The sequence below is a fragment of the Mauremys mutica genome, chromosome 6 (genome assembly GCF_020497125.1).
Source record: "Mauremys mutica isolate MM-2020 ecotype Southern chromosome 6, ASM2049712v1, whole genome shotgun sequence".
NCBI lineage: Eukaryota > Metazoa > Chordata > Testudines > Geoemydidae > Mauremys > Mauremys mutica.
In genome coordinates this window covers 41,256,004-41,328,092 of record NC_059077.1, presented here as the reverse complement: position 1 = coordinate 41,328,092, position 72,089 = coordinate 41,256,004, and the positions used below count along the sequence as shown (strand labels likewise).

Sequence of the window (72,089 nt, the reverse complement as noted above, 5' to 3'; positions counted from 1 at the left end):
TGGTACCTGGAGCAACAGAACATCTGCATGTGGTGGAAGATGTACAAAAAGTGTGAGTGGGAGATGTGTAGTGTAGTGTGTAGTACTAATGTGAGTGGCATAATCCATATTCCAGTAGCTTCCATGTTACTGCTGTCCAAACACACAGAAAGATCTAATCCTTGTCCAAAAAGTTTGCAATCTAAGCGAAAAGTTATGGGACAGATCCTGACCCATGCTGAGGCCACTTATCACCACTCCTTTGGCACAAAGCGTCACGGATTTCCTCAGCTCTATGACATCCCTGCAAAGGTCCCCAGCACAGGGGTCCGAGGCTGGAGTGTATTGCCCTCTGGAAATCCCAGGCCAGAATAATGCCTTCTACAGGGTCATTACAAACAAGTTTAACTTAGAACAACCTTTTTTGCCTCCACCTCTACTCCGCCGCATTGAACAGAGCTATGGCACAGTTGAGTACGGGGGCAGGGCCGGCCTTAGGAAGTGCGGGGCCCAATTTGAACAGTTGTGACGGGGCCCCAGCAGGGATGACTTAAACAAAACCCCACCCCTTTCATTTCTTCCATGTATTATTTACTTTCCATGACTATATATTACGTACATTGTGTCATATATTATAAATATCAACTTGCTGAAGAGGAACTTTATTGTACACCTCACCTATATGTTTTTAAAACTTTATCTTCCTTGCTTTTTGTTCGGCAAAATCTTTCATATATTGCCTAACTCTAAGCTCTTCATTACTTCGCATTCAATTGACATGATTGCCAAACTGTTTAATCGGTCTTCCTGCATTGTTGATCACAGATACGTTTTAATTAGATTTAACTTCGAGAAGCTCCTTCTCCTGAGGCTACAGTTACAGGAATAGTCAGGAAGATTCGAATTGCTATAAATAAATTTGGGAATGCTGTTGATCAGTTATTATATGCAAGAAACTGAAGCATTTTTAGAGGGGTTCTACAATCAGATGGAAGAATTGGCTTTAATGCTTCCACTTCTTCACAAAGCATGTAGCCATTTATGTCAACTGATTTTACAGTTGAAACTTGTTCGTTTTCCTGCACTAGTTTCACATCTGTCAATGCGAGTTCCAGATCTGCAGCAGATTTTCGCATGGTGTCCTTGGGAAGATTTTTGAATTCGCATAAAAATCCAAATAAACTCACATGCTTTTGTAACTGTTCAAATCTTGGTTCAAGTGACTGTAAAGCTTTGTCTAACACTTGATTGAAGCATTGCACTCTGCAAACTTCTTTTGGATCAGAAAAAGGCTCGTCTGCAGACTCATACTCTAATTGTTTTTTTCATTTGCGCAAGCTTTTAGTCTGGAATACTGGAGTCACATCTAGATCTTTGGCAAGTTCATTGGCACCAATTAACACTTCTTGAAAACCCTTCCATCTGTACCTTTTAAACCAGTTACAAAGCTTTTTGAATGAAGGAATTCCTGCAGAAATATCCATTGTATCACTGTGTAGCTCTTTGCTCACAAAATTCACTTGAAAAAGTAAATCATGCCAGAAAACTAGCGAAACCAAAAACTTATAATTCTTCATTTGAATAGCCAGCGATTCAGCTTCACTTTTTGTTGAGCATCATCAATTGTTTCTGCTACCTCTACGAGTGCATCATAAAACTCTCCTGCTTGGTACCACAGAGCTTTGACGCTTTGCATTCTGTTTTGCAAAGAGGCGTTACAGAAAGGCCAGTAACATGTTTTCTAAAAATAGTCCATCTTTTAGTAGATGCAGAAAAAAGGACGTAAATACACTGCAAGGCTCCAAAGAAACTCATCACATCTGGACATGTTTTGGCCATGTCTCCCAAAATGAGATTATAGTCGTGACATGCACATGGTGTAAAAAAAGCTCTTGGGTTTGTTTTCAAGAGTCGTGCTTGTACACCTGATATATTTCCCTTCATAATTGCGCCGTTGTCATAGCCCTGCCCATGGATATTTGCAACATCCAATCCCAGGTCTTCGAGTTCACTTAAAAGGATATTGTACAAATATTCACCTGTGCTGCTTTCTACTACTATGAACTTAATGAAATGTTCATATACTCCTGCCGGAATATTTGGTGATACACCATCAGCCACATACCTAATTGTCAATGACATTTGTTCATGGTGACTAATGTCAGAAGTGCAGTTGAGTATAATAGCAAAATACTCAGCAGCCTTAATTTGAGCTATTATTTCATGTTTAATAGCATTCCCTACAATACTAATAAGTTCGTTTTGAATGTTTTTTCCTAAATAATGGTCATGTATTTTTTTGTTCTTTATTCTTCATAAATGTTCCTGCATCACTGGGTCAAACTTTCCCAGTAATTCAATAACTCCAAGAAAATTTCCATTGTATGATGTTCCCAGCCGTTCATCAGATCCACAAAATTATAAGTTTTGTTCTGCTAGCAACTGAATGACAGTGACTAGTGTCTCAAAAACTTGATGCCAGCGTTTTGCTTCTCGGTCAATAAGTTTTTGTTGTATTGCATCAATGTTTTTTTCAGCAGATAACCTTTGCTGAAGGTCGCAGCAACTAAGCACAGCTTGTAAATGTCCTTTTGAGTTTTCGTGCTCGGCCAATCTTGTATGAATATTAGACCAGTCATTAAAACCATTAGATGCTAATGAACTTGTCACATTATTGCAAAAAATCTTACAGTAATAACAAAAGCTCTTGTCGGCTGACACTGAGTATATCACTAATGGACGAGGTACAATTTCACCATTTGAAAGTTTCCTTTTGCAGTGAAACTTTGAAAAGTATTTCCCAATTTTTAGGGAAATCTTGTACAATAATTTTAGGCGGCCCTTGTTCTACTAAATACTCCCTGATACGCTGGCTAATGTATTCTGGCCAAGTTGCAGGATCATCAGATCAGCAGAGTTGAAGTTGCCTTTCTGCTCCAGATCTAAAACACTTGCATATTTATTATCAGAAAAGTATTCTTGACCCTCAGTACCTTCAGCATCAGTTACAATCCTTTTTGCAGTCTTCTCTTCACCTTGACTGTCTTGAGTGTCTTCTTCAGACTGATTTAGCTCTTCAAATTCTTCGTCATTGCTGTCATTCTCTGTCTGTGTCGTATGTTCTATTGGAGAATTTTCAACCATATCTGCATCTTCACTGAGCTCTTTTGGCTCAACAGTAGAATCAGGTCTGCTAAAATACTTGTTTAAAGCACTCTTTTGCTTCTGTCTTTCAACTGCCTTTGACTTGTATATGGCTCTTTTCTTACTCGAATTGGGTACTTTCTACCAATGTCTCTTGATCTCTTACCCATATTGATATACGTCACCACATTCTAAAAGAATATTAATTATAGATTTTCACTTTCATATTAGGAAAATAATTTATGTTTTGATAGTTGTACAACTGATTTTCTTCAATAATGTTTATTTTATTAAAATTTATAAAATATTTCCTTATTTTTATATTACATGAAATTAAGACAATAGGCCTAATCAGTTTTAGCATAGCATAGTTAATTTATGATATTTTAAGTATATGGAATACCAAAATAACGTGTCGTTATAAGTGTTATAAGTGTTTTTGCATTGCGGAATCAGCTGGGGCTAGCTAACGCATAGTACATAATTATTATTATAGAGACAATTTATAACCATGGTTAAGTTCAATTTGCCAGTAAAAATGCAAATAATCTTTGCAATAAAGCAAGAGGAACCATGTGACAGGTTGCCCAGCAGCTCTGGGTTGCCTCATTCCGAATGCGCTCCGCACAGCCATGACATCAGGGAGTGAACCAAACACAGGCGGGCAGTAAATGCTAATGTAAAATGATCCTGAAATCCCTGAATTAAATCATGAAATAAAAGTAAAATTCATATTGTGGTAGAGAAAAAGAAAATAACTAAAAAACGAAATGTCTAGTAAAACAAAAAGAAAGGAGATAGGAGGCAGGGGTGAAAGTAAGTCCAGAGACTTACTCGTATGCTGTGGCCAACTCTGGTCCCCGGAAGGGGCGGGGCCTAGGGTGGAAGGGCCGGGGCTGAGGGGGTCAGAGCCAGCCCCAGCCCACCCTGTACAGTAAGTGCCCCCTCCTCCTCCCTCCCACACTGGGGTAGCAGCAACAGCCTGGGGCTCCGGCGGCTATTAAAAGGGCCCGCAGCTCCCCTGCTTCTACTGCCCCGGCCCTTTAAATAGCCGCCAGAGCCCTGGGGAAGCGGTGGGGCTCCAGCGGCTATTTAAAGGACCAGGGCGGCAGAGGCAGCTGGAGCCCTGGCCCTTTAAATAGCCCCTGGAGCCCCCCGCTACCCCAGGGCTCAGAGGGCTATTTAAAGGGCCCGGGGCTCCCCTGCTTCTACCGCCCCGGCCCTTTAAATAGCCGTGGGAGCCCTGGGGTAGTGGCAGCGGGGCTCCGGCAGCTATTTAAAGGGCTGGGGCGGTAGAAGCAATGGGAGCCCCGGACTTTTAAAATAGCCCCCGGAGCCCCGCAGTCCTACCCCAGGGCTCCGGCAGTGGGGCTCTGGTTGCAATTTAAATGGCCTGAGGCTTCAGCCCCTGCTGGGAGCCCCAGGACCTTTAAATTGCCCCCTGGGGAAGCTGAGCCACCGAGTGTACCGGCTTACTTGATTTCTCTTCTTTTAGGGTGCGGGGCCCTCTTAGGCGGGGCCCGATTCAGGAGAATCGGTGGAATCGGCCTAAAGCCGGCCCTGTACAGGGGCAATAAACAGAAGCAAGTGTAAGAGAACTTACACCAGTGGTAGGGTAGGTGACTGGCAGAGGCAGCTGCTTGGCTTCAAGAACGTGCTATGTGGAATGGATGAGTGTGACGGGTTGGATCACAGAAACCCCCTTGGGAGCTGCCACCTGATGTACCAAGACTACCTCTGCTCCTGCTTTCCCTGCTAGCTCGAGACCCCACCACCCTGTCTTGTTGAGCCAGACAGTCCCATCTGCTCCAACACAGACCCAGGGTCTGAATTACTTGCCCCAAAGCTGCAGGTTTACCTGAAAGCAGCTAACAGAAGTGTTCTTGTCTTAACACTCAGATTCCCAACTCCCAGTGGGGTCTAAACCCAAATAAATCCGTTTTACCCTGTATAAAGCTTATACAGGGTAAACTCATAAATTGTTCACCCTCTATAACACTGATAGAGAGATGTGCACAGCTGTGTCCCCCCCCCCCCCCGCCCAGGTATTAACACATACTCTGAGTTAATTAATAAGTAAAAAGTGATTTTATTAAGTACAGAAAGTAGGATTTAAGTGGTTTCAAGTAGTAACAGCCAGAACAAAGTGAATTACCAAGCAAAATAAAATAAAACATGCAAGTCTATGTCTAATACAGTAAGAAACTAAATACAGATAAGATCTCACCCTCATAGATGTAAGAGGCTCCCTCTTTAGCCAGCTGAAGACAAAATGGAGGGGTCTCCCAAGGGTTTAAATAGACTTTCTCTTCTGGGTACTGGTAGACACCCCTCCCTCCCCCTGTGTAGAATCCAGTCACAAAATGGAGATTCGGAATCAGATGGGCAAGTCACATGCCCATGCATGACTCAGGATTTGCAGGTAGCAGCCATTACCCACATGCTACCTTGAACGTCCTCAGGTAGACTTCTTATGTGGATTAGAGTCTTCCAAGCTCTTTTGTCTGTTAAGTGCTTCATGATTAAGCACTTAACTTGCACATTCCTTTCCCAAGAAGTGACCAAATGTTCTAACTAAGGCTACTTAGAAATCAAGCAAGTATACAGCCAATGTTCATAACTTTGAACACACAAATGGTGCCTGCATACCACGAGGATGAACATAACCAGTAGATCATAACCTTTACATAGATATGTTACATGGCATATGTAGCAAAACCCTATTCCAGTTATATCATACATACATTTATAAGCACCCCCCTCATAAAGCCTTATGGGGTACACTGTCACAGTGAGGACATAGATTCATAGATGCTAAGGCAAGAAGAGACCACAGCGATTATGTAGTCTGACCTCCTGTATAACACAGGCCATAGGACTCCCATGAAATAGCTTCTATTTGAACTAGAAAAAACATCCTATCTTGATTTAAAAATTACCAGTGATGGAGAATGCACCACAATCTTTGGTAGATCATGGATACATTTACAGCTGTTTTCTTTCATGGAGCATTAAGAGTCACAAAGCACCTATTCAAAACCGGTATTACACTCTGGGACAAATAACATTCATCTATGCAAAACAAGAGTAAATGGGCTTTAAACAGAGGGTTTTTTTAGTAGTGACAAAATATCCTACCCTCAGGCCACTCAAGCACCAGAAGAGCTGGACTTCTGGCCATCAGTATTTCCACAGTTGCTGCATCACCCTTTGCTTGTTCCCTCCAAAATCCTCTCCATACTACTGTGGAGAAGACCCATGGAACCCAGCTCTGAGGGGATGCAGACCTCTCTTTTGTGGGCTTACCATGCCATTTCTGCTGCCTTTTGGGGAAGGGGAGCAATAAAATGTGAGCCTATATGTGGAGCTGTGTTTGAAACCTCAGACAAAACTCCCATTGAGGTCAATGACTAGTTGGGTCATTTCCCAAGTGAAACAGCCCGTGGAGCAGCTCGGTATCAATCTGTGCTGTTTTATCCTTATCTCTTCCCACCCAGAATAAAAAGAAGCCTTTCATAGAAATAAAAGCATCTTTTATTTTTGTTGTTAAATAGAAGCAACTACAAAACTCCTCCATTTTGCAAGTATTAACACTGTCACATGTTCTGACTAGAGAACACACTGTAACCATTGCACTCATTGCACTTTTTGTCTCGAGTGGATACTCTAATTGTCTGGCCAGTCCTGATTCCATTCTCCTCACCTCTGTTCACAAAGATCTATCTCTGCATAACTAGCTGATTACTATGAATCGAAGGATGATAATAATACTGGTTCACTATTCAGAAATTGGAGTCGAATAAACACAAAGGTACCAATCTTTTTGAAAAGGAAATCCATAGGATCAGGTTTTGGGGTCATGGAGGCACAAAGGTTAAAGCATATTAATCATTGTCCATAACAACCCAAGTGAGTTGCTTACTGTGCCATTATTTTTAATCTTTAAGAATTGAAGGATTGCCCTAGGGTGGGTTTTTCTTTTCCCCTCCTAGACAGCAGCCCATTTCTGGAGTTTAAGCCTTCCTCTTTATTCCTTGAACAGAATCCAGCTTCATTTCACCCTTCAAGTGAACTGAACATAGTTCATGAAGCTGGCAAAAAAAAAAAAAAAAAAGAGTCTCCATAAGCAGCATGAGTTGCTTTAATAACTTGAAAGGGAATCATTGACTCTTTTATGACTCATAATGTGTTTTATGAATCCCACCCCAAGCTAGAGCGTTAAGACTTCAACAAAAGGGACTTTAACGAAAAGTTCCATTTCATCCTCGCCAAACAAGGAAGGCTTGTTTCCATGCTGGCGCGGTCCCGTGAAGCTTGTCGCTAGTGACTGACTACCTACAGACTTGCCAAGTTGAGTTAATTGCTGTCTCATTATTATTGTAAAGTGCACTTGCTGATAATCAGACTGGTTAAAATAAGCCAGACTGCTGAGCGGGCAAAACCCTGGGAAATCCCACCTCTGGACAGATTACAGCCCAGCAAGATGCTGCAACCAAGACTCTTCAGATGGGATATTGGCCATTATGGTGCATATGATCGACAGCATCGAAGATGGCTTGATTTTCAGCATTATATGGCATTATTTTCTTCCTGAGATAAGAGTGCCTAATGTGATACAGGATACTGCTATGGACAGTATTTGATCTTCCTTTATCACTGGGTGCATAATTGGAAGGTTATGTATCTGCTAATAGCAAGTCATTTGAAATATCTTACAGGTTGGATGGAAGCACACAGGGCAAAATTCTTATTGGAGAATCTGGCCCCCCCTCTCCAGTTCACACTCAGGAGGGGTATGGGGTCTAAAAGCAAGGTGTGACGATGCGGTTCTGGCGAGACCCAACTGAGAGTGCCAAATCAGGACCAATTGCTCAAACAGGGCAATCACAGCCCTAGGCTGGGGTTTTTCCACCTCTAAGGCAAACCAAACCAACCAGACAAAAAGGACTTTGGTCTCACCCCATTGGCTAACCACAAGTCACACAAGCAATTTCCTTAGACACTCCAGTCTCCCAGTATCACCACCAGTGCACTCGTCCTGGGGATAAATGGTTATGAAAACCAACACCCCAATAAAAGGAAAAGGTTCTCTCGATCCCAAAGGACCAAGCCCCAGACCCAGGTCAATATACACATCAGATCTTACCCACAAATCACGCTGTTGCCAATCCTTTAGAATCTAAAATCTAAAGGTTTATTTACAAAGGGAAAAAGGTAGAGATGAGAGGTAGAATTGGTTAAATGGAATCAATTACATACAGTAATGGCAAAGGTTCTTAGTTCAGGCTTGCAGCAGTGCTGGAGTAAACTGCAGGTTCAAATCAAGTCTCTGGAACATCCCCCGCTGGGATGGGTCGTTCAGTCCTTTGTGCAGAGCTTCAGTTTATAGCAAAGTCCCTCCAGAGGTCAGAAGCAGGATTGAAGACAAGATGGAGATGAAGCATCAGCCTTATATAGGCTTTTCCAGGTGTAAGAATCTCTTTGTTCTCACTGTGGAAAATCACAGCAAAATGGAGTCTGCAGTCACATGGACAAGTCTCTGCATACCTTGCTGAGTCACAAGGCGTGTCTGCCTTCTCTCCATGGGTCAATTGTGTAGCTGATGGTCCTTAATGGGCCATCAAACAGGCTAGGCAGAGCTAACACCAGCTTGTCTGGGATATTTCCCAGAAGCAGAGCATAATACAAAATACAGACAGTACAGAGCCAATACTTATAACTTCAACTACAAAATGATACACAGACATACAGATAGCATAATCATAACCAGCAACCCAGAACCTGGTCTTAGACACCTTATATGACCCCCTTTACTTAAGATTTGGTGCCACTAAGGACCTTGGTTGCAACCCATATTCTATATGGTCCCCATTTATATCAATAACGTCACACAAGGAAAGCCCTTTTACAGTCCCTTCCTCTAACGCACACTTTAGAGAAGAGCTACGTGTATATACTACAACCAAAGCACAAACCTATGTGCAACCTGGGCAGCTGCCATTTGTGCAGCATGGACAACTTGGCTCAAATCCACTCTCCTCCCCAGTGCTAAGAGTGAATAATTGGGCTGGGCAGAGGAGATGCACAGAGGAGAGAGGCCACAGAGAATTCCCATGGAGAATATTTCAGCCATCTGACTAGAGCAGCCTCTGTGCCTGTTATCACACCCCCTCCATGGGAGGGAAGGGCTGGAGGATCTGCACACTCCTAGATTCTCTGGGCCTGCCCTTCCCCTGGCCTGGTCATGCCCCCCGCCCCAGCCCCTTAGTTCTGTAGTGCAAGGATCCCCACACAATCCAGTCTCCTCCCTCGTGCTGTAGAACTGAACCAGTTTTACCACAAAGACACTTTTGTGGACTCAGAGCCATGTATTAGATTTTTCCGTTAGTACACCATGTACTGAACTCTTCCATTTCTACGTATTTGACTAAAATAAAATCCTTCTGTTGCAGATTTATGATTGTGGTAGCAATGTTACAGCTTGATCTAAACTCCTTACCACATGCCATGCACCAAACGTTAAGCGCCGTAGTACCTTTAGGTTGACTGCAACCACAAGAACTGTCTACTTCCTGCTAACAGGTGGCTGAAGATTGGTAGTCATGTAAAATATTAATGCAACAATTAAATGTTTAGATTCTTTGAAAGATTAAATTCCCACCTCCTCTGCTAGTGTGAAGTTTGAATTCCTGCTGTACACAGTTCTTAAAGATTTAAAGCAATAAACAATCCAGAATATGTCAGTGCATAACCCATCTGAACTGGAATATTATTCATTGTAACTAGTGTTCTGCCTCTGACTGATTTTCAGTGCTGCATCACCAGGGAACAAGGGTTTTCTTCTTATTTTTTGTTTAGAAGGAAGTCACACAAAAGTTTTCAAGATACAACTGGGACTAAAACAGTATGTCAGAAGCAATTTAGCCAATGATAATGCAAGGCACTGTATATTACAGACATATAGAGGAGCAGCGAATACATACACTGCTGGCTGGGAAGTTAAATGGTCAAAGTGAGTAAAACAGATGGGACAGATGTGTGGGTTATTTTGGTGGCTTACCCCTACAAATAAACCACTGTTTTCTCTTATGTCATTTGAACCTATCGTGTCAGGTATTTCAGTGCAATGAAGCATTACCATTGGTGTAAACTGGCTCTAAATCTGGTTTACCCAGCCCTGGGAGCAGCATCCTAGCGGGAGGCTCATTCTCAGGGGCCATACAGCTCTTACAGAACTCAGTTCCCCTGCTGCCAGCGTAGTGGGGAAAAGTGGGTGTGGAAGGGAGAATGGGCAGAATGGCCTAGTCCTATATCAATCCTGGCTGAATTTTCAGCCCCCCTGTAGCTGTTACAGCCCAGCACAAATTAGGACCAGACCCATACAAGGTTGTCGTTACCATAGAACAGTGGTTTTCAGCCTGTGGTCCATGGATCCCTAAGGGTCCACAGACTATGTCTAAGATTTCCAAAGAAGTCCACACCTCCATTCAAAAGTTTTTAGGGGTCAGCAAATGAAAAAAAGGTTGAAAACCTATGCTCTAGGATTTGGCCTATAAATTCTCCCCTCTGAAATGTGTACACAATGTCCTTTGTCTGCAATGGGAGAGGGGGTGTGTGTGTGTGTGTGTGTGTGTGTAGAAAAAAAACAACCCTGGCCCACTATTTTAGCCTCTAGCCTTGGTGTTCCACCAGGGCTGCCCAGGGGGGGGGGGGCAAGTGGGGCAATTTGCCCCACGACCCGCAGGGGCCCCTGTGAGAATACAGTATTCTATGGTATTGCAACTTTGTTTTTATGGAAGGGGCCCCCAAAATTGCTTGGCCCCAGGCCTCCTGAATCCTCTGGGTGGCCCTGTGTTCCACTGGCTGAACAACTAGAAGAAATTGTTTATCATTAATGATTCCTGTGGATGAAATTGACATGTAGTGCCCAGACACTAATTTCTGAATTCTCTGGCTGAAAGGGACATTTTAGTAAAGCACTGTATGGTAAACTCCTCTGTGCAACAATTGGAGGAAGGGAATTTTTTCATTCTTCATTTGGGACTGGGTAAGATTTCACTAAAGTTTACAGAAAGACATTTTTCAGAGCTGAACACTGACAGACAATATGTCGAAAAATTTTAAAAGCGATTCCCTGGTATTAAACTGACAAACTTCATAATCTGCAGAAAAGAACCTTTCTAATTTGGTCATGCCAGGGATATTCACTTCTCAGTGTGACCATGCAACTCCCATTAATGTTCATGGGAGTTATGTGCCCATGAATCAAGAGAATATTGTATCCCTCAGGAAACGCCAAATAGTGCTAAGAAGTCTCACTACATCGGCACTGTACATTTCCAAAGTTCAGTAATCTGCCAAACACTTTGAAAAATGTTCATACTTAGGCTGCATTCAAGCTCCGACTTTATTAACAAGGATGGTTTAACATCGGGAGGTTCAGAATTTGGATTCAGTTTGGATAAGCAGTTGCTTATTTGAACCATCTAGGGTCAGACTCATCCTTGTTCTAATTCTTCTGTCTCCACTGAGACCGAAAAACTGGGCTGGAGGTCTCATAATATTTCTACCTCCCACCCTATTTGGAAAAGTTATGTGAACAACTTTGCCTGGGGCATGTTGGTACTTCCAGGCCCCATCCCAGCTAAAAGCTTGCATTGAATAAATACTTATCCAAATGTTTCCAAACTCCCATAAACTGGATTTGTTTCTAAGAAATGGCAAAGGTTCTGCAGTAGAGCAGGGCCAGAAGCCAGGCTCAAATCAGTTTATCAGCGAACAAAGAACAAAAGAGATACATTCAGGTTATGGGACTCACTGCTATGCCTAAGGACTGACACATAGCTCCCTGGTTACTAGCTAGAGTTCCACTCTTTTAATGAACGTTCTGTGAAAAACAGTCCTCCCTATTCAGCACTTTGAACAGGCAAAAGGCAGGAATTGAGCCAAATGCTCTGCTCAGTCACATGATTCTCTGCTTCAGTTCACTGAAAACAATGGGTTGCATTGGTGTAACTCAGGAGACTTTGAACTAAGGTGTTTATGTTGTCAAGGCACATTCGCACAGTAATTCCTCACTTAAAGTTGTCCCAGTTAACATTGTTTCGTTATTAGGTTGCTGATTTATTAGAGAACATACTTATTTTAAGTTGTGCATTGTTCTGTTATAAAGTTGTTTGGCTCGTCCCGCTCTGCCCACCCAGTCTTCCTGCTGGGTAGTGGGGTCAGGATGCGGGGGCTTGCCCCATTGCTTCAGCCTCTGCGCCCTGATCCCGTTCCCCGGCAGGAGAGCCAGGCGGGCAGAGCAGGGCAAGCCCCCTGCACTCTGACCCCGCTACGCCCCTGCCTCAACCAAGCTTCACAATTATCATTGGTGAGCACAATACTAAATTGTTTGTTTAAAATTATTTAAAATTTATACTGTATATTTATATGTCTGGCAAAAAAAATTCCCTGGAACCTATTACCCCCCCATTTACAGTAATTCTTACTGGGAAATTGGATTCGCTTAACATCATTTAACTTAAAGTAGCATTTTTCAGGAACATAACTACAACATTAGGTGAGGAGTTACAGTACAAGCTGCAGGTGCAAGACAGGCCTAAGGAAAGTATACACCAGCCTGGGTACTCCAATACCTGATCATGGAGCTTCTTTCTCCTCTGTTGTACACATGTCACCACTATGGGATGCTGTAGCTGTAGCCTGGTCTACACTAAGCATTTAAACCGGTTTTAGGAGCGTTAAACTGATTTAACGCCACACCCATCCACACTAAGAGGCCCCTTATATCGATTTTAATGGCTCTTTAAATCGGTTTCTGTACTCCTCCCCAACGAGAGGAGTAGCGCTAATATCGGGATTAACATATCGGAATAGGGTTAGTGTGGCCGCAAATCGATGGTATTGGCCTCCGGGTGGTATCCCACAGTGCACCACTGACCGCTCTGGACAGCATTCTGAACTCTGATGCACTGGCCAGGTAGACAGGAAAAGTCCAGCGAACTTTTGAAATTTATTTCCTGCTTCCCCAGCGTGGTGAGCTCATCAGCACAGGTGACCACGCACAGCTCATCTGCACAGGTAACAATGCAGTCTCCTGAGAATCGAAAAAGAGCCCCAGCATGGACTGCACGGGAGGTACTGGATCTGATCTCTATATGGGGAGAGGATTCAGTGCTAACAGAACTGCATTCCAAACGACTAAATGAAAAAGTATTTGAAAGAATTTCTAAGGCTATGACGGATAAAGGCCACAGCAGGGACTCAGTGCAGTGCAGAGTGAAAGTTAAGGAGCTCAGACAAGCCTACCAGAAAACCAAAGAAGCAAACGGAAGGTCCGGGGCAGGGCCAAAAACATGCCGCTTCTATGCTGAGCTGCATGCAATTTTAGGGGGCTGCGCCACAAATACCCCATCCCTGTCCGTGGATTCCGAGGTGGGGGTTGTAATCTCTGCTATGGCTGAGGATTATGTGGACGGGGAAGATGACGATGAAGAAGAGGAGGACGAGCTAGTAGACAGCACACAGAACTCCGTGAGCCCCAACAGCCAGGAGCTTTTTCTCACCCTGACGGAATTACCCTCCCAAGCCACTACCCCAGACAATGAAGCCATGGAAGGGACCTCTGGTGAGTGTACCTTTGCAAATATCAAACATTGTTTTTTAAGCAAGCGTTTTTTAATGATTGATTTGCCCTGAGGACTTGGGATGCATTCGCAGACAGTATAGTTACTTAGAAAAGTTTGTTAACATGTCTGGGGATTGAACGGAAATCCTCCAGGGACATCTCGATGAAGCGCTCCTGGAGGTACTCCAGAAGCCTTTGCAGAAGGTTTCTGGGCAAGGAAGCCTTGTTCCGTCCACCATGGTAGGACACTTTACCACGCCATGCATGTAGCAAGTAATCAGGTATCATTGCATGGCAAAGCATAGCTGCATATGGTCCCGGTGATTGCTGGCATTCAAGAAGCATCCGTTCTTTATCTCGCTGTGTTATCCTCAGCAAAGTGATATCGTTCAGGGTAACCTGGTTGAAAATCAGGAATTTAAGTAAGGGGGATGGCCATTTTCCTACTGGGTTCGTGGACTGCAGCAGCTTAAAAAAAATCCTTTCCTGCATGTAGCCAAGCGGGGGGAGGGGAGGAGTGAAATGCCGATGATCTTTTTCGTGTTTGGTCAGCGGGGATCTTCCCCAAGCTACCAGCCATGCAGTGGGGGTGGGGGGGAAGGGTGTTGATTAGCAGGGAGCTAGCATGGTATTAGCCATGCGTTGGGGGAGGGGTAAATCACTGCAGAAGCCGAAAGACAGCGGCTTACCATGGCCGCATGCAAGCTGAATTCTGATGCCCGGATCTGTGTCTGTGAGATCTGTAACCCCAGAGCTGCAGGCACTCAGTATTAAGATGAAAAATGCGACCTTGTAGGGAAATCACATGTGCTATGTAAGGTGAATAGTGCTGTTCACTGTGAAAGAGTATAACCATTGTTCTGTAAAATGTATCTTTTTAAATACTTCTCTCCCTCATGCAGCAGCAAATTTTTCAAGCCTCCCTGCTCCATCCCAAAGGCTAGCCCAGATAAGGCGGAGGAAAAAGAAGACGCGAGATGAAATGTTCTCGGATATTATGGAAGTTACACGCAAGGAAAGAGCTCATCTGAATGAGTGGAAGGACGTGGTATCAAATTACAGGAAAGATGCCAGTGAACGTGAGGACAGGAGGGACACCCGAGATGAGAGGTGGCGGCAGGAAGACCGGCAGGAAAATCAGCGGTGACGGGATGCAACTCTGGGGCTGCTGCGTGATCAAACTGACATGCTCCGGCGTTTGGTGGAGCTTCAGGAACGGCAGCAGGATCAGAGTGCCGCTGCAGCCCCTGTATAACCACCCTCAACCCTCACCATGTTCCACATCTTCCTCACCCAGACGTGTAAGAATGCGTGGGGGGAGGCTCCGTGCACCCACCCACTCCACCCCCATGGACAGCCCAACCAGAAGGCTGTCATTACTGTGAAATTTTTTAAGTGCCCTCCTATCCTCCTCCCAAACCACACCCTTACTTCTCTCCCTCTTTTTATAATGAATTAATAAAGAATACATGATTTTTAAACGAGAGTGACTTTATTTGCATAAGTAAGCTGTACTCGAAGGGGGAGGGTGGGTTGCTTACAGGGAATGAGTCAATCAAGGGGGGTGGGGGTTCATCAAGGGGAAACAAACACAGCAGTCACACCCTACCCTGGCCAGTGATGAAGCTCGTTTTCAAAGCTTCTCTGATGCACACCGCTTCCTGGTGTGCTCTTCTAATCTCCCTGGTGTCTGGCTGCGCGTAATCAGCGGCCAGATGATTTGCCTCAGCCTCCCACCCCACCATAAAGGTCTCCCCCTTACTCTCACAGAGATTGTGGAGAATACAGCAAGCAGCAATAACATAGGGGACATTGGTTTGGCTGAGGTCTGAGCGAGTCAGTAATGTGCGCCAGCGCGCCTTTAAACGGCCAAATGCACATTCTACCACCATTCTGCACTTGCTCAGCCTGTAGTTGAACAGATCCTGACCACTGTCCAGGCTGCCTGTGTATGGCTTCATAAGCCATGGCATCAAGGGGTAGGCTGGGTCCCCCAGGATAACGACAGGCATTTCAACATCCCCAACTGTTATTTTCTGGTCTGGGAAGTAATTCCCTTGCTGCAGTCGTTTAAACAGAGTAGTGCTTCTGAAGACGAGAGCGTCATGAACCCTCCCTGGCCATCCCACGTGGATGTTGGTGAAATGTCCCTTGTGATCCACCAGTGCTTGCAGCATCATTGAAAAGTACCCCTTCCGGTTTACGTACTGGGTGCCCTGGTGCTCCGGTGCCAAGATAGGGATATGGGTTCCATCTATCGCCCCCCCACAGTTAGGGAATCCCAGTGCAGCAAAGCCATCCACTATGGCCTGCACATTTCCCAGAGTCACAACCTTTCGTAGCAGCAGCTTAGTGATTGCTTTGGCTACTTGCATCACAGCAGCCCCCACAGTAGATTTTCCAACTCCAAATTGATTCCCGACTGACCGGTAGCTGTCTGGCGTTGCAAGCTTCCACAGGGCTATTGCCACTCGCTTCTCTACTGTGAGGGCTGCTCTCATCTTGGTATTATGGCGTTTCAGGGCAGGGGCAAGCAAGTCACAAATTTCCATGAAAGTGCCCTTACGCATGCGAAAGTTTCGCAGCCACTGGGAATCGTCCCAAACCTGCAACACAATGCGGTCCCACCAGTCAGTGCTTGTTTCCCGGGCCCCAAATCGGTGTTCAATGGATAGAATCTGCCCCATTACCATCAGGATCTCCAAAGCGCAGGGGCCCGCGGTTTGAGAGAATTCTGTGTCCACGTCCTCATCACTGTCATCGCCGCGCTGCCGTATCCGCCTCCTCCTCGCCTCGGTTTGAAGGTCCTGGTTCACCATATACTGCACGAGAGTGTGCGAGGTGTTTAAAACATCCACGATTGCAGTATTGAGCTGAGCAGGGTCCATGCTTGCTGTGTTATGGCGTCTGCACAGTTCACCCAGGAAAAAAGGTGCGAAACGGTTGTCTGCTGCTTTCAGGGAGGGAGGGGTGAGGCTGTACCCAGAACCACCCGCGGCAATGATTTTTTCCCCATCAGCCACTGGGAACTCAACCCAGAATTCCAAGGGGCGGGGGAGGCTGCGGGAACTATGGGATAGCTACGGAATAGCTACCCACAGTGCAACACTCCAGAAGTCGATGCTAGCCTCGGACCGTGGACGCACACCACCGATTTAATGTGTTTAGTGTGGCCACGCGCACTCGATTTTATACAATCTGTTTTACTAAACTGGTTTCTGTAAATTCGGAATAATCCCGTAGTGTAGACGTACCCTATATCAGGAGTTGCACAACAGGGTGCAGAGGACAGGCTTGAGTTCTTTTCAGTGAACATTAGGTTAAAAAATAGATGTGTTTTCATCAGGTGAGGGACCTGCTCCTCCTTTTAAGCCATGATCCAGTAAAGCATTAAAGCAAGTACAAGACTTTAAATGTAATTTTGTTTGTTTCAGTGGGACTGCTCCTTTGCTTAAATTATGCATGTGATTAAGTCCCTGCTGGATCAGGGCTTTATTGAATGCAATGGCAAAACTCCCAGGGACATCAATGGCAGCTAGATAAGTCAGTGTACAAAGGAATGATATAAGCGACAGGTGAAATACAATCAGAGGAGACCGGACGAGTCCAAGCTGATATTTGCTGCTTAATACTATTGATGAATAAAGAGATTTTTCAAAAGCCTGTCAGTCTCTTTCTAGATCCTACCTGCTGTCTTGCTCTTGCAGTGTTCATCTCTCACGACCATGTTGCAACTCTTGTGATATTTGAGGTTTTACTTAAATTTCTCCCCCGAGACATGTGACTACATGAGAATCTCAGCTTTCATTAAAAAAAGTTTCTAGACCTCACGTTGGCAGAGAGAAGCTTGTATTGTGACTCAAGTGCATCCTACAGGTTCCAAAAACAAAAGGCAAATAAAAAGAACCCAACTTCCCCCTCACCAATTCTCATGATTTTTAAGCCAATCTCTTGATTTTGGAGGACCTAGCTCATGACTGTTAAATGTTTGGGGTTGGCAGTACTGGATACTTTACAAACCTGATTCCTTCTGTGCCGTCCTCCATCTAGGCCTGCTACCCTCACTCTGACCCTGTAGCTATAACTGCCCCTGAATATTGCATCCCAGGCCCACCTCTGTTTCTGTAATACTAATAAGGGGATTTCGAGATTTGTGACTGTGGCCTGTGTACACATTTCCATGATGACTATTTGTCAGTTACATATATTACCAATAAACTAGAAGCTGTGATTTCTGAGTTGCTGTTGTGAGTGTGTTTTCATAAACAGGAACTCAAAGTGACTTCATATTTCAAATTAAATTTTGCACGCTCATAGCATCTCATGTGGACTTGGGCCTCTGATGTAATTTAATTTAATTTAAAACAACTAGCCCCTTAAGATTTGAAAACTGTCTACTGAGTCATTTGTTGTCAGATCATTTTAAAGTGCCACACAGTATAGATACTAGCCTTATGATGGCTCCCTGCCATTCGTTAGTAGGCTGTAACAGGCAGTCTCAGTAAATCAGATGCATTCTTCTTAAAATGCTGAGATGTTTTGTTCATGACTTAAAGCCAGATTCTGATCTCAGCAACACTGGGGTAAATCTGAACCAACTCCATTGACTTTGGTGGAGTTATTCTGGAATTACACCTGTGTAGTGGAGACCAGGCCTTGGCTTTTTGAGTATTTAGTCTGTTTTTTAAAAAAATACCTTTTTATTCACAGAAGATGATAATCAATCCTGTGCAGACCCTGCCCAGTGGGACTGTTCCTTAAGCAGGACTCAGATGGTACACGGACCCTGTACTAGCTCTTTGCACCAGGGTGTATGTCACCAACAATGCACTTTCAAATTTACTGAGTAAATAGTTATTTTTAAACTTATCAAAAGCAAATTGCAAAATTACAAAAGCCAAACATTACAAAATTGACAAAAGCCAACCCTGTTACATGTACACAGACTAGTTTATTTTGTCAAATCTTGTATGCTTCTAAGATAGATTCTTAATGTATTTTTTAATTTCTATTTTTTTGGAGTGTGGGGTGAAAGAGATTGAGGCACTGAAAACCCCAAAAACTAAGTGAAGTTAACAGTAAAGGTTACCTCTGAATATAAAAATATTAAAGTAAGAAAATTCAAACTGAAGACTCCTGCTCCATTCTTAAATCACCTATTGGGCCTCAATTCCACCAGCACTGGTAAAAACAAAAACCATAAACTCTTTTCACAGGATTTTTTAAATTTATTTTTAAATGGATTTTTCAAACTTGAAATTTCAGTGAATTTTGTCAGTCCCAGACAGCTCTATAGTGGGTCCAAAAAACAGAAACATTTTGATGAACATTTTTGTCAATTTTTTAAAAATTATTTTCCATTGACTAGCGAATTGTCGAAGAAAAACATTGCCACATTCAAAGTTAGGAAAATTTCAAGCCACTCTTCTTAGTGTAGAGATCTCAAAGAGTGTGCGCTAAGCGATGGCTACAAATAGGTAGGAACACTAGAGAGAGCTGAGGCATCAATTATTCTCAGGAATCAATGAGGACCGATCAGGAAGTAATGGAACTGAGCTGCAACAGAGAAAAACGAGACTGAATATGAGTGGGAAATATTAGGAAAGGATAGGCGGCAGTGTCGGCTAGTAGTTAAGAGCACAGAGACTGAACTAACTGATCCTGAGTTCTTAAACCAGCTCTGCTACTGATCTGTAGTGTGGCCTTGTACAAGTCATGTTGGCCTGGATTCTGCCACCCTTCAACACACTACCCTGGGAGTATCCAATCAAAGAATTAGTCCTCTACAACCATAGTTCTTATGTAGGCAAAACTTCCATTGACTTAAAAAATGTCCTGGCACTCTTCCAGTCAACTTCTACAGAGCTGTTCCTCAATAATGACTTCAGGATTGAGCTCTTAACTCTTGAGCTCCTTTTATTACAATAAATCATGCTTTTGTGAATTTCTGGGCAGGTTTCTGGTATGATACAATTCACTCAGAGGCATAGGGAGGGCAGGGCCCCTTTAGGTTTTTGGTTTACCTAAAGTTTCCTTCAGTGTGTGTCTGTAAGTGACAGTTCCCGAGCTACATTTTAAATCGTACCACGGTGTTATTGTCAAGTGAATAAAAGGGAGGTAGCCTGGCACCATTTTCTATTTTTCAATAACCTCTACCGAACTTAATTACCTGTGAATTACACAACCCCAGGGCAGCTTAGACAATAGACAGTAAAGCCAGTTTATACACACACATTAAGTTAGAGATCACAATGCTGTTCAAGGTAACCAGTTCATTTTGACTTGGCCCTGGGCAGAAGTTGGGATTTTAAATGCTCAAGGTAATTTTTATCACATCTTTATGCCTCAGACCTGCACTTCCATTCAGTCTGAGACAATAAGGACTAAATAATGGCTCTTCAGAGCCAGGAAGTGCAAGGAACAGGCAGTGCCTTCATTGCCAGAGCACTGCACAGGGAAGCATTATGGGAAGAACACACTTTAAATAATGCAGTGAGAGCCGCTCAGGGGACAGTGTCATTGCAGAGGAAGGTAAATGGGCCAGAGCATGGAGCACTGGCAAGCACCTAACCTCACTCATTCTCCCTTCATTTTTGCATGCCTCCGAATTTTGCTGCCAGAGTCTAGCTGCCTCCTGTCTAAATACCCTGAATTCTCCCTGTGTCCCCATCACAGTGGCCCAGAATATATGGATTTGTCACAAAAATATTTCCTTCTTTCCCATAAAATGTGAAAATTAAATTGATCTGAGGTCCAGTATTGAGGCTGTCAGCTCTAAGCAAGGGAACATTTTAAAGGTTTCGTGAGCCTTCCGGGCTAGAAACTCATGCCTCATTTCACTGGAGAGCTGGGAATCCCCAACACTGTCTTTCTAATGGCATAAAGCATTTATTTCTAGCCCTACCCAAAACAGGGGAAAGGAGCTTACAAATCACACTGCTTCAAATCATTTTTAGAGCTTTTACAAATTCATTAGTATATTTTTTCTCGCCCTCTGTGTCTGTACAGTAGAATGCTTGGTATTAAAGCAGTTTGGCTTTAGGTGGATATGAAAAATATATTGTTTTAAATTGCTAATAGAGTTTTTCCTTCAAATGCAGTATAAACCAAACCCAGGATGGTTTGTGGTGGCATAAATGTTTTACTGGCCCTCATTTGGCCATGTTACTCATGAGTGGTAAGTCACAAATGAGTTATAAAGATCGTCCCCAACGCATGCCAATAAAGCCTTTATATCACCATCCGTGCCTTCTTCCACACCGCTTGCTATGTCTGACACATCACTGACCCTGTTTGCCAGCCCTTTGCCCTGGGCTCCTTTAAAACACACTTTTTTTTAATCCAAGAGGCCTTTTAAACCCTGACCCTCCTCTGAGCGACGTGTGAATGTACATGAGCCTGAGAGTGAAAGACATTAAAAAATCATTACCAAAAACATGGCACTAACCAGACGTGTGCTTAGCTGCGCTGTTCAGTCAATTGCCTTGCACCTCACTCCCCTTCTTTCACCTGCACTTTGTCTTTTAGACTGTAAACAGCTCAAGGCAGGGACTTGAACTTGTAATTGTCTGTAAAGCCCTTAGCATGAGTGTAAAAACCACAGGAGCACTGTCATACATTTTTCTCTCATTTTCTTTATTTCCCTCACAGACAGTTGCCCAGATTCTCAACTGGACTCAGGTAGGGTTGCCAGGTGTCTGGTTTTTGACCAGAACACCTGGTCAAAAAGGGACCTGGCGGTTCCAGTCAGCACTGCTGACTGGGCTGTTAAAAATTGGATTGGTGGCGCAGGCAGGCTCCCTACCCAGCTCTGCGTGGCTCCTGGGAAGTGGCCGGCATGTCCCTCTGAGAACTGTGGCCAATGGGAACTGCAGGGGTGGCATCTGCAGGTGGGGGCAACCTGCAGACCCAGAGGGACATGTTGCTGCTTCCCTGCAGCTGCCTGAGGTAAGCGCTGCCCAGAGCCCATGCCCCTCACCCCCTCCTGCACCCCAACCACCTGCCCCAGCCCAGTGCCCCCTCCCACACTCCAAACCCCCTTTTTTTTTAAATTAATGGATATATCCTATCACCTAGAACTGGAAGGGACCTTGAAAGGTCATTGAGTCCAGCCCCCTGCCTTCACTAGCAGAACCAAGTACTAATTTTGCCCCAGATCCCTAAGTGGCCTCCTCAAGGATTGAACTCACAACCCGGGGTTTAGCAGGCCAATGCTCAAACCACTGAGCTATCCCTCCCCCTTTGCCCAGCCTAGAGCCCCTTCTGGCACCCCAAACCCTCATTCTCGGCCACACCCCAGAGCCCGCAGCCCCATCTGGAGCCCTCACCCCCCCACACACCCCAAACCTCTGCCCCTGCCTGGAGTCCCCTCCCACACTCTGAACCCCTCATTTCTATCCCATCCCAGAGCCTGCACCCCCAGCTGGAGCCCTCACTCGTCCTGTACCTGTGAGGGTGGGGGAGAGCAAGCAATGGAGGGAGGGGGGATGGAGTGAGTCGGGGTGGGGCCTCGGGGCAGGGACTGGGCAGGACAAGGGTGTTTGATTTTCTGCTATTAGAAAGTTGGCAATGCTAGACGCAGGCTGCACTGTGCAGATGGGGAGAGAGTGTCAGAGGCTCAAGTGTGGGTCACTGTTGCTCAGGCAGTTTTACACTGGCAGAGTTTAGAGCAGCTTTTGGTCTCTGACATGCCCCCAGCACTACAGAATGCAGGGGGCAGCCTAGGAGCTAGTGGGGGCCTGCTCAGCACCAGCTGGGGAATTGCAACTAGTTTCCTCCCTCCCAGTTTGTGCTTCTGGAGCAGTGCAAATGGTGGGGGTGGGGAAGGAGTACAAGGGTAATCTAGTCCAGCTTCAGTGTGCGAGTGTGCATGCGGGTACCCCTCCCCCATCTAGCTGTCAGTTTGGTCTGTTCATGTCATGCACATCAGTAGTGTTGGGACTGTACTTGGTAGCAATGGGAGGAAAGTCTCAGCTTCAAACACAGTTTCATATTTTGAGAGCTGAAGTGGATGCCTGTCAAAAGTTAAATGAACTGCCTGCCGCACCTGCAAATCACTGGTCAGGTGCCTGATCTTGGCTGAGAGACCTGGCAAAGGCTTCTATTTTTAAAATATCTGGTTTCCTCCCAGGGTGGGTCTTTTTCCATTCACTTCAGGGCAGCATGCCCTGCCTTGACCAACATTTATTTTAAAGACGTTTAAACAAGCTGGCGCTGTGAGGTTCTCCACGGCTGGCTGGCACTTGGCTTTGTGCCAATTGGACTTGGTAAGACTTCTTCACTGCGGAGATGTTAGTGGGTTTCTGCCATAGCAGCCTCACTGATCTGGTCCCCTGAAAGAATTAGCTCCCTTCCACAGATGGAACTCTGGGGAGAAGGGGCTTGTGATGTTAGACAGGGGAGAGTGGGACAGGAGCTCAGAGATGGTGTTCTGGGTCTCTGAGAGGAATACATGTTTCCCAGCTAAACAGAGATCAGGCTGTTTATGAGCTGAGTTATGGAAGCCCAACATGAATACTGGTAACCACATACTCAACCCTCCCTTCAGTTGTTTTGCACCAGCCTGGGAGTCTGAAACAGCTTAAAAGCTGGCATTACTGGAGATTCCTGTCTGGCCCCAGGATTGGTGAATGCAAAGGTGGTAAAGCCATTTTTGTTCCCCAAGTCTCTTGGGTCCTGCACAGAGCACAGTTTGGCCAGAGTGAGAATTAGGTATCATTGCAAGTTGTGTTACTTTACCACTTAGAGCCACATTCAACTTACACCTGACAGTCACTTACACAACCATTTATGTGACTCCCAAATGTGATCCGTTGGGCCCGATTCTCCTCTTAGATATACCACATTTGCACCCGTGTAGGGTCTTGTTGACGTGAACGGAGTTGGTTCTGATTTACAAGTGGTAGGGAAATCAGGCCCATTGACTCTAATCAGTGAGTGGTACATTTAAAGATGAACAAGTAAAAATTGTCATGCTTAGTCTGCGGTGTTGTTTTTGTCATTATGCCGTTATCTTTAGTTCCATCTAAGCTTGTCTACAGTATTGCCACCCCCATATATGAACAAATCATGAGTCAAGGCCTGCTGGCATAAAAATCATCAGACTTTAAAAATATATATATATTTCAGAAATCTTTTATCTGCCTTCTGGTTTTTGAACATTTAAGGGGCACTTAGGTCACGTTTTCAAACTCTTCTCTGCAACCATGAGGGCTGGAAATATACTTTTAAAAAAAATAAAGTTAATATTCACCAATTTCCACATGACTCCAGAATCTGGGGATCTATGAAAAACACCAGAGACTGGCAAGCAAATCCTGAAAGCTGGCAACCCCAAGTCTATCTAGGGATGATTTTCAAAGGCAAAAGGGCAGTTTGGTGTCCTACTCTCAACTGTGCCTTTGAAAACCTCCCTCCTACTCATATTTCTAAGATGTCCATTAGCATTGGGTTTAAAGCTATGTTCAACGTGAGGTTTTAATCTCATGTCAAGCATGCTTTGTTTCCTCTCTGTTTGAAAAGGTGGAGGTAGGAGAGTAAATTGTAAGAGGACTTTGCCACATGCACATCTGGCCTTTCTCACCAGGGCAGTCAAAATAACAGGAGAATTCAGCTTCTTTGCAATACACTCTTGTTGCTTGAGCTCTGGCATCATGACCTTAACAGACATGCTGCAGCAATGGAAGTAGTGCAGGGTGATACATGGTAAGAATCCTTTCCTGGAAATTAGTTTTAGGACAGTTTATTATAAACTACACTCCGTAATACAGGGATTTAAAATAAACCCAGACAGTGTGTATAAAGTTACAGTGAGGTGTTGAAAGGCAAAATCCAACATATGTGGCCTAAAGAAACCATTGCCTGATGCTGGAGACCTTGCCAACTATCCTCCGGTTTCTAATCTCCAAGCCCAGATCCTGAGCTGCAGCTGAACACAACTCAGGACGGGTACATGTACAACATTTACTGCCCTAGTTCTGGAGCCATTTGGCCACCAGGCCTGCTCTTAATGTAAATTAGAGCAGACTCAAGGCTGTTCTAATTTATGCTGATGGCACAGAGGCTCAAGGATTCCAGAAGCCAGAAATCACCAGGTCACAGGGAAGCCCCAGCGAAGCTTCCTTTGCCTGGCTATGCCTTTTGCACTGGTGGTTGGGGGAGGGAGGTGTAGGAGCTTTGTAGTGTCTGTGTGCCACCTGAGGATTACCTTTTCTGGGGGAATCCTGAAGCAGCCATGGATGCTGAATCTTAATTGGGCCAAAGGCTTGCTGTTGAGCACTATAAGTCACATGCTTCTTTTAGAAAAGGGCTGAGCTTGGTGTCTCCACAGCACAACCATTTCCTGCAGTATGGAAAGATGGCACTAGGAATCAGAGCACTGTTACTAGCCTGATAGCACAGTCTGTACTGGAATTAATAATATCCCTTAAGGTGCTCACTGACCTTATTTCTTCTCAAGAGATTTTTCCCTGTGCAGCTTTTTTCTCTTATCAATCAGAACCATGAATAAGTAAAAGTAAATTGCAAAGATTTTATTTAAATTAAATAATTAAAAAAAAATAAGTGCCATGTCAATAGCTAACTGTACCTAGATGGACACTTAGGCCCAGATCCATGCCCATGAGTATTCCCGCCAAAATCAAATTACGGTAAGCATGTGCTTAAATGCTTTTCTGGATCAGAGCCAAAGTGTCCATTCATGCATACTTTGTTACTGACATGGGACTGATCATATGCTTAAAGTTAAGCACTGGGCTTAGTGCTTTGCTGGTTCAGGTCCTAGGAGATGGATTTTCAGGCAGCTTTCAAAAATGTATCCATAATATTTGTAGGAGTATTCCTTTGTACATGCATGTGCACATGCATGGGGCTTTGGCACATACAAATGAACGAATATGCAATTTTATGGGCACATATCCAGAAGCCATCTTAAAATGTGGCCTCTAGAAATTATAAATAGAATGTAAATCAATATTTAAAACCTATTCCTCTTACTCACCTGATTTCAGGATTCCATATTTCAAATGCATCAGTTAATATCGCAAGTACTACACACAATGTATAACAAAAAGAAATGAAGAAATCTCAATAGAAAAGTACTTTTAAAAGGGTTAAAAGTTTAGCCGTGAAGGAAGATGAGATAATTATGAATAAAAGGGAAGGTTTTTATGGACTGAATGTTTTCTTCATTCCAATGCATTTATAAAAGTGAAACTATATGCTGTGTGATTTCTTTCATTTTGCTATTGGAAGTTTGTTGAAAAGGCATGTTAAAAGTGAACTAACTCCCTTACAAAACCTCTAATCCCTTCAGGTACTATCAAAGTTTCATCCCAACCAATACACCATACAACATAGCCTGAATAACAACTTAATTCTTGTTTTGCAGCATGAGCTTTCGTGGGTGAATGCCCACTTCGTCGGATCCGACGGAGTGGGCATTCACCCACGAAAGCTCATGCTGCAAAACGTCTGTTAGTCTATAGGTGCCACAGGATTCTTTGCTGCTTTTACAGAACCAGACTAACATGGCTACCTCTCTGAAACTTAATTCTTGTAACACTGATTCTGGATCATTGTGCTCCTGATGATATATAACTCCCAAAACTCTGTTATCTGTTATAAAACATCTATCAGACAAGCATCAGACAAAGGTGAAAAATAGAATGAATGCAGTTTGGAACCGTGGGAGCTGGGAAGGAGATACATTGTAAGAGTGTGGTGTTCAGAAGGATTGCAGGGTACAAAATAAATGGAAGATTAGGCTTTCTTTCTTTAAAAGTTCAAGGAGTTCACAAGCTGAACTGGTTTGAGGGAAGCTTTCCTTGGCTAAAGATTGCACTCTGTTAAATTGAAACTGAAGAGTGCATGCCACATGCCTGATAAATTAGTGAAGAGAGAAAATGTTATCCTTGCTGTTTTGTAATACGTATACAGCCATGGTTATAAAATACACCTGTTTTTAATTAAAGTCCCTACCCCCCAACAAACACTCACACAAAGCACACACTGTGTATGTTTTTTTAACCTGCATAATATAGTTCTTAAATGCAGGTCAAATCCTCAGCTCCAATTTTTTATGAAAGCCTCTCTGTGTTGTATAAGTAGGCCCTAGATAGTCAAATAGTGTGAATGGGAGGTAAAGGGGTTCCAGGCCCACATCCTAGTAATAGGAGCCACTAGGTGGGGAAGAGAACACATAATAATGAATTTCCTAAACCTTTGAGCAATCCTCTGTAGATTGTGATGCCTTTTTGTCCCCATTCAATGCCATTAAGGGCTGCAGCAACCTCTGCAGAGCTGCTGTGGGGAGGACTAACAGAACTGTATTAAAACATGTGATGTCTCAGGAGGTTGCAAAGGGGGGGCAGGAGTGGGAGACTCTTCCCGCTCATCTACCTGCCTCAGTTTTCACTCTTGAAGTGCCCCTCTGTGGACGACAGTTCTATTTCAAATCTTAGAGACATGGTGGGTGAGGTAATATCTTTTATAGAGCCAACGTCTGTTGGTGAGAGAGAGACAAGCTTTTGAGCTTACCAGCCCTTAAGAGCTCTCTGTAGCTCGAAAACTTGTTTCTCTCACTAACAGACGTTGGTCCAGTAAAAGATATTACCTCACCCACCTTGTCTCGTTAATATCTTGGAACCAACATGGCTACAACACTGCTACCACTCTGAAACCTGTTTTAAATCTGTCAGTCAGGGACACTGGCCCTAGGCCACATTGCAAATTCAGTCTTCCCAGCTGTCACTCTCCAGGGAAAAAACAGTTCACCTCCACTGCCCTGACTGTGGACCTATTGCAGTTACTGGGAGACAGCAGGCCTAAGCTTGCCCAAAGCTAAAGGCCCAACTCCTCAGCTGAGGTGGAGGAGCCATTGAACCCAGGCCATAAGTGAATACAGGGCACAATAAATGAAGATACAGGGACGGGAGTAAAGGTTAAAGGTTAAAAATCGGAGAAGCAGAGGGAGACTGTGACGGGTTGGATCACAGAACCCCCCTTGGGAGCTGCCACCTGATGTGCCAAGACTGCCTCTGCCCCTGCTTTCCCTGCCAGCTCGGGACCCCACCACCCTGTCTTGCTGAGCCAGACATGCTCATCTGCTCCAACACAGACCCAGGGTCTGAATTACTTGCCCCAAAGCTGCAGACTTCACTGAAAGCAGCTTACAGAAGTGTGCTTGTCTTTAACACTGAGATGCCCAACTCCCAGTGGGGTCTAAACCCAAATAAATCCATTTTACCCCGTACAAAGCTTATACAGGGTAAAGTCATAAATTGTTCGCCCTCTATAACACTGAGAGATGTGCACAGCTGTTCCCCCCCCCACCCCCCGGTATTAACACATACTCTGAGTTAATAAATAAGTAAAAAGTGATTTTATTAAGTACAGAAAGTAGGATTTAAGTGGTTTCAAGTAGTAACAGCCAGAACAAAGTGAATTACCAAGCAAAATAAAATAAAACACGCAAGTCTATGTCTAATACAGTAAGAAACTAAATACAGATAAGATCTCACCCTCAGAGATGTTTCAATGCATTTCTTTCACAGACTGGATGCTTTCCAAGTCTGGGCACAATCTTTTCCCCTGGTACAGCCCTTGTTCCAGCTCAGGTGGTAGCTAGGGGATTCTTCATGGTGGCTCTTCACTTTGTTCTGTTCCACCCATTTATATATCTTTTGCATAAGGCAGGAATCCTTTGTTCCTCTCTGGGTTCCCACCCCCTCCTTCTCAATGGAAAGACACCATATTAAAGATGGATTCCAGTTCAGGTGACATGATCACATGTCACTGCAAGACTTCATTACCCACTTTGCCAGCACACACATATACAGGAAGACTTACAGGTAAAACACAGCCATCTGCAGTCAGTTGTCCTGGTTAATGGGAGTCATTAAGATTCCAAACCACCATTAATGGCCCACACTTTGCATAATTACAAGAGGGCCTTAGAGTTATAGTTCATATTTCTAGTTTCAGATACAAGAGTGGTACATTTATACAAATGGGATGATTACACTCAGTAGATTATAAGCTTTGTAATGATACCTTACAAGAGACCTTTTGCATGGAGCATATTTCAGTTACATTAGCATATTTTCATAAAATCATATAGTGTGCAACGTCACAGAGACACTAAGCAGAAAACCCACCTTCTGCCCTTCAAAGGTTGCCCTGACTGTGGAGAGCCTGAGTCATGGACTCAATCTCTGGGGAAGGGGCAAGCCTGGATGTTCACATAGCCACTTACTGCCAGCCTTCGGGAAGGTGATATTCCCAGTCAAGGATCTAAGCAGAGGGTTTCTCGCTGTAGGATTCAGTTATACCACACAGCTCCAGCCCACCGCTGTGCTGCAGAACCTGTTAGAACTAGGATTTGAAATTAGGGTGACCAGATGTTCTGATTTTATAGGGACAGTCCTGATATTCGGGGCTTTGTCTTATATAAGTAACTATTACCCCTCACCCCCTTCCCGATTTTCCACACTTGCTACCTGGTCACCTTACCTGGAATCTATAGCACATATGGATCAACTACAGGTCCCCACTCCCCCTGTTTTCTTTTTTTTTTTCCCTCTCTCTCTCTCTCTTTCTCTCTCATTTTATTTTATTTATATATAGGCATTTCTACAGCATTCATTACTGCAGTATCTGAAGAATGATATGGAATGTGTGATCCATATAGCTTTGAAGTCACAAGTTATATTAAGGCTTCATTTATCAGTGGTTTATAAAGGGTTAATAAGTGATTAACAGCTCCTGTAGGTATATAACAGACATGAGTAGCATGTATAACAGATTATTATAAGCATATCAGTAGAACGCATTATAAATTGTTATAAGCATCCTACTGATCTGCTGGAATATTTAACAATCGACTGACCATTTATTTAAACAGTTATGCTGCAACAGAATGATGCTGCCATGGCCTTGTGATATATGCCCTCTGTACTTTTCCTGGGATTCTCCAGGGGGCTTTGAGGGGAGATAACGTTCACCCCGTTTGCCTATGCACACCTGTTCACCCCTCTTCCACCCTCAGCACTGACCCTGGACATACACAAAGGCCTCCAAAGGGCGCAGAGGAGGAGGGGAATGGTGCCCTGGAACAGGAAGATGGGACCTGCCTGTGGAAGGGCTCCATGTGTGGATTGGAGGGCTGCAATCCCACTCATTATTCTTCAACAATTTTAGAAAGATTAAAAGGGGCTGTGTTAGTAAATGAAGGTGCCTCAGAGCAGTCCAATATGTTTGTAGAATTTCCAAAATGGAGGTCTCACTAACAATGAGAGAAAATCCCGTTATCTTCTCAATTACACAAAGCAATTGGGTTAATTTTCATGATGTATACACCCTCATTTTATCTCATCTTACTGCTCCTTCTGTCCATGCCATATTGTCTGCCTCATGCCTAGACATTCTGCAATTAAAAAAGCAAAAATAATTGATTGATGGGATGGAATGGGGTTCACTAAATGAAGGAAGCTGAAAGCTAAGGATGAAACTGAAGCTTAATACACTTCTAGTTTTGCCTTGATATCATGGCATACATGGTACTGTTGATGGCATGGAGCCACAGCCCGTGGTATAAATCAGCCTAGCTCCACTGATTTAAATGATTTACGCCAGCTAGGGACTTGCTCTATACTTTTCCCACCAGAGATGTCTCTGATCAGAAGTTACAAAGGGACAAAATGCCAGATTCCAATCTCACTTACCCCACTGTAAACCAGGAGTAACTCTCTTACAGTCGATGAAGTTACTCTGCTATTAAATTAGTGAAAGTGAGAGGAGAAAGAGGCCCCAAGTTTTCAGCTTGTAATCACTGAAGTTACAATCAGAGTCTTTCCCTTTAAAAAACAAAATGTAAAGATAGTGACCTTGTCCTTTTGCTACAGAAGCAGTCAGTCTGCCTGAGTTATTAATTTTAATAATAAATATTTATTATATTTTGTTAACATGGTACCAGGTTAAAGAAACAGAATGCAAAGTACATACAAAGCCATTCGGAGTGCAAAAACATTAATCGCATACATTGGAGTATGAAGCTATAAATCAACATACTTTTGAAATGCAGATGGAGGTAAAAGTTAAAATGATTAAGACTGTTAAACTGTATAATTGGAGCCCTCTGGTACTGAGTTCAGTTGCAGCTGTATTGGGATTTTCAGCCTGGCATATGTCCTGAGAGCCAACACATTTTCTTCTTGAAGTATATGAAAGTTCTTTTACTCTCACGGCTAGCCAGGAAATAAAGAAATATTAACAAGATTGAATAATTTATTCAAATTATCATCTTTGATGGAATCTGAAGTCCATTAGTCTAAAATAGCAACTGAAAGCCACAAAACACAACTATCACCACCCCAGAAACAAAACAAACACAAAAGATTGCTAGCTCTGTATTTCATTATAACTGGTCATTGCACCACTCTCAACAAAGGGAAATAATTAAATGTAAAATAAGCAAACAAATTATTTTATTACCTATATCAAGCATGCACCAACATACTATGGTATGTCCAAAGGGTTCATCCCAGGGTGAGTATTTGGATGTCAAAATAGACCTAGATATTAGACCAAAATTTCCCAAAGTAGCCACCAACTTTGGATGCCCAACTTGTAGACACCTATAGCTTGATTTTCATAGGGATTAAAGTTGGATACTCAGAACTATAGAGCACCTTTAAAAGTTTGGCCTAGATGTTTTTCTCATTTATATGCAAAACTGTTGAGTCTTATAGGCTTAATCACCTGGAAATTCTCCTCTTTTACCAGAACAAAAGTTGCGGGGTGGGAGGTGCAGGGATGCATTCGTAATAACCAGTTAGTTTGTCTTTGTAATGTATGCTTGGAAATAGGATAACTCTAGGGAAATGATAGCCAACTTGACTGAGGGCAGTTTGGCTTCATCCCTATTGAAAGTAATAGGAGATATCAGCCATTTTGAATAAAGGAAAATTTGCCAGCTGGATACCAGCAATTATGATATCATGGGAAATGTTAAAAAAGGCAACAAGTACCATAAGTAGAAGGAAATTGAGGAATTGATTTGTTTTCTTACAAAAAAAGTCAGTGAAAATGAAACATTCATTTTCATCAAAAATTTTCTATGGAAGTATACAGATTTTCATATAAAATTAAAGCTAAAAATTCAGTAGGTTTTTTCAAGTTTCAAACTTTTTGATGAAAAGCTGAAAATTTTCTATGAAAATGTAATATTTTTGTGTGTGCAAAAACGTCTGTTTTTTCAAAAAGCCATTTTCTCTTAAAAAATGTTTTGATTAATTTTTTTGACTGGCTCAAATCAGGAGACTCGTGATGCAATTGTGAGAGTCAGTAACACTAGTAGAGAGGGGAGAATGAGAGAGTGAGGAACTATAAAAGTGTTTTTCAAAAAGATGTGCTAGGAGAAAATTCTTTCCCCCAAAATGTCTTATTTCTGTGAACAGTGACTGCTTGCAGCTGCATAGAGGAGGTGAAGCTGAGAACTCAGGAGACTTGCCAGCACCTCGTGAAGATACTGTAGAGTAGGGTAAATGTTGGCCTACCTCTGTTAGGCCAGTAATGTGTAGATTTCCTCTCTTCATTTATCTGGCTTATGACATATCTACAAACCATCATTTTCAACCTCAACACATTTGAATGTCTGGAACATCCTTGACTAATTTGGATTATTCAAGGTTTTGGCTACGAATAGAATTATCCAGACTTCCTAAATTAGGAACAATTTATATTCCTGGAAACACTGGAAGACTTTCCCCATTGTGTTGGTTTATCTTTGGTTTAATTTATGTAAAATGTGAAGGACATTTCCATTTAAAAAAAAATTCCACTCAGCGTATGTTTTCCCTTGGACATGTCACACATTTAGTTTCTAATTTAAATATAATGATCTTGAATATAATAATCAACTGTTCTAGGATCTGCAAAGCAAAATCTATTTCTGGTACCAAAACTGTGGAGAAAACATGAGCATCAACTTTTATTCTACAATTTGGGAAAATGTTGTGATCGCTCAGGCCCAGATTTTTAAAGGAACTGCTCTGCTCAGTATTTTAAGTCCTACGTGACACAGATGGATAATTCCCATTTTCAAAAGTGACTTAGAGAGCATGAGCAGTAGCTTGGGCTAGCTGGCCCAAGTATATACCCAGGGGTTGGTTGGGATTGTATTGAGGTGGCTAACCTGACCCCTTGTCCAGGTACCTGTGGCTATGCTGCTAATTTTAGGTGCTACCTCAAGCAGAGCTAGCATGTGCATGCCTACTTGGGCTGGTAGACAGCCCAGTTAGACATTCCAGCTGTTGTATAGAAGTACCTTAAAAGTCACTTAGGGCTTGCAACTCTGAGCAGAACAATGCCTAAATATTTTTAAAAATCTGGGCCTCAGTGCCTCTGTTTATATTATATTCATAAAAGTTGAAATGATAGTATGATGCATTTCAAACTTATCAAACTAAATTGTTTCAATAATTTTCTATTGAAAATATTAACGAGATTAATATGGTCCTGCTAAACATTTCACTTTTGTCAAATCAGTATTTACTGATGGAAAACTGCTCCATTGAAAAATTTTGACCAGCTCTGCTGTAGAGCATGATACCGATCCAATTGCCCACCTCCTCCCGGATCAAATGTTAGATTATTTACATGCAGCTGGTGTATGACGGTGAGTCTCCCCGTAAGTAAACCAGCAATTTCAACACTTTCAATTAGATCAAAGTTTATTTATCACAGACAAGAAATCAAAAGATAACAGTTAAGCAGACTATGACCCTAAAGAGTCTGTGATAACAATAAACATCATTAGTCAGGTTGGCTCTCCTAATTACAGAGGATTGCCAAGCAAGAGGAAAGCCTTACATGGCATAAAGACTTGTGCTCCTCCTCAGCAGTGCCCCTCTTCTCTGAGAGCTTTTCACTGTCTCTCTTTGGAACTCAGAGTATCATGAATCATTTAGTTTCATCCAGGGCAGTCTGCATCAAATTACTGTCAACACTCTAGGTGTCTTTTCATGGCTCTCTCACTTGTAACTCGAGATCCTCTTTATATTCTCTTTGTGGCTTTGTGTTAAGGTGTCATGAGCTACAGCTGTTAATGGACAGTCTCAGTTGTATATACCCAAATGACTCCACATTGATTAACTGCCTAGTTCTGCAACCTTTACTCACACCGAATAGTACTTATCTAAGTGTTGGTAGTTTCACTGAAGTCTGATATGAGTTGTATTTGTTTAAATTGTAGTGTATTTAATTTTTGTGTCTATGAAATATTCTGCTAAGCTGATAATTCAACCCAAGCGATTTCCCGAGACAAGGATGTTATTTAACATTCAAGGAAGCCTTAATCCAAGAAGGGAATTTACTTGAAGTTCATGCGAGCAGAAACAAATATACATCTTAAAAGACACTTCCAAGAAAAGATGTTTACTTAAGGCAGATGATGCCTTGGTCATCAAATTGGGCCCTAAATTCACTGGCACTTGTCTCCCAATATACAATGCTGCCAGTCTTCATTGATGCAATGCCAGTATGGACAGGGATTACTGGCATGTTAGCCCCAATGATGGACACGATTTCCCCACTACTGTCACATAGCACACAAGTCATTGCTTAGGTGGCTTTTCTAGCCAGCTTTTTGAACTCCACTGTATGAAGATCAAATTTGCTCAAAGTCACTTACCTGTACAAACAATGAGGAGTCCTTGTGGCACCTTAGAGACTAACAAATTTATTTGGGCATAAGCTTTCATGGGCTAGAATCCACTTCATCAGATGCATGGAGTGGAAAAATACAGGAGCAGGTATAAATACCTGAAAGGATGGGAGTTGCCTTCCCAAGTGTGAGGTCAGTCTAACGAGACAATTCAGTTAACAGCAGGATACCAAGGGAGGAAAAATAACTTTTGAAGTGCTAATGAGAGCGGCCCATTTTAGACAGTTGACAAGAAGGTGTGAACAACAGTAGGGGGAAATTAGGTTTAGGTTTTGTAATGACCCAACCACTCCCAGTCTTTATTCAGGCCTAATCTGATGGTGTACAGTTTGCAAATTAATTCCAGTTGTGCAGTTTCATATTGGAGTCTGTTTTTTAATTTTTGTGTTGAAGAATTGCCACTTTTAGATCAGTTATTAAGTGACCAGAGAGATTGAAGTGTTCTCCTGCTGGTCTTTGAATGTTATGATTCCTGATGTCAGATTTGTGTCCATTTATTCTTTTGCGTAGAGACTGTCCAGTTTGGCCAATGTACGTGGCAGAGGGGCATTGCTGGCACATGATGGCATATATCACATTGGTAGATGTGCAGGTGAATGAGCCCCTGATGGTCTGGCTGATGTGGTTAGGTCCTATGATGGTGTCCCTTGAATAGATATGTGGACAGAGTTGGCACTGGGGTTTGTTGCAAGGTTTGGTTCCTGGGTTGGTGTTTTTGTTGTGTGGTGTGTAGTTGCTGGCGAGTATTTGCTTCAGGTAGGGGGGCTGTCTGTAAGTGAGGGCTGGCCTGTCTCCCAAGGTCTGTGAGAGTGAGGGATCGTCCTTCAGGATAGGTTGTAGATCCTTGATGATGCGCTGGAGAGGTTTAGTTGGGGGCTGTAGGTGACGGCTAGTGGCGTTCTGTTACTTTCTTTGTTGGGCCTGTCTTGTAGTAGGTGACTTCTGGGTACCCTTCTGGCTCTGTCAGTCTGTTTCTTCACTTCATCAGGTAGGTATTGTAGTTTTAAGAACGCTTGATAGAAATCCTATATGTGTTTGTCTCTGTCTGAGGGATCGGAGCAAATGCGATTGTATTTTAGAGCTTGGCTGTAGACAATGGATCGTGTGATGTGGTCTGGAATTAATTTGCAAACTGTATACCATCAGATTAGGCCTGAATAAAGACTGGGAGTGGTTGGGTCATTACAAAACCTAAACCTAATTTCCCCCTACTGTTACTCACATCTTCTTGTCAACTGTCTGAAATGGGCCACTCTCATTACCACTTCAAAAGTTAATTTTTCCTCCCTTCATATCCTGCCATTAGCTGAATTGTCTCATTAGACTGACCTCACACTTGGAAAGGCAACTCCCATCCTTTCATGTATGCTTCTGTATTTTCCACTCCATGCATCTGATGAAGTGGATTCTAGCCCATGAAAGCTTATGCCCAAATAAATTTGTTAGTTTCTAAGGTGCCACAAGGACTCCTCATTGTTTTTGCTGATACAGCCTAACACGGTTACCACTCTGAAACCTGATTAGTTGACATGAAATACATTTCCCCCCCAGATGTTGTTTCCCAGGAACATTTAAAATTTTGGCATTTCATTTCACTTTAGAATGAAAAAAAATATTAGCTTTTGAAATCTCAATTTCCTGAGGAACAAAAATTCTGGTTCCAATCCAGCTCCATTTACATTGCCATTCAAATGTTACAAACCAAATATTCATTCCATGAATAGGTCTGATGCTAGCAAGATAGCTGAGGGGATCTGCATAGGAAGATACACTTACAGATTTACGACTTAATAGCTTTCTGTGTTTGGAATTATTTAAGAAATATTTCAAATACTGGTTGCAATCTTTGTGTACTGAATGTTTGTTTACTAAGCAGCTGTGTGTGCCTTTGTCTCTGGAACTGACTGGAAGCTGTCACTAATATCTACAGCCAGGGTTTTCAGTAGAACAACTTTGGCATTTCACTGTGTGTAATGGTTTCTACAAGACCTGAAAAGACAGAATTCTGGCCTGTGCTTTGGCAAGGAGTTACGCTGAGGCACAGGAAAGGATGTTGCAGGACTAGTTATACGTAAAGTGCCCGTTGCCCCCCCCTCCCCACACACAGCTGAGCAGTCATCCTGGTCTCTATATGGAGAAAAGGATTCACATTCTCTCCTGGGAAATTCTGATAATTCCCCAAGGAAAAACTCCCAGAAGCCCTCAGTTCCTGGTGCTATTTGGTACCAGTATGAGTTTATGGGAGTTTCCCCAGGGAATTAATAGTTTCCCAGGGGCTTGTATGAATTTGCCCTCCTCTCTCACAAACCACTTGGGTTTCCAGAACACCTCTTCAAATTTTCCACAAGCCATTGCTTCAAGAAGCTGTGCTGGGAACTGTGTACCCAGGGGGCACCACAACTATAGCCATAGATTACAGCACACGCGCCAAAGCAACCAAAATAGCATGGCTACTGCTAGTGTGAACATCTGCAAAGTGGGCCCTTACATGGGTGCGGACACACTAGTTCAGATTGTGTCTGCTCAGTTCCTAGAGCAGGCATAGTCAAGAGTCTTCCATAGTTCATAGCACAGTCTTGACTTGGTTTGATTTACTGCTTATTTTGCTTCTTCAACAGAGGAAGTAAGGAAATGAACAAGAATTATCCTACTGTTTCTTTGTCAATTTTCCCCCTAAACATGGCAGCGGTTACAAAGAATGTTGCATGTCATGTTAACACGATTAAATCTTTATATAATCAACAGAAAAGGAATAAATGGTTGGTAATGCGAGGGCAGTAATTCAGATCCCCCTTCAAGTTTTCTTCCGTGAAGACACTAATTGTAATGCTCTACTTCTAATTTGAAGCTGAGTCATCAGTGTGATTCTCAATGGCATTTCAGTTTAATGAACTCCTTTGCACTTGTTGCTTCTGCATCTCAAATTGATTCCCTGCAGATTCATAGATGAAAAATATGCTGTGCAAAAGAAGCACTCACCTCTACACCAAGAATTATTCTTTTATAAGTTACAGAGGAACAACATAAGGAAAAGCAAACATCCAAACTGGAAAGCTAAGCCTCTTACTTGTTCCTTATCCAGAGTTTTCTAATTAAACCCTGGGTACCCAGGGGGAACAATTCATCGCACTACAGCCATTGGTTCACACACACGTACAATATTCAGGGAGCTTTGTAAAATCCTCTTAGGGAAGCACACATGCACTTACAAATATGCCAGCTGTGATGTTAACTTTTTTCTGCCTTTAATTTATAATGGACTATATCTTTAGATGTGCATATATGGTATCTATTGACTTCATCAAAAGCCATGTGCACACATCCCATTTATAGCCCTCCTAAATGCTGCTTCTTCAGCAGCACAAAAATGAAATTTTTCTTTCATTTGATGAAAACATGAGTTTGTACACATACCAAAAGTTGGCAAAAACACAAACTCACTACTGTTACCCTTGCTCTTCCTTATCTGTCCTATTTCATAATCCCTTTGGGGCAGATTTGTGGCCACACCACAGCTCCTTTGTGTTAATTTGCTGGCACTACGTAGCTATATACATTGCAGATCACGGACCTAAAGAATCTGTCATGTGATGTAGGGCTACCATAGCGAGTTCTACTCCACCCCCATCCTGGTCTCTGACATACAGCATATGGCTGGTGAAAATAGGACTAGCCTAGGATGTCAGAATGATCTCTGATTGCTTTTTGTTCCATGTGTGCCATTGGTAGTTGGCATAAAGCAGAGCAGACTTCAGGCTGTTCTTTTTTGCAGTGAGTGCTGGACTGGCACCTTGAAGCCCCAGGATCAGGGAGCCACAAAATGCTACTGCTGAATCAAAAACACTGCTTCCTGCACCAACTCAATTTTCAAGGGAAGCCACCTATCCAAGGATTTAGATCAACCAGATGTGATCAGAACAAAGCCTTCGATAATATGACTAGAGGCTTTAAACTTTTAATCCAGGTGTCATAGGTCTTCTCCCCCACTTGGAGCTGTTGGGTTCCAAGATGGGGACCTGCATGGACTCCTCTAAACTAAAATCCTAGTTTAGATCTACTATGCTGCCACCAGCTAGGTTTTTAAGTGTCTAGCACACTCCCTGTTCCCCTGAACTTTCCCTGGGGAACACAGATCCAACCTCCTTGAATCTCAGCACAAAGGGAAGCAGCCCACTTCCCGCCTCCCTCTCTCCTAGCCCCTCTGGAGAGATACACACCGATTCAACTCTGTGAATCAACCTCAGGAGGAACTCACTCTTCCCCCCTCCCCTTCCCTTGAATCTCCACAAGAGAAGGAATTAACCAAGTCCAAAGAAAAGAAAATAATTTATTAAAAAGAGCAAAAAAAGAAAGTACCCTATCTCTGTCATACCCGGATGGAACAATACACAGAGTCTAAATTATAAACCTGGAGAGAACTCCCCCTCCCCCTTTCTTTCTCAGTAAAAGCAAGGTACAGCAATAGAAATAAAGAGATTGCTTTAGCAAAACACACAATTGCCAATACAGAAATAAAAGTAAAAAAAATACTAGTTCGCCTTTCTAATACTCACTAGACTGAATAGATGAAAAATACTGCAGAAACCTGGGAGGACTTGATTAAGATGTCTGGACTCCCTTAACTCCCAAGAGAGACTCAACTCAAAACAAAGAACACAGAAAAAAAACTTCCCTCCACAGAGATTTGAAATTATCTTGTCCCTGATTGGTCCTCTGGTCAGGTGGTCATCAGGTACTGCTTGTTAACCCAGTACAGGTAAAAGAGACCTTAACCCTTAACTAACTGTTTATGACACCAGGCATGCATGAATTTAAGTTACACCACAGTCTTGGAGACTAGTAATCTTTCCTGGTTCACTGAATCCTTTTCATGGTAGACGTTCTGAAACATGGAGGTGATAGAAAAGGGAGGATAGCCTTGCAATCACAAAATATAAACAAGCAACAGATTCTGCCTGGAGCCTTGTCCATGAACTCTCAAGTATACCAGCTATGACACTCGAAGACCCAATATCTTAGTGAAGCGCTAGTGGGCTTTCTGCAGAATTCTAGGTGCATTGATACTCACACATGATCTCGGGTTTTGGTCACATGAAATATATTAAAGGTTTTATATGCATTTCTTCAAAGAAATACTTCTGAAAAAAAGGCTGACCTACAGCTTTATGGATTGTATCTTCAAAAGACAAAGGGGATCTTCAGAAGAGAAGAGATGGGCAAGTAGAATACTAGGTCAGTAGGTCTACCTCACACCTAGTATGTGGAGCAAATATCATACAATGTTAGCAATAGTACAGTGAGAAAGTGTCAGATGGAAACAAACATGCTATAGAAGTTTCAGAAAGAGCATGGTTTGTGGCTTCCCCTTAAAGTCTTTTTCTGTGGTTTTCTTGCAGCAAGCAATGAGACAAATAAATGTATAAAACTTGCTATAAAAGACATTGAAGACATGAATATTTTGACATACACACACTGGTTACATTTACCTTTTAAGGACCTCTCCCTTTGTAGAACACTAAATCTATTTTAGATGTGGTCACATCAACATCTGTGGCCACTTTAGACATAATTAAATGCTGTTAAATTGAGGGATTCTCTTTGTTAGGAAAATAATGTGTCATCACCCTCAGGGGAAGTGGGAGGCTGTGGTTTAGGTTGATAGTCTTTTAAAGACAGTGAGACCCTATCTGTTGTATTTAAGGTACAAGAACGAAAGAGTCCAAAGGCAAGTTAGAAACATAGCAAATGCTTTTCATTTAGAGCTAAGTCTAGCTGCACAATCAAGATCATAGGAGATGGCAAAAAAGATGGGCCTGGGTGTCTGGACACTTGGATTCTATTCCTGGCTTTGCTACTACCTCCTTATGTCACTTTATTAATTATTATTACTGTCCAATATGCATATTGCAGTAGATTCCAGAGGCCTAGGTTAAGATCAGAGCCTCACTATGCTAGATGCTTGAAAAATGCATAGTGACCAGAAGTCCCTGCCCCGAAGACATTACAGATCCCTTAATCATTCTGTACCTCATTCCTCATCTGCTGTGTGTGGTCACAGCTTCTGAAAAAACTGCTTCAGATGTACTACAAATTGTATCTGATTTGTCTTGTCACCTGTCACGTCAGTAGTTTCATCTTTTGTGGGTTAGAACATTTTTCAGTGCATTCCATTGTAGACAAGGATATTTGAGACAATGTCCCTTTCAGATTCTAGTAGAAATTCCAAGGTGTTTTCTGATTCCCTCTGTACTCATGCTCATTAAATGGCTGCACTGTGTGGGAGCTGGGAATATTTTTCTTTTGCCAACACTCCCTATTTTACCCCATGTCATATTTTCACTTGCTTTTCAGGATTCTAAAGGCTAGATTGTGTCAGATAGGGCCTGCCTGTTGAAAAATACAAGGTAATGAATTTTGAGAAGTATTCTAACATCAGGGGTATCTGAAGGAACAAGGTTAGAACATATTGTCTAAAACTCCAACCAGCTTTAGAACAGCCAGAGCCCTCACATAGCAACATCTACTGCCCCCAGATATGTCGATGGGCAGCACCACCCACAAAATGAACACTTTTTGTTTCAATCACACTCCCCCCAACTGCTCTCAAATCACAAACACTTGCAACTGGGGAGGAGAAGCCAATTAAAATGGCATTTGAACTACCCACATACACTGGAGTTACACTGTAACCACTCAGGAAAAAGACCTGGGCCTCATTTTGGACAGCTCCGTGAAAGCTGCTGTTTAATGTGCAGTGGCAGTTGAAAAGCAAAAAGACTGAAAATATTATTATGCCACTATATAAATCAATGGTGCACCATCACCTGCAATGCTGTATTCAGTTGTGGTCACTGATACATTTTACCATGATTTTTCTGGTACTCCTTCAGGAAGTAATGATACTTTAAGCTGTCATGACTGAGCTAATTTGACACACTGACCATTTCAAAAAGAAATCCATCTGTGGGTTTATACCAGGCCATTAAAGGATTTCTCTTTTGCATAACTTCATACCCAGCTCTTCTTCATGAATGCAACATAGCATTTCTTAACTCAGACTGTAGGGAATCACTTTTTCCCCTTCCACTGAGAGCTACATCAGCCTACACTGTTAATTCAGTAATGATTATGAACAATAATGATGAAGCATCTCTCTTTAACTCCAGCCATCCCTCAAGTATCATTCTTTTAACGATTTTTATTTCTGTGTCCCCTCAATTTTCTTGTATGGGCCAACAAATTTATTTAGTAAAGATTGATAGGTTCTCAATAAAGATGTAAATTTGTTCTTCTACATCTGATTCCACGCTACTCTCACTTTCTGGTAAATGTTGTAGAGGATGCATCTTCACGACTAAGGATTTGCATGCCACACTGCTTAGTTTAAACCAATACTTGTATTCTTAAAAGCAGTCTATGAATTGTGGGTATGCATGTGCATGCATAAGTGTACTTTAGTCAGTCTTTTAAGACTTCTAAGGTTTTGTGGTTTATTTCTACATTAGAGCGTCTTCCATAAACATATATTGTTTAAAGTTTTCCCTCTGTAAGAACAGTGAGCTTCTATTTTACTATTTGGAAATTATATTTTTACTTTGAGTCAGTGATCTTGAAGCAAAAGCAACTGGAGCATCATTTTTTAACAAAATAGCACCTAGTCCACTTTGGAAAGCATCAGGAATCAGTTTGATTTGTTTTAATCAAAATAATTGAAAATAGAAGCTCCTGTTAACAGTTCCTTTAGCTTATCTCATTTTAATGTAGCACAACTCCAAAAGCCATTCACAGTCTTTCTAACTTAACTCTAAGAGGTGTTGTTACTTGTGGACATTTGTTGCAAGAATTTAGAAAAGTAATCATAATCCAATAACTCAGGTAATCTCTATAATTCCTATTTATGCTGAAATATTGCCATCTTCATGATAGCCTTTTCTTTAATTGAAGAAAGCATTAACTCAAATAACACCGATGTGTTTCTGTAATAGGATATCAGGCATTAGGACCCTTACAGATGGATGGGACAGAGCTGTTTTGCTGACTCATCATGGCAGCCAGACTAGGTGGATATTAGTAGATTCAATGAGAGATGATAAAAGGCTGAGCTACTTTCTAAGGCATGACAGAACTAGAAGGAGAGACAGGAAGTCCTATAGAGAGAAGCCTGGGAATAATAATCTTTGAAGGAAACTTGGATAAATTAAATTAAAAAACAAATTGCACTGTCTCTAAATATAATCCAGCTCAGGGTTTTGTTCCATATTTAGAGTTTCTGAGGCAGCAGAAGAATTGTAAACTCCAAAAAGGGGTAAAACTGTCCAAAATTGTTTTGTGTGGTTTATTGGGAATGAGAAGAAAACCCTGTCTGTTTATACTTGCTCAAATATCTTAGCTGTAGTCTTGTTGCTATAGAGAAATTATGTTAGTACATTTCCAAGCTCTTTTTGAAATTAGACCAGACTTTTCTCAGTCTGATATCATGTTCCTTTTTAGTTCCGCACCAGAGCAGGACATCATTAATGTAAGTGTTGTGCCAGCTATTACTTCTAAATTCTTTGTTGATTGGCAAGATTTTAGGCATGACCACTGTCCTTGAAACTTCCTTTTTCTGTAGGCATTTGTGCCCAAATTATTTCTTATTATACACATATGGCGATCAGTTAAAGCCTGAGCATGTTAGCAAGAACTAGCCAGCCACATACCTGAGTGTGATGATCTCCTGGAGCATCCAGAACCATATCAACTGTGTTACCCCTCTGCCTCAGCAAGAGAGAATGTTGCTGGACTTTAGATAATGCGTCAGCTCCCTGTCACTCCAGTCTGTCCTCCTCACCAGCAAACTCCTGGAGATTCTGCCAGTCTTAACCTTACCTTGCAGGTAATAATCAGTGAGTGCCAGTTCCTGAGTTCCCCAGAGACATCTCTCTGCAGTGTCCAGTCCCTCTCAATGGACACTCATTGAAATTATTAAGTTCACTGTCACCAAAGAGACAGCACACACACCAGCCTGTAAGTTAGCTGAGGATTCATTATTTACTTTAATATAATAGCACTGAGGTGGTTTATAGTGAAACTAAATGATACTAAGCAAGAGAAAAAGAGACGTGTCTGGTTACAAACAAAACAAAATAAAACATGCTTTCTAGTGACTAAAACTTAATTTTCACAAGTTACAATCTTTGCCTAAGCAGTTTTCTCATTTACATCAAGTTGCCAGCATCTCCAGCTCCCCAGACTAGGGGATCCAATGTTCACAGCATCAGAGGGTTCTGTTCCCTTTATAGGGGTGCAGACTCTGTCCCCCAGTGTGCCCATTAAACTTTCATTTGCCACTTGTTAGCTAGATTGCTGTGTTTTCTTTATACGCAAATGTACTTTCATTGTTCTCTGCCTGTAATTAAGTCAGCCAGACAGGTAAATCTGGATACTAAGGGACCAAGAGGAGCTTGTGAACAGGGTGCAGCAAACAGGGGAGTTTGAGAGGGAGATCTCCTGCTGAAGAAGGAGTGAGCACTAATTCTTGAGGTGAGATTGTTTCTCTGTTTGTTTTTTCTTTTGGCTTTGGTTAAAGTTTACATTGTGATCTGTTGGGGATTGTGTGTCAGAAGACTGTGTGGGAGACCTACTAGCTGCTACCTGAGTGGGTTCTAGGAAGGCTCTAGCTTCCTGTCCCTTGCCCCTTAATCACCCTTCCCCTGTGTGTTAATGAGGGGACAGGATTGACCTAAGAGAGAAGGGCTTAAAAACCAGTGACCAAAGGGACCAGTGAACAGGGGAATTTGAGAGGGAGTAGAAGGGAGAAAGAATAAGATCAGCATGGTTCAGAAAGGCTGCACTACCAATGCCAACACTGTTCTTGACTCCTCCACCTACACTTGTGTCCAGATAGAGAACCTGACCATGGATGCCCCTGCCCAGGACCTTGTGTGGATTTGCAGAGACTGTGGTCTGCATTTCCCCATCATAGAAAGCCATGCTGGAGATATCATCCACTGTGAGAGGTGCCTAGTGGTAGAATCTCTCAGGAAGCCGGTGGGAAAAGCTACAGGAGGATGTGGCTAAGCTAAAGAACATCCGTGCACACAAGGAAATCATTGAAAATATACATATGGAGACCTCCCAGGTTGAGGAAACAATCCAGCTGGAGAGGACTGCAGTCACACCATCGGGGGTGGGGAGTAAATGACTCCTCCACAAGGAAGAAGCTGGCTGCTGGTTACTTCTGGACAGCAGGCAGTGCTCCACCTCTACTCCATCTCACTGTCCATAGATATAAAAAACCTGATATGCTGTCCTGACAATAAGAATATAAGAACGGCCATACTGGGTCAGACAAAGGTCCATCTAGCCCAGTATCCTGTCTTCCAACAGTGGCCAATTCCAGGTGCCCCACAGGGAATGAACAGAACAGGTAGTCACCAAATGATCCATCCCCTGTTGCCCAGCTTCTGGAAGTCAGAGGCTAGGGACATGATCCCTGTCCATCCTGGCTAATAGCCATTGATGGACCTATTCTCCATAAATGTATCTAGTTCTTTTTTTTGACAACAAGGGATAGGGACTCTCCCTCAAAGGAGGAGGAGAAGTCACGTACCTCTAAGGCACAGAGGACCACAGCCACCATTCCCAAAAGGAAACGAAGGTTGATGGTGGTCAGCAACTCCCTTCTGAGAGGGATGGAGATATCCATCTACCAGCCTGACCTGGCACCCCATGAAGTGTGCTGTCCGCAGGGCCCTGTATCAAAGACATTATAGAAGGACTGCCAAGGATTGTCTTACCATCTGAGTGCTGCCTCATGCTGCTCATCCACGTGGACATCAATGATACCACAAGGTATGACCCTGAGCAGATCAGACATGACTACAGGGCTCAGGAATTGAAGGTGAAGGATTTGGGAGTGCAGATGGTCTCATCGATCCTTGGGGTGAAGGGTAGGGGCCTGGGCAGAGACAGACACATCCTGGAGGTGAATGCACAACTACACAAATAGTGTTGCCAGGAAGGCTTTGGCTTCCTCGACCGTGGGATGCTGTTCCAAGATGAAGGACAAAGCAGAGATGGGGTCCACCTACCAAGGAAGGGGAAGAGTATCTTCAGATACAGACTGGCTAACCTGGTGAGGTAGGCTTTAAACTAGGTTTGACAGGGGCAGAAAACAAAAGCACACAGTTAAGTCCAGAACATGGAAACCTGGGTGAAGAGTCAGACTCTGGGGGGGAACATGGGCAATCACAGCAGGGACAAAGGAGAGATGAGAGGGAATACAGAAGGGAAATATAATGAACATGGATGTCTATATACCAATTCAAGAAGTATGAGGAATAAACAGGAAGAACTAGAAATACTAGCAAATAATCACAATTACAACATAATTAGCATCACAGAAACTTGGTGGGATAATTCACATGACTGTAATATTGGTATAAGGGTACAACCTGTTCAGGAAGGACAGACAGGGGAAAAAAGGGAGGAGGTGTTGCCTTGTGTATCAGATGTATACATGTGCACTGAGGTTAAGATGGAGATGGGAAGCAGACCTGTTGAAAATCTCCAGGTAAGGATAAAGGGGTAAAAAGCAAGGATGATGTCACTGCAGGGGTCTACTATAGACCACCAACCCAGGAAGAAGAGGTGGATGGGGCTGTTTTTAAACAACAACAAAATCATCCAAAACACAGGACTTGGTGGTGATGGGAGACTTCAGATACCCAGATATCTGTTGGGAAAATAATACAGCAGGGCACAAATTATCCAACAAATTCTTGGAATATATAGTATCAGAGGGGTAGCCGTGTTAGTCTGGTTCTGTAGAAGCAGCAAAGAATCCTGTGGCACCTTATAGACTAACAGACGTTTTGCAGCATGAGCTTTCGTGGGTGAATACCCACTTCTTCGGATGCAAGTAGTGGCAATATATAGAATCATAGGGTTAAAATGGACTGCAAGGGTCATTTAGTTTAACCTCCTGCCAAATGCAGGACTTATTGTGTCTAAACCATCCATCTAAACATTGGAGACAACATTTTATTACAGAAGGTGGAGAAAGTGACTAGAAGAGAGGCTAGTCTAGATTTGAGTCTGACAAATAGGGAGGAATTATTTGAGAATTTGAAGGTGGAAGGCAGCTTGGGTGAAAGTGATCATGAAATGAAATAGTTCATGATTCTAAGTAATGGTACGAAGGAAAACAGAAGAATAAAGACAAATTTCAAGAAGGCAGACTTTAGCAAACTCAGAATTAGTAGGTAAGATACCATGGGAAGCAAGTCTAAAAGAAAAAAATTGTTCAGGAGAGTTGAGTTTTTTAGAGAGACATTATTAAGGGTGCAAAATCAAACTACCCCAATGTGTTGGAAAGATAGGAAGTATGGTAAGAGACCACTGTAGCTTTACCAGGATATCTTCAATGACCTGAAAATCAAAAAAGAGCCATACAAAACGTGGAAACTAGGTCAAATTACAAGGATGAATATAAAAAACATCACAAGCATTTAGGGACAAAATTAGAAAAGCCAAGGTACAAATCAAATTTAAACTAGATAGGAATATAAAGGGAAACAAGAAAGCATTTTACAAATACACAAGAAGCAAGAGGAAGACCTAGGAGATGGCAGGCGTATAACTCAATGAGGAGGGAAAGACAATAACAAAAAACACAGCAGTGGCCAAAGTGTCAAATACCATTTTTGTTCCAGGATTTCACCAAAAAAGTTAGCAGTGATCGGAGGACTAACATAGCAAACATTAGTGTAAATGGGGTAATAACTGAGGCTGAAATAGGAAAAGAACAAGTTGGAATTACTTAGACAAGTCTCATGTCTTCAAGTTCACAGGGCCTGGTAAAATACATCCTACAATACTTAAGGAACTAGCTGAAGAGATATCTGAGCCCTTAGTGATTATCTTTGAGAACTTGTGGAGGATGGTAGAGATCCCAGAGGACTACAAAAGGGCAAATATAGAATTTCCCTATAAAAAGGGGAATAAAGATAATTCAGGGAATTATACACACATCAGTTTAACTTTGGTACCAGGGAAGATAATGCAGCAAATAATCAATTTGTAAGCACCTCAAAGATAAAAAGGTGATAAGTAATAGTCAACATGGATTTGTCAAGAAGAAATCATGTCAAACCAACTTAATATCCTCCTTTGACAGGGAAACAAGGCTTGTGAATGGGGGACAGCAGTAGATGTGATATATCTTGACTTTAGTAAGGCGTTTGATACTGTCTCAAATTACCTTCTAATAAGCAAACTACAGAAATACAGCCTAGATGAACCTATTATAAGGTGGATACACAACTGGTTGGCAAACCGTTCACAATCAAACTAGAAGGGCATATAGAGTGGGGTCCTGCAAGCACCTGTCCTGGGTCCTGTTCTATTCAATATCTTCGTAAATGATTTGAATAATGGAAAAAAAAGAGTACCCTTATAAAGTTTACGGATGATACCAAGCTGGGAGGGGCTGCAAGTATTTTGAAGGACAGGATTAGATGTCAAAATAATCTGGAGAAATCCAAGGAAATCCAAGATCTCATTTTTCCAAGATCTCACTCAAAAGAGTTCCTCCTACACAAGCATTCAGGTCTTGAGCAGTCCAGGCAAACAGCACACATTACAAAAAACCTTAAACTTGTTCTTCATAATAAATTTTAAAAACCAACACTAGCTGCCTATTTAATTTTAAAAACAACAAAAAAATATTCACCTCCCTTTCCGTTTCTTATAAGGAACCTTGAAGTTTAAATCTCCTCAATGTGATAGATCTGCTTGCTTTGATCTGCTTAGCTCTTGGAAGTCTGGGGGCTCTGGGCTGCTGGCCCCATGCTGCCCTGGATCCCTAGGGACAGCTCTGTCTGCCATTAGGGAATTTTTTCCCAAGAATCCCCTGTAACATTTCGCGAACCCCCAGGGGTTCACAAACCCCAGTTTGGGAATCACTGATCTAGACTGAAATCATCTTGTCTAGTGGGTGTTACCCAGGTGTAACTACATTTGAAGTACAGATACATATTCAGTATTTATAACTTCAGATACAAAAATGATACATGCATACAAATAGGATAATTAATTACAACCTTTTCAATGACACCTTACAAGACCCACCTTACATAAAATGCATCATAAATATGCCATAATCATATCATAATAATATCACTGAGAATATGTGGTGCAGTCTCTCAAAGGGTAACCAGAGTTGTAAACAGTATTCCAAATGAGGCCTTATCAGTGCCTTGCACAATGGCATTAATACTTCTCTACCTCTACTGGAAATTCCTTTCCTGATACACTCTCCTAGGATCACATTTGCCTTTTTTGCAGCCACATCACAATGGTGATTTATAGTCATCCTCTGTCATTTCCAGCCAATAACCCCACCTTCCACCCCCCACACACATTTGTAGACGAAATCCTTATTATTAGACATTAAGTGCATGACCTTGCACTTTGTACTATTAAATTTCATCCCATTTCTGTCACTCCAGCTTTCAAGGTCATCCCGCTCTTCCTGCATAATATTCTGAGCCTCCTCTGTGCTGATAAAGCCTCCCAACTTTGTACCAGCAGCAAATTTCATTAGCACACTCCTACTTCTTGTGCCAAGGTCATTAAGAAAAATTTGAATAAAATTGGCCCGAAGATGGATCCTTGACGACCTCCACAGGATTCCTCCCACCAGTCTGATAATTCACCCTTCAGCACAACCTGTTGCCTTCTCCTCTTTAGCCAGTTCTTTATCCACCTCACAGTTCTTGTACTGATCCCCAGCTTCTCTAATGTAACTAATAATTTCCCATGTGGTACTGTGTCAAATGCCTTACTGAAGTCCAAGTATATTAGATCTACTGCAGTTCCCTTATCTAAACACCCCCCGTTATTTTCTCAAAGAAGGAAATCAGCTTAGCCTGATCTACTGTTGGCAAACCCATGCTGAATTACATACCCTTTACTGTTTACCTCCTTGAATTTAATTATTGTTTCCTTCACAATTTGTTCTACTGCCTGCACAGTACGGAGGTCAGACTAATTGGTCTGTAATTGACTGGATCACATTTTTCCGTTTATTGAAATAGATACGTTAGCTCTTCTCCAGTCATATGGTATTACCCCCGAATAGATGGATTTATTAAAAATCCTTCTACTAGATAAGCAATCTCACGTGCCAGTTTTGTTCAGCATTCTGGGTTGGAAATTATCCGGTCCTTGCGATTTGAGTGTGTTAAGCGCTTCACATTTTTCTTTCACCTTAGATATGGTAATTTCCATTTCTAGACACTCATTTCCATCAGCTATACTGCCTTCCTGCACATGCTCCATATTATCTCCATTATTGAAAACCAAGTCAAAGTATGTATTTAGTTTTTTGGCCATATCTACATGATCTTTAAGCTCTTTTCCATCCACACTGCATAGCAGCCAAGCCTCATCCTTCCTTATTCTCTTTTTATTTATATAAGTAGATTGGCAGTAACTTTGAGGGTTTTTCATCTTCCTCTGCAGCATGTGGGTGCAGATTACTTTCCAGGATTATCAGGGTATATCTCACTTAATCATTTCTCTGCCATTGTGGGGGAGGGGGAGCTTGGGAATTGGTGCATCTTGGTCCCTCCAATTCTCTGCCTGTGGCACATGATAGTTTAGTCTTTTGTGGGCTGTAATACTTAGATCAAATTTTGGTTGGTGGGTTTAGTGCATGGTTCTGCGTGGTGTTGGCAGCTTGTGATATACTGGAGGTCAGACCAGACAATCTGTTGGTCCTTTCTGGCCTTAAACGTTGAGACGCTATGACTCTGTGACTTATTACATGTATCATAGTAGTGCTGATAGGCTTGAACCAAGAGTAGGGCCCCATTGCACTAGACTCTATTAAAACACATAGTAAGACACTAGTAAAAACCCTAGATTTACTTCAGGGTTCAAACAAAGGTGATGTGGGTCCTTAATGCAACTAATATAATCAAGTACATCAGTGAAATGTTACCATCTATTTTTACTTAGATCAGGCACATTAGATCAGTCTTAATTCATCACAAATTTTAATCCCTAATTCCACATCCAATAGCACAAGATTAAGTGGCCTTTATGGTACCTTTATATATAAACTCCGCAGTTAATAAAGCCCCATGAACCACACAGTTATGTTTAAGGTGTCTCAGTGTTTGCAGTCCCATATTAGATTAAACAGATTTTTAATAATAGATTAGTTTTTGCATTCCCCTCTGTTCCTTGTGTCACTAGCAGGCAGAGTTAAGGCTTTTGGGCACAGTAACTGGGCATTTCCACACGTTAGGATGTTTGGATTCATTTTAAGTTTAACCTTAACTTTGAATTTTCTGGGTTTGTAATGCTTGTTTTTGGGATAATTACAATTTCTAGCTTTAAGTTACTGATATGTGTTTTCTACATTAACTCCATCTGACTATAGACATTTGTGTGAGGATTGTATTAGATAGGATAATGCCTCAGTAGTGAAGGAAGCTGGCTTCTGAACATATCCATATTCTGGGTGTATGCTTTCAAAAATAATTGTGAAATGAGTACTAATTTGTGGCTGCTGGGTTCTCCAATCAATGAGCAATTCTCTGCACTCCCCTCATGCCACCTCTAGGGCTAGTCTGAAGGCTGACATAAGGGCAAACAAAGTTGTCCATTCATTTATTATTCAACTCTATCAAACTGCTAATGTTAGTAATTGAAGTGTATCTTATTACAGAGGCAAAAGTTCAACTTTCTTCTCCAGGTGTAATATAGTTCCACCTTTAAAATTTTAAGTGCAGTTAAGAATAAAATATAGGTGTATGCAACACAGTCAACTCTACAGAATTGATTAATCAAAACTGCACTATTAGCAGTTACTCATGGGAACTAACTCTATGCTAGAATTTTAGCTTTATATACCAGGGTCACTTACTGGAGACATTTTCTGTCTAGTTAGTGGTTCACTGTATTCGCTGGGTGCTTCTCAAGTATTTGAAAATATCTTGTTCTCTCTCCTTTCCTTCTCAGGCTTCAGGGGAAAGAGCTTAATTAGTTCGTTGGATTTTTAGTTGCTGGTTTGATATTGTTTGTTTGCTTATTTAGTTTTGGTTATGTGGGTGTGTGCGAGACAGTGAGCCGGTGGGTGTGCTGCATGTCTATGGGTATGTCTACACTATAATCGGAGGTGTCGCTGCAGCACATGCAGCGATACTAGCTCTGATCTAGATAGAGCACGTAACAGGAGCAATGAAGTCTCAGCAGCATGGGTTGCTTAAGCACATACCCAGGCTCCTAGGCGAAGTTGTACAGACCATGCTGCCCTGGCTTCACTGCTGTTGTTATTCAAGCTAGCTAGATCACAGCTAGCTTTGGTATGTCTGTGCATGCATCAGCCATACCTCTGATTGCAGTGTAGACATACCGTATGTGTATAAGGATGTGAAGAAATTAGGAGGAGAAGCTAAGTTGAAAAATAAGATTTGCATTTAATTCGGACAGTTGTGTTATATTATATATATTATTTGTCCAATATTTACTATTTCTGAATAAAAAAACCCAACTATGCTTGTGATCAGAAAATTTACTCTGTAAAAATGTCACCGTCCTATTGCATATATCTTCTCCCTATCTTTCTTCTAAGAATTATCTGCTAACTTTACTTACAGTTTAAAAGACTAGTGCAGTCAGCACACTGAAAAACCACTATCGTTGCAATAAAACAGATCTGTATTAGGGTATATGCTGCCTCCACGAGAATTCCAGCCAAATTTTGATTCTTGAATACGTGGTGATAAGGAACAAAACAAAGAGCACAGCTTGGATTTCAAGATACCAGGTTGAGCTGCTGGCAGTTAGCAAAATCTAGTTTTGGCTTGCAAATGGAGCAACTGTGCTATGGAAGTCACAGAGAATAAATTAAGGGACATCAGATGCTATTTTTAATAACTTTTTAAAACGATACTGTAGTATTTCCTTTATGTGGATCTCTTAAAATACTGATATAGGATGGAAATGAATATTTAGTAGGAAATTTTGAGATAAAGCTTCTACATCACCCTGGGACAGAATTCTAGTCTTTCATACCTGGACTACTCTGTTACAGTCAAGATTTGTGCACCAGTATAACTGAAAACACAATTTTTACAAGTAAGATTGCTTATATATAAAGATACAAGAAGACACTTTATCTTCCTAGTCATGGTATATTGCAGAATGTGGAGCATAAATCTGAACACCCCTAAGTATAGCTTGTAGTATACTGCAGTTGGCAGAGAGTAGAGATGTTCATGATCATGGAGATATTTTTGCAAAATTTCATGCAATTTTTTCACCTGTCTTGCCTGGCTAGTAACTATGGACAGTTGCAAAAATGTGTGTGTTGCTTTACATCAAAAATAATTCACATGAAAAAGGTCCAATTTTAGCACAAAGAGGGTCTAACTTCAAATTCACAACTAAAGGATAATATGCTCAAGTTGTGAGCATAGTGTAATTCTATTAAAACAAACTGTCCCCTCTGGTAGATGTAATGGATCAGGGCGTGAGTTGAACACATAATTCATTATAAAGAGTTTAGGCATTGAATTACACATCTTTTCCTGCTAACAAAATGCTTTGTGATTATATTTATTTGGTTGCTTTTGGGGAGATCTTTTGGAGGGCAGAGGGGTGTACTACAGATTTAAGCTAAGTGAAAGTGTAACCCACACACCTCCTGGGTGTGGTGCTCTATTCTATCTAGTGGCATTAAGACCAGTTAGAGAGACATTAATGGGTCTACTTAATAGGCCTCTGGCTTTTAGCTTGTGCAGTAGAGGCTCATGCACTAAGCTGAAGAGAAGAGGTCTCAGGTTCAATCCCCCCCCCCCGCCAACAACCAGAGTCTGTCAGCATTACAAAAGGAACATGGCCAGGGATTGTGATGGGTTTGGCATTTCCCCTGTTGTTTGGATGGCCAACCAGATTTTAAAAATGACCATTAAACCCCAAAGAGCGTGTTTTGGTTTAGACATAGTCTGATTCTCCAGTGACATTCTCTCCAGCTCCGCAGACACTGGATTTCCGAAGTTTGAATATTCCCAGTGGACTGTTTATGAGTTATTCACAGAGGAGAAGCCCTCTGACAGAGATCCAGGAATAATGCTGAACAACAAGTAGAGGAGAGAATGTTGCAGTCTGCACATGAATAATATAAACAAGGAAGTGCTTCTCTCTAAGGGTATGTCTACACATTCAGCTGGAGGTATAATTTGCAGTTCAAGCAGACATAACCACACTAGCTCTGATTAAGCCAGTACACTAAAAACAGAAGTGTAGCCATGGTGGCATGAGCAGCAGGAGGGGCTAGCTGACTGAGTACATACATAGCATCTCAGGCATAACTGTACTTGAGAATGTAACTGCACTGGAACTTATCCCCAAACTCTGCTGTCTAGGTTGGTGGGGTCCCGCTCTGGGTGCACCAGTTTGACAAGAGGGTTATGGCTGTGAGGTTTCTGTCCAGAGGGCACCCAAAGACCTATGCATCTGTTCCTAGTCACACACATTACATGGACCCAGATCATGTCCTGACATCCTCACATGGAGGGACCCTCTGTGTGTAGATTTCCCTCCTACTACACTTAAGGGGACTTGGTCATCTTTACGGTGCTAATCACCTCCCAGCCCACACAGAGCCTTCTCCATGGGCCTGGGTATCCATGTGAGATGGAGACTCAAAGGGCTAGGGTTTGGGGAAGCATTGTCCCCCTCAAACCCCTGGGACCTTGCTCAGAAAAAAAACCAATCATGGAACTGCCCTGGAATCCCAGGGGTAGCACAGTGGGGAATCAATGGACCCATGCTGTCAGATAGCTGGCAGCTTCTCTAGGGCCCAGGTCTAGGAAGGAGGCACAGGACTTCTATCTGAATGGCCCTGGCCTCTGGTAGATCACCTGATTTGGTGGTGGGCTCTGAAACCTTTTTGGGGGAGGAAGCAAACCCTGCCCCCAAGGATATGATCCTGGCAGGGGAGGGAGAAGATCTCTGCAAAGGAGACTTACAATGATTCCCTTCCCAATAGGCTTCTCCTGTGGGCTTTACTAAGGCCTGGTCTACACTGCGGGGAGAGGGGGTTGATGTAAGATACGCAACTTCAGCTACGGGAATACCATAGCTGAAGTCGAGGTATCTTATTTCGACTTACCTCCCGTCCTCATGGTGTGGGATCGACAGCCGCGGCTCCCCCTTTGACTCTGGCCTTGTCTACACTACAAGACTATTTCGAATCAACTTAGTTCGAATTTGTGGATTCGACCTTATGAAGTCGAATTTGTGTATCCACACTAAATACACTAATTCGAACTTCTGAGTCCACATTAACGGGGCCGGCGTCGACTTTCGAAGCGGTGCACTGTGGGAAGCTATCCCACAGTTCCCGCAGTCCCCGCTGCCCATTGGAATGCTGGGTAGAGCTCGCAATGCCTGCTGGGGGAAAAAATGTGTCGAGGGCGGTTTTGGGATACTGTCATCATTGAACCGTCAATCACGCCCTCCCTCCCTGAAAGCGCCGGCGGGAAATCTGATCGCGCCCTTCTCTGGTCGGTTACAGCGCGGACGCCACGGCACTGCGAGCATGGAGCCCGCTGCGATCATCGCTGCACTTATGGCCGTTGTCAACTCCTCGCACCTTATCGTCCACCTCTTCCACAGTCAGCTGCTGAGAAAACGGGCGAGGAGGCTCCGGCAGCGCGGTGAGGATAGGAATTCACAGAGTGGCGCAGGCCTCTCACAAAGCAGGGTACGCCGCGCCGTGGAGATCATGGTGGCAATGGGTCAAGTTCATGGTGTGGAACGGCGATTCTGGGCCCGGGAAACCAGCACGGACTGGTGGGACCGCATAGTACTGCAGGTCTGGGATGAATCACAGTGGCTGCGGAACTTCAGGATGCGTAAGGGCACTTTCCTTGAACTGTGTGACTTGCTGTCCCCTGCCCTGAAGCGCCAGGACACCCGGATGCGAGCAGCCCTGAGTGTGCAGAAGCGAGTGGCCATAGCCCTCTGGAAACTTGCCACGCCAGACAGCTACCGGTTAGTAGCGAACCACTTTGGCATGGGCAAATCTACCGTGGGGGTTGCTGTGATTCAAGTAGCCCACGCAATCGTTGAGCAACTGCTCTCAACGGTAGTGACTCTCAGAAACGTCCAGGTCGTCATAGATGGCTTCGCCGCGATGGGATTCCCAAACTGCGGTGGGGCTATAGATGGGACTCACATCCCTATCCTGGCACCAGCCCACCAGGCCAGCGAGTACATTAACTGAAAGGGCTACTTTTCAATGGTGCTGCAAGCACTGGTGGACCATAGGGGACGTTTTACCAACATCTTCGTCGGGTGGGCAGGCAAGGTTCATGACGCGCGTGTGTTCAGGAACTCTGGTCTCTTCAAACGCCTCCAGGCAGGTACTTTCTTCCCGGGCCACAAAATAACGGTAGGGGATGTGCAGATGCCTACAGTGATCCTCGGGGACCCGGCCTACCCGCTAATGCCCTGGCTCATGAAGCCCTATACAGGCGCCTTGGACAGTGAGAAGGAACTCTTCAACTACCGGCTGAGCAAGTGCAGAATGGTCGTGGAGTGTGCTTTCGGACGTCTCAAGGGGAGATGGCGGAGCTTACTGACTCGCTCGGACATCAGCGAAAAGAATATCCCCGTAGTTATTGCTGCTTGCTGTGTGCTCCACAATCTCTGTGAGAGCAAGGGCGAGACCTTTTTTGCCGGATGGGAGGTTGAGGCAAATCGCCTGGCTGCTGTTTACGATCAGCCAGACACCCATGCCGAGAGAATATCCCAGCGGGAAGCGCTGTGCATCCGGGAGGCTTTGAAAGCTAGTTTCCTCGCAGAGCAGGGTAACCTGTGACTGTCCACTTGATTTTAAGAGAGCCTGATCATGGGCCTGTGTCTGTATGTGTCGAGTTAGATCTGAGCTCACAAACCCGGTTCTCCAAGTTTCCCCCACTTCCAAAGCACGTTTTAAAACTAATGAAATGTAACAGTAATTAATAATAAATCTTTCGTTGACTTTGCATTTCTGTTCCTGGGTTGAAACATGGAAGCATACTGTGCTGGGTTCGGTGTGCACTGATGTACAGACCGCTTGTCCAATACAGGACGGACAGCCTCCTGCTCCTACATAGGTCTGTGGGGTGGGGGACGGTTTACAGTGGTTGTGCATGTAGGGGTGGGTTTGCAGGAAGGGGCGAGGGGTGCCGTCTTTGGATAGGGGTTTGCATGACGGCTGTGGGCTGTGGGTTTGGGCGTTGGAAGGGGTGAGGGGTGTGGGGGAAGGGTGAGTATCTGTCCCTGGATGAGGGCTCTTTTTGGGGCTCAGGGCAGCGGAGAGGCTCGTGGCTACGGTCAAAGTGCATCGTAAGGGAAGCCTGCCTTTACATTCAGGGATGGCAGGCGCCAGGACCCTGGACAAGCATACACATCAACGAATCACCCGGGGCAGCATACACCACACAGACTGACCCTGGTGACTAGTGACTGCAGTCTGTGTGTGCCCTGCAGTTGACCCTGCCCCCAAGTCTGTACCCTGGTAATGTGGGCTATGCACTGCAATTAAAAATCCCCCCCACACACACAAAGTCTTCTGACACGAGAAACGTGACGGAAACAGTGAGTAACAGCAAACCGCTTTTAATAATGTTATACACAGTGGGGGGTTGAAACTTGGATTTGGGACTGGGTGATACTGTAAGGGAAGAACTTCTACAAATTTAGAGCGCGAGAGGTGTCTTGTACATTAGCGCTCTGCTGCGGTGCAGTGACAGTTCTCACGGCCCCTACCGCCCCTCCTTCTTGTTACTTTGGGTGAGGGGGGGACAGGACTTCTTGGCGTTGGAGGGCGGGTTGCAGATGCAGTGCAGGGGGGCTCTCTCCTCCTGCCTGCGGTCCTGCAGAACATCTACAAGGCGCCGGAGCGTGTCCGTTTGCTCACTCATTAGACCAAGCAGCGTTTGAGTCGCCTGCTGGTCTTCCTGCCGCCACCTATCCTCCCGTTCGATGTGTGTGCGATGCTGCTGACACAGGGTCTCCCTCCACTGTCTCTGCTCTGCCTCCTCTGCTCTGGAGCTGGCCATCAGTTCCTGGAACATCTCGTCCCTAGTCTTTTTCTTTCGCCGTCTAATCTGAGCCAGCCTCTGCGAGGGGGATGCCGGAGCAGTCCGGGAAAGAGCCGAAGCTGTGTGATGCGAAAAAGTAAGTGATTTCCTTGACCAAATACAGGTTTGCGGACAGTGAACACAGTCAAGTCAGTTTAAGAGAGCAAGACTATACAGGGCACCAAGTCTCGTGAGATCTCAGAACTAGTTCGAGATTTCGGAGTACGCTCTCATTGGCGGCGCCATTGCACAGGAGAGCGGACAAGCGGGGAGAGACAGCTGAATCCGTCTTGCAGACAGTCCTGGTAAGCCTTACAGTAGATAATGCTTATCAGGTAGTGGATAGCTGTGCTCTCCTGCTAAAGGCAATGTGGAAAGCAGAAAGGATGAGCCTTTTGCAGCCCCTCCCACCAGTGCACGGGAAAGATCAATGTATGCTTGTTCTCTGTGGCCTCTAGCACATGGCTGTTAGGCGAGGGTCATTGTTATGCAACCTAATTTTAAACCATTAACAATAGTAACAATACACTAATTGCCCTACTTAGATGCAGTATTTCCAGAACGAGATCACCCTTAGGCGGGTCACCCGTGCCCAGAAAGAGAGGATGCTAAGGGAAGCGCTGCACCGACAAGGACCATATGCAGCAATGCTCGTGGAGGCGATGATCCCTCTGTATATCCGGATGTCCTGGCAAGGAAGAGTTTGCTTCAACGGAGCGCCCAACAAGGCACCTCTCCCAAGAAACCTCCTGCGGAGGCTTTTCGAGGAACTGTATGACACCTTCGTTGAATTGTCGCTAGAGGATTTTTTTTCAATCCCTGTTTGTGTCGACCTACTTTTCGTATAGTTTAATATGTACAATTTTTTATATAGTGTTTCTATTTTTTACATACATATTTTATAAAAAATAAATGTTTACACGTCTATAGCACTTACCGCCTGATCCTTCCCCTGATTCTGAGTCCGGGTTAACGGCAGGGGAGGGTTGGTAGGGGATCTCTGTGAGGGTGATGAAGAGATCCTGGCTGTCAGGGAAAGCGGGAGTGGGTTCGCTGTCGCCTGCGCCATCCTCCAAAGACCATTCCTCATCTTCCCCATCGGCGAACATCGAGGAGGAACTGTCCCGGTACACTATTCCATCCTCGGAGTCCACCGTCACTGGTGGGGCAGTGGTGGCAGACCCACCTAGAATGGCATGCAGTGCCTCGTAGAAGCGGCATGTCTGGGGCTTGGCTCCGGAGCGTCCGTTTGCCGCTCTGACTTTTTGATACCCTTGTCTTAGGTCCTTGACTTTCACGCGGCACTGCATCGCATCCCGGCTGTATCCTTTGTCTTTCATGGCTTTCGAGACCTTCTCGAAGGTCTTTGCATTCCGCTTGCTGGAGCGCAGCTCCGAGAGCACAGACTCCTCGCCCCACACAGCGATCAGATCCATGACTTCCCGGTCAGTCCATGCTGGGGACCTCTTTCTATTCTGGGATTGCCCGGACTCCTCTGCTGGAGAGCTCTGCATCGTGGCAGGTGCTGCGGAGCTCGCCCTGATGTCCAGCCAGGACGTCAGATTCAAAGTGCCCAGACAGGAAAATGAATTCAAATTTTCCCGGGTCATTTCCTGTGTGGCTGGTCAGAGAATCCAAGCTCCGACTGCTGTCCAGAGCGTCAACAGAGTGGTGCACTGTGGGATAGCTCCCGGAGCTACTAAGTTCGATTTGCATCCACACCTAGCCTAATTCGAGCTAGCCATGTCGAATTTAGTGTTACTCCACCTGCCGGGGTGGAGTACCAAATTCGAACTAAAGAGCCCTCTAGTTCGAATTAAATGGCTTCCTGGTGTGGACGGTTGAGCGGTTAGTTCGAATTAACGCTGCTAAATTCGAATTAAAGTCCTAGTGTAGACCAGGCCTCTGCTACCGCCGCTCACTCTGGTGGAGTTCCAGAGTCGACTGGAGCACGTTCGGGGATCGATATATCACGTCTAGATGAGTTAAAGGTGTTACAAATTCTTTCACTGTCCAACATACATAGAGGTCCATGCCTTAAAAAAATTTTTTTTTTTAAAACACGGAGACCTTAGTTTACATGGCAAACATCCAAAAGCATTCATTCTGAAGTTGAAAGTTCATTACAAGGAAGAACAAGAAATTTAAACAAGCATTTCTATTAAAACTAAAATTGAGTGATTATGCAAAACAATCTATCAAAACCTTTACAGTCTCTCACCTTTTGGAAGCAAAACAGTAATATCTTATTTTCAGAACAACCCTTTCTTTGATAAAAATTAAAGGGTTAATTTTACTTTGAGTCCTGATGTATAAAGGGTATTCACTTCTCCTGTTTCCAACCGAGATACACATACAAGGAGGAGGAGAGGTAGGATAGAAAAGATGGGGAAAATGCAACTGATGTTGGGGTCTTTGGAACACTGGATGGTTGTTCAGTCATGAATGGGTGTTTTGCTGGCAGGTTGACTATAGCACCTATTTGTTTTGAATATGGAGATATACCTATCTCATGGAACTGGAAGGGACCTTGAAGGTCATTAAGTCCAGTCCCCTCCTTTCACTAGTAGGAGCAAGTACTGTGCCTGCCTTTTTTTTTTTAAACACCCCCCTCCCTAATTGGTCCCCTTAAGGATTGAACTCACAAACCCTGGGGTTTTGCAGGCCAATGCTCAAACCACTGAACTATTGCTTGGATCCTGCTTTGCTTTCTGGTCAGGGACATCTGGTTGGACAGGGCAGGCTTGGGTGGAAGCAGTTCAGTTGATTTCAGGATTTGATGAAAATCTGAGAAAGAGGAGGAAAGAGACAGGAGGAAAGAAATAGTGGGGTAGAAAGGAACACAACAGGGAAGGGAGGCAAAACAGGATCTCATGTGCCTCGGTGGCGCTGGCAATTAGATATCCCCGCTGATGGGCTGACGACAGGAGGTCACGATAATGTGATGACCTTCCGCACTGACAGGTGAAATTGAGCAAGACTAGCCAGCCTTCCTTTCAGGAAGAAAGTGCTTTAGATGAGTTGCAGTGCTGGCAGGTCAAGGGTTGAGTTGGAGGAAAACCATTCCTCCCCCTGCCCCCCGTCTCTTTTTAAGAAACCCACAAAAGGGACAAGTGGGAGGCATAATTCATCCCTCCATTATTTCATCCACCAGTTGGGATTAATATCCATCACACCAATTTTGGTCTATTAACTTCTGTTTTTACCAAGCATGGTTTCAACAGTCCTTGAATCTTATCAGCAGGTCCTTTTTGTTTGGACTAATTCAACTTCTTTTTCTAGTTTTCTTACATTTGTTTATAATATTCATTTACTGAAAACAACTCAACCTATTTTTCATGGTTAATTTCCAACCAGGCAATAATTATAGGTCATTGTAACATCTTATGAGCTTTAACTCACTTTTTACATTTGAGCTCACAATAAGGAATCATTGTGTAGTCCCAATACTGACAACTTGTTTATAAATGCAGTGACTTTTGTGTGCAAAACAGCTTTTTTAATGCATTTTAGGTATTTGTGGAGGCAAATTCCAGTGCAGGGACCCTTGTATACTCTGATGTGGATGACCACTTACTGGACTCCATTTTGAGATAAATATACCTGTTACTACTGAAAATGTTCACATAAAAACACTAAACTGTTTGATTTATGAGAAAAAGCATCTAAACACACAGCTAGTTTTTGCCCTCAGTTATTCATAGCTTAAAAACATATGGTGAAATTCTGCCTCCATTAAAAATCAGTGGCAAAATTTGCATTGACTTCAATGAAGCCAGGATTTTACACCAATTCTAATTATAATGATGTTGTGAAGCAGGTCTATCCAAAGTAATTTACCCCTTACACACATTTTGTAACAAAATTGCTCTTGTTCTGAAAACTGTTGCAAGCTTGAGTAGGGACTTTTTTTTGGCTGAGTAATACACTTCTGAAAATAATAGGTTATAAAATGCTGATAGAATCTTAACTACCATGATTTGAATGGTGCCATTGCAATTCTCTGGAACAGCCCACAACAAAAAAAGCTGCTTGGAGAAGAACATTGTACGTGCTAAACTCAAGGAAGTGACTTGATGACAACAACAAAGGTCCTAATGACAAATGTCTACAAAATCTGTTACTCTGCAGTGAGATTTATGAAGCCAAACATCACCTGGGAATTGTTAAAGGTGTGATTTCTGGCAGGTGCTATAATTTTACTTTCTGAACACAGTAATAAGGGAAGATAAGGAAAAGAATGAAAAAAAGTGGCAAATTCTGCTATTTCATGCTATAAAGTCAAACTGAATTTGGTGGGAGAGAATTTCATCCACATCACATACTTAAGGCCAGATTTTCAAAGGTATTTAGGTGCCTAACGATGCAGATAGCTGCCTAGTGGGATTTCAAAAGCACCTTAGCAGGTTAGGCACCTGTAGTGGGATTTTCAAAAATACTTAGGGGCCTAACTCGTGGTGATTTCAACAGAACTAGGCAGCTAAGTGCTTTGGCAAATCCCACTACTAAACTCCACAGATTTCTTGTTAGGTTCCTAAATACTTTTGAAAATCTGGCTCTTACCGAAGGGAGGATAATCTTTTGGTTAAAAGCACCAAACTGGGAGTTTCTATCTGCTTAGCTTCTTATACTGTGCCCATCACCATGGGTATCTGAGCACTCAGGTTCTATTTCCCAGCGTTTCTGGGAGAGAAATGGGCAAGCCACATGGCCTCTTTATGCATCAGTGTCTACTTCCATCAAACAGCCCTAAGAGCATTTCCTAGTTTCACAGGGGTATCATGAAGCTAAATCAATTAAAGTTTGTGAAGTGCTGAGGCTCCCTGATGAGTGTCATAGAAAGCCAGTTAATTAATTAAAATTTACACTGGACCTGCAAAGCTTGGCATGCACTGAAGATACAATTGTAAACATCAAGGGTAGAATCCTGCTCTTACTGAAGTTAATGGCAAAGCTCCCATTAACTTAAACAGAGAAAAGATTTTCCCTCAAGTCCTTCTGAATTACATCCTTTCACAAGCCAGATGAAACTATTGATGCTGCATAGTTATAGTTTGAATAAGATCTATGGAGCCAGGGAACCCAGAAAGGAGAATGTTGGGCTTCATGTTCAGTGCATGTACAAAATAAAGAGTAACATCTTCAATGCAAATTTATTTTTGGGGGAGGGTTTTTTATTTTTATTTTTTATAAACCTAGTACAATTTTGTCAGCTTAAAAAGAGATGAAACAAGTATTACTTCCCTCTGCAACTGATCAGGAAAAACTATTCCTTAGGGCTGCATTATGATCTTGCTCACACTAGCTTAGATCCAGAGTGAGTCAGTTAATTTAATGAGTTACTCTGAATTTCCACTAATGAACTGAGATTAGAATCTAGGGCCAGATCCAAAGACCATGGAAGTCAACTGAAGTCTTTTACACATAATTCAAAGGATTTGGGACCATGTCAGGCATTAGTTTGCTGAAACAAAAAAAGCAACTTTTACCATACTTCTTTCTGGGATAAGTAGTGCATTTTTAGAATGCCTTACGTTAATTTCACTAGATTTCTGTTCTACCCTGATTTAATAACTTGTGATTTTTTGTTTCAAATAAATATAAATATATTATTTGTAGGTTGCTTGCAACAGTGTAAGCTCATTATATTTTCACAACAATAGGATTTCCACATACTATCTGGATATCTGGACAATTTACCTGACCAAACCCCACCAAACTAATTCCACATAGGCCAGCAAACTACTGATACATAAACATTTAGTTACCAATTTCTGGAATGAAAGGTGCCATGGTACATCACCAATAACCTGAGGCATCTTTTCATTTAAAAATGGAGCAGAAAATCTAATTAGACACAGGGAAAGCACTGGTGAAACCTGCTGTTGAGACAGTAAAGATGAATTTGGCAATTTAAGGTAGAAACTGAGAGCTTCTCATGCCTGCAAATAGCACATTGTCCTCTGAAAATGAGTTGTCACTTTTCCAAATTAATCTTTTGTATTGCATATCGGCGTGTTTTTCAAAATGCCAAAACCTTGCCACATCATTCTTTTTTGACAGAGCAAATTGGCTCCTGTGGGGGTTTGGTCAGCAGTTATGAAAAGCTTAACTATCATTTTTCACAATGTAAAGATCTGGGTCCACTCCTTTAGGCTAGCTTGAAATCCAGGGCTTCTAAATGTCAATGAAATCCATAAGAGTGAAGTAAGTAAGGTTGGAGAAAACAAGCATGAGTGGAATAGATGTATACTTACACAATGGCAATATTCTGGAGGTTATCATTAGGAAGAATGACCTTTTGGCCTTCTGGAAATTTGTACTAGAGAAACAAAGGATGGTACAAAGGATGGTACAAAGGATGGTAGCAAATAAAATCAAAATCAGTGTACGCTGTATGATTCTGAACGTTCTTTGTAAATGTAGGGAATATTCCAAGATATAGGCACAGAAATGGACTGGCAGAACCTCTCAGCATTTGCAACTGAAATACAGACAAGTAGTTAAGTAACTGGAGTGCAGACATTCTGATAAGAATAGAGTCATTTTCACCATCTCTGATAAGTTTTCTCCAGCTTTAATCAGACCAGTGTTTGTGTGAGTAGAAAATCTGGAGATTCATGATAAATATAGGGACTTAAAAAGGATTCAGCTACAAATAGATAATGAATATGAATGTAAAGCTATAAGTGCTATTACTGTTTTCTTATACCACACTCATTTAATTACCAAATGCACAAATGCAATAAAGTACATAACTTGAATGTTAGTCCACATGACACAATGCGTTTTAATATGATACAATACTTGCAAACAGGACATTAGGTAGATTAGCACAATACAGAGCTATTCAATTAGAGATGGAGTGACCTTTTACTGCTTATGTTCAAAAACAGTAGAAGGAGCTTTGCCTATAATGAACATTTAGTTATCTCTACTTTGTTGCTGTTTTCAAGCATTATCTAAATTAATGTGTCTTTTCTATATTGCAGATGAATCTAGATGGCTATAACCTTTCAGCAGGGTACTATCCATTTCTCAACTCACTGCTCAAAATATAAGTGAAGAGGTAATACATATACTGTTATATATAGCATTGATGAAAGAGTAGCCTCATATCAACCTCCTAGGTACAGCCCAATCTATTGACTCTTCCATGCTAATTCCTACTTTCAGTCAAAAACAGCACGAATTGTTTATAGTGTCACTGCTGGGAAGTTGCAAAGTAGGGACCATCAAAAAAAATTGTCACTCTGCAGTAATGTATATCTCCTATTCAAGACAGTGCACAATCCTGTAATTACTGCACTTTCCTGGTGCAATGAATGTTGAGTTTTTTAAATGGTACCCACTGTAGTTAACACTATCATTGTATTTCCATTGTACGCCCCTATTTTTGTCTACTAATAATTTTCTTATAAAATTACTATTTGGGCAAAAATTGCTCATGATTGGTATCCTCACTGAAGACAATTATTTGAGTATATGTCATAAAAACCTGAGGTTTTTTGAGTTATCACAATGAAAATGACTATCATTTAGATATCTAATCTAATGACCATAAGTTGATCAAGATCTGTTTTATGTCTCTTCTCAAAGAGGCAAGATGGATGAAGTATTTTGTTAGCTGAAGAACAGCCCACAGTGGTGCAGGCAAGTGACCACAATGGGCAGAAGGAGGTGTTAAGTGCTTGATGGTCCCTCTGACTAAGAGGTCAGCAGCCCAAGAGGGTCAGGCTAAAGACTCCTGATACACATCATGGTCTCAGGAAATGGAAAAAACAGATCATAGATATCAGAGAGTTAAGATTTCTTAACAGAACCTCTGAACAGAAGTTGTTCCAATAAAAGATATGACCTCACCCACCTTGTGTCTCTAATATCCTGGGACCAACACAGCTACAACTGTTCTTCTCAAAGCCACAGTACAATGACCTCTCAACATCCTGGTGACTCAGAAAACATCACCTACTAAGTCACCAACAACACTTTCTGCAGCAACTGAGATTGTATTTAGTTATTTAATCAGATAGGTTAGTTTCAGCTGAATTCTTTTTATTTTTTAAAGATTTTTCTTCTTGCACTTGAATAACTCACACATGCTTTGTTTTAAAACTTCATAACTGGCATGTAGCATGTGTAGTCCTGAATAATATGAAAGTGTTGTAGTAGCTGTATCAGAGAATAGTTCTGAGTCTGTCTAGTGCCTTCACCACAAGTGCCTTCCTCTCTGTGTATTAAAATGAAAAGATAAGGCTATAATTAGGGCCAGGCATGCAGACTTGGTTAGCAAACAGCGTTCGGCTGTCTAGTGGCTTGTGAACCCCACACTACATTTCTTTTTCTAAAATAATTCTCATAGCCACAAGGTGGAATAATGAGGGAGCGAGCAGAAGCCACAGAGAGTGTTCATATACAAGAAAGCAGGAAGCTGGGGATGGGAAATGTCACAGGAGCCTGTACCAGCAGGGATCATGTTGAGTGGGTCTGAAAAGTGATAGGTTCAGTTAAGTTTGAGATAGTATCCAGCAGTCTGGCCAGCTTATTCAAAACTCTAAAGATTTATCCATCACTAGTTCAAATCTTATCTCTGCCAATTAACCCAGCTACGAGAGAACACAAATGGGTTAATACAAGTCACAGATCCCAACTGGGAGGCATAAAGGAATGTGATGAGTCAGGGGGAATACTAAGACCTCAATGAGTTGAGCAACCAGGAGTAATGAAAGAGAAACTCACTTCTAGTGGAAATCCCCTGTTGAACAGTATAAGCAGAAAGAGGAAGAGCTATATTTTAACACTCCAGGAAAATGCACTACATTTCTGTGCTCATGGTATAAACTATATTTTTCTAGCCTAACAAAAATATTTACACTTGAATCTTCCTCACTAAGAGCAATATGGCTTGCTAGGAACTGAAGACAGCATCAAACTTGAATAAAGTGCAGCAAACTAAGAAGGTTCTGCTCTTGAACCTGGAGCTACAGCCTTTGGAGACTAAATTATTATACAATGCTCTCGTAAAGACAAATCAAACTTTGTTCAGATCAATATCACATGCTAAAACCTCTGATTTTGTCTCAATATTAAATCTGTGGGTGGAGGTAAGTCATGCTGTGGAACTCTCTAGACTGCATTTGATTGTTTTACATTTGTCTGAATTATCTTGTAAATTCTTTTGTGCGGAACCATGTTTGACAATGTGTCAAGCGTACCTCAGTTTGTATAATACATAATACTGTATGGCACAGGACCAGGTATGTGGGCAGCATGTCTATCGTTCCCCAGCACTGAATAATCTTTAATCTAGATGCCTCACTTAGAACATGTTTCTTTAGGAAGCATCCCTTTAAAATGAAGTGTCCTGCTGCCGTATTTTTCCCCACACCCTCTGGCTTTGGATGATCATCCAAAAGTTCAAACTCTTACTGTATCTTAGTATTTGAATCTTTGGGGTCTCATCCTCCAACCCAGCCTATTTGGCTCCAATGCACTACCATCACCATTCCCCTCACCACAGCCTAAGTATAATTGAACTTTGTTATTCCTTCTTTCTTCAAACATGTGCTGGGTGAGCTTTATACCTTCCCTATTACAACTCCTGCTTCCCAGCCTCCATTTTCCCATTGTGGCTCCTCCTGGCCTTTTTCTTTCACCCCTTTAAGGTGACCTTAAGTTGTGGAACTTCTAACTGTGGTATGCAACCCATCATTTTAATCGCCTTCTATACCAGATGGCTGGAGGATAGCTAATGTGTTGCCAATTTTAAAAAAAGGCTCCAGAGGTGACCCCCATAATTACAGACTGATAAGCCTAACTTCAGTACCTGGAAAATTGGTTGAAACTATAGTAAGGAACAGAATTACCATAACACAGATGAATATGATTTGTTAGGGAAGAGTCAACATGTTTTTTGTAAAGAAAAATCATGTCTCCAGTCTATTGTAATTCTTTGAGGGGGGTCAACAAACATGTGGACAAGGATGAGCCAGGGCATATAGTGTACTTAGACTTTTAGAAAGCCTTTGACAAGGTCCCTCACCAAAGGCTTTTAAGCAAAAGTAAGTAATCATGGGATAAGAGAGAATCCACCTCTCCTGGATCAGTAACTGGTTAAAAGATAGGAATAAATGGTCAGTTTTCAGAGGTAAATAGTGTTGTCCACTAAGGGTCTATACTGAGACCAGAACTGTACAACATATTCAGAAACAGTCTGGAAAAAGGGGTAAACAGAGCGATGGCAACATTTGCAGACAATACAAAATTACTCAAGATAATTAAGTCCAAAGCAGATGGTAAAGAGTTACAAAGGGATCTAACAAAACTGGCTGACTGGGCAACAAACTGGAAGATGAAATTTAATGTTGATTAATGCAAAGTAATGCACATTGGAAAACATAATCCCAACTATACATACACAATGATAGGATCCAAATTAGCTGTTACCACTCAGGAAAGATCTGGGAGTCGTTGTGGATAATTCTCTGAAAACATTCACTCAGTCAAAAAAGCTAATAGTGTTAGGAATCATTAGGAAAGAGATAGACAATAAGACAGAAAATATCATGATACCTTTATGAGGGGTTTTCAAACTTCATTGCACCATGACCCCCTTCCAAAGCTGAAGCCTGGGGACTTGTAACCTGAGCCCCACTGCCCGGGGCCAAAGCTTTGGCCCGGGCAGTGGGGCTCGGGCTTTGGTCTTCTAGATTTGACTGGAGCACCACAGGTGCTCTCAGGAATGTTTACTTTTAGCTCTAGCATTTTAATTGGAGGGAGAAGGGTTTGGATCTTTAACAAAGGTTTCCTTTATCCCACTTGTTAATCAGTAATTGATGTTACCTAGATGTTAATAAAAACAAACAAAAGACCAAGGGCTTTGAACAGACCGGCTACAAATCCCTTCCTCTCACCTGCTTACATCTCATTCTCTTGGCTATTGTGATGTGACCGTCTCACTAATTCTCCACTCAGCACAGAGTCTGCCAGCCTAGCAGAACTTTGTATTTCTAATATTAAAAGAAAACATCTACTTAGACTGCAGGTTCCTTGGGGCACAGACTCTCTTTTTGTAAGGTGTTGGTACAGTGTTGAACACAAAAAGGTCCTGGAGTATGATTGGGGTTCATGGGTGCTACAGTGATACAAATAATAACTAGTAGTAATAATAATTTAAAGAATAATGAGTCAGTACCAGGCTCCAATGAGTTCACACATCAGCCTGGAGGCTCCTCACTGCATTGTGCACAATCATTTGTACAGGACTGTAAAGGCACAACATTTACAAAATGCAAAAGACGCAGCGGGTTCAGATTTGCCCTTAGTTATGTCTGTACAAACCCATGGAAAAGAAAAGAGTAACCAGTTATGTGAGGACCACAGTGTTATTCTAAGGCAGTGTTTCTCAACCGGTGGGTCATGACCCCCGAGGCAGGGCAGGAAAGAATCAGTTGGGGAAATCACAACATACTGAAATTTGCATTACAATCTAAAGAAATGAAAATCTCGCTCTGCCATTGCCACAGCCCCTAACCTTCCAAGGTCAAGAATTCTCTGTCAACCCCTCAAACCAAGCACACTGATAAATTATATAAGCTTAGCATTTTAATCATTGATACTTTAACAATAAATGTAAGGGAGTCAACTTTTTTTTTTTTTAACTTGGAATAAGGAGTTGTTAACCTGAAGAGGCTGTGAAACACTGTTGTAGAGCAAAACTTCAATGGGGAACTGCTGGGGTCCATTACAGATGCCACAAGGCCACAGAACATATCTATAAGGGCAGGGAGGGAAATAGCTAGAGGCCTGATGGTGTTACATACAAGTAAGAGGTAACTCAAATGAGGCATGTTAGAGTCCAGGTGTTAAGCAAGGCTAGGAGGCTGCCAGAGATGTGGTGCTACTTCTTTACCAAGCCACTTAAAAAAGGTTCAGGTTGTAATCAGGATAGGGGTGAGGTTCAAACCTTTGCCTGGCCCTAATTATAGCCTTATCTTTTCATTTTAATACACAGAGAGGAAGGCACTTGTGGTGAAGGCACTAGACAGACTCAGAACACCTGTTTTTCAGTTCCCAGATCTGCCCCCAACTTGCTGTGTAATGCTGGGCCACTCAGTCAATCACTGTGTGCCTCAGCTCCCCACCCTTATTATGCACATCAGAATACTTCTTTTCTTCACTGTAATATGAATGATAATAGCTATTTAAATGGGCACACTTGCTCTCAAAGTTGTACTGAGAATCTATTTTCAATGAGCCATGAAATCTAGCTCAGGTTATTTTGTTTTGTTTTTTAATTCCAAACACTCAGCTATACCTGAAAAATGAAGTAGTTCAGAGCAGACTTGGTTAACAAACAGCATTCGGCTGTCTACTGGCTTGTGAACCCCACACTACATTTTTTTTTCTAAAATCACAAAAGTGCTGTGTGGGACAGACCATCAGTCTTTAATTGTCTCATTAAAGGAAATCCCCCAGCAGTGATGACCTTATTCTCATAGGGTTTTACCATGACTTCAGACCCATGTGGTATACTCTGTCTTTCCTCTTTCTGATGCAATGAGGTCTACATTATTGAAACACTGTTGCTGATTTACTAATTTATCCTTTATTATCAGAATTGGTCTGACCCTATCTATCTTCATTGCTGTTTCCTTGGCTCTGTTCCCTCAAGAGCATTCCCTTCCACTCCCATGTGCTATACACATTCAAGAGCTTGTTTGGGTTATGGGTCAGAAGATAAGACTACCTCCTGATCTATAGCTGTAACTGGAATGCTTCTGGAGGTAAGATATCATTGCCAATATTCTTTACAGTAATTGTTACTCTCTTTACAGGAGGGTGAGTTGAGTGATCAATATCTAAAAGTAGTAGATATACTATTATCATTTGCCTTTACCTGTAAACACAGGCATCAACTCAGTGCAAGTTTCACAGTCTTACTGTACACACTTCCATTTTCTGAACACTCCCTGCCTCCACTTAACTTCTGCTACCACCTCTTGGGCCATAATGGAGAAGTAGTTGTTGTCCTATCACATACACTATTTCAGATCATGCAGGATGAGCACTAGACTATTGTATCAATACATTTAATATATTTTTAAGAACAGCACATGAACACTTCCATCAAAGTGCAGTTTATACTTTGTGTGTGTGTGTGTGTGGGTAGGTGTGTGTGTAGTGTTCCCTCTTTTATTAATAAGAGGTTATGCTTAAATGGAAAGTCACACCAACAGACTCCATAATCCTTCACCTCTCCACTATGCAAACACTTGGTACCTGGGGTTTATTATAGGCTACAGGGCAAAATTCTTTCCAAGTTAGGCCTTGTTAAAATATTGACAGCATGTAACTGCTCAGTGACAAGAATGTCAGTTTTGCACAGCAGCTGTCTGGGTCCATGGGAGTAATGTTTGTTTTAGAAACACCACATATTAGTGTTTCTAAAGTGAATAGATTTTTTTTTCAGGCTATCCAGTCTGCAGGAAACTTCATAAATTTGGTTTAATTTTTAATTCACAGCAAAATCAAATTTCAAAATAGCAAAGTTTCCCAGGAACTGGAAATCTTGTACTACAGCTACTACTGACAGGTCACAAAATAATGTAAAAAATAATAAAAGGAAAATAAAATGAAAATACATTTCAAAATTAATTGTTCTGAAAGGAAATTTTTTCAGAATTTGTTTTATTGGGAAACTTGAAAAAGACTTGTTTTCAGCCCGATTTGGAATTAAAACAATTTCAAAATGTCCTGGGAAATGGAAATTCCAAGTTTTGACCAGCTTTACTTATGTTAACATAGCCTATTATAATAAATAGATTAGGCTGGAAAACAAAAATGTCAAGCTATGAATATTTGAGGTTTTGATACATTGTTCCATTCTAATGCACAATGAAATCAAGCCCATGACACCGTGGTTATGGCACTCCCCCACAACCCAGGGGAGCCAAGTTCAATTCCCAGATTTGGGGCAGGGACTTGTACTTGGGTATCTGACATTCAGGTGAGTGTCCTAACCACCGGCCTATTCTGGCCTGGGTCTGTCTGTCCCCCCACAGATACCACACAAAAGATGTTAAATCAGTTCAGGGACTATTAGGATTTGTAAACCATTTGACAGCATTTCTCTCAAGCCTCTCAGATGTGTGTGAATCTCTGAGGTGACCACTGGACATCAAAACAGGATGGAGCTGGTTACTTCAACATCATGCAGCTGGTGACTAACTATACCACCCTGAAATAGTACGGTGTGAATGAACAGACAATCACTCATTGTGATGCTGGTGAGAAGGCAAAAGGTACAGCCAGTAGCTTTCAGATCAAGGGCACTATCACCAGTGGAACAAAGATACACGTAAATTGAAGAAGCATGTCTTGCAATAGTGTGTAAAGACTTTGAGTACATTCAAGAGCAGTACATTTGAGTACCATTTAACTGGATAATGACCATAAACCGCTATAGAGCATTTAAAAAAAATAC

The 72,089-nt window shown here is 42.5% G+C and overlaps 1 long non-coding RNA gene across 1 annotated transcript; it reads right to left on the bottom strand.

The window, feature by feature from the left end:
• Positions 1-30,681: 30,681 nt before the first annotated feature.
• Positions 30,682-54,697, bottom strand: LOC123373200. The gene is made up of 2 exons (XR_006580611.1): positions 54,646-54,697; positions 30,682-30,996 (listed from the first exon to the last, which is right to left on the bottom strand). It is a non-coding gene; the product is annotated as an uncharacterized LOC123373200 (long non-coding RNA).
• Between the last annotated feature and the right edge of the window lie 17,392 nt (positions 54,698-72,089).